The sequence below is a fragment of the Pituophis catenifer genome, unplaced genomic scaffold (assembly GCF_029215685.1).
Source record: "Pituophis catenifer annectens isolate HBS135680 unplaced genomic scaffold, rPitCat1.0.hap2 SCAF_32, whole genome shotgun sequence".
NCBI classification, from domain to species: domain Eukaryota; kingdom Metazoa; phylum Chordata; class Lepidosauria; order Squamata; family Colubridae; genus Pituophis; species Pituophis catenifer.
In genome coordinates this window covers 427,148-499,236 of record NW_027256912.1, presented here as the reverse complement: position 1 = coordinate 499,236, position 72,089 = coordinate 427,148, and the positions used below count along the sequence as shown (strand labels likewise).

At 43.6% G+C, this 72,089-nt stretch overlaps 1 pseudogene; it reads left to right on the top strand.

Annotated features, from left to right (window-relative positions):
- The first annotated feature begins 19,667 nt into the window (after positions 1 to 19,667).
- Positions 19,668 to 48,171, top strand: LOC139326294 (uncharacterized; annotated as a pseudogene).
- Positions 48,172 to 72,089: the final 23,918 nt, after the last annotated feature.

Genomic DNA, 72,089 nt, shown 5'->3' with positions numbered 1-72,089 from the left:
TGCCTCTGAACTTTTGCACAAATAAACTGCATCTGGCTGACCCAGGAATGTTTTTCAGTCTTTCATTTCTATAACAATGAAGATGTTGAAGAGAACTGGGCCTAAAATGGAAACTTGGGGTCCCCAATTGCTTATTTCCCTCCATGCAGACATAGTTCCATTGAGGACCACAGGCTGACTCCATCTGGGGGTGATGCTGTCTATCCCACATATTTTCAGCTTCCTGAGAAATAGGTTGTGGTTAACTTTGTCAAAGCCTTTCTGAAATCCAAGTTCTGTATACTACATGCACTGCATTTCACTGGTCCACTAATTTAGTCATTTTTGTCAAAGAATGAAATAACGTTTATTTATGATCTGTTTTTTGACCCTGCATTAGTGCTAGTAAGTCATTCATATCTCTACTGAAGAACAAAGGTTCAAATATGCATCTTTCCCTTCCCCCTTGGTAAGCATAGATCCTTCTTCTCATGGCTCCATTGAGCCCAAACCTCCCTCTCAAACAAGGGCTTGGATCAGGGCGAACAGGCTGAACTCCATTTTGAGGGCAAAACATTTTCTCCATCATATTTCTGTTTATTGAGTCAAATGCTGCATTAACATCTAGTTTTACTTCGCTGATATAGATGAGATATTTCAAGACAAATTTATTGCCAATATTAGATTATTAACTTGTGCATTATTCCTTATAAAATCTATATAGCTTTTCACTCTAGCTAAAACCTTCTGCTTCTTCTGAAAGTTTAACTAAGAGGATCATGGCATAAATCTTAGCCACAATATCTGTTAATCTATTTGGTCTATAATTTCTAGAGTAATTTTTATTCTACCTTTTAGATGGATAAAATGCTACTATTGCCAACTTCTAACCCAGTGGATATGGCAGACATTATTTATCTATGAAAATGAAGATGCCAATAGAGGCCCCAACAACCAGGGATATTTTTTGATCAGTTAAATAGTTGTTAGAATATCTTCTCCAGGGAATGTATTGCTTGCATTTCAGGCATTTTCTGATTAATCTCAACATGAACATAATGGGGTAAAATATTGAGAATATGGAGAAAAGCAGCTCTTGAATTCCATGGAGAAGACATGATTGCATCTATTGCTCACCCACCACCACCCACCCCTCACTTTACCAGAGGGAGAAACACACACACAAACCTGTGGGACTTTGTAGGTGCTTCCTAATGTTGACATCTGGATGGAGATCTCCCTGTCAGCACCATCAAGAAGAGTCAGAAGGTTCTCCTTCCTTCCACAGCCGTAGTTGGGGACATTGGCTTCTCCAGTGGAGAGCATGTCCAGCAAGGCATCTGAAGTGTGGAAAGTGCTCAAATAGTTGTTGTGGATGTTGTAGCCAAGTGTGAGATTGTGCAGGAGCTGGGAATTCTTGTTGAACGTTTGAATGTTGAAAATGAATCGTAAGCCATATGAAAAACCATAAACATTCCTATTGTTAAAACATGTTATTATAATCAAAAGCAACAATAAATACTGTTTTTAATATATAATCCTCCATTAGCCTACTGAGCCTTAAGGCAACATTGATCCAAAAGCAATGATCAGTTACACAAATATGGGAATTGGCTGAGGTACGGCAACTCAACTGATTCCACCACTACTTTAAATTCATTATTCAAGTGATAAATTAAGGATTGACGTGAGAAAGGAAAATAATCTGCGCCCCTTTCATCTTTTTTTAGGACCCATTTTTGGATTTGAGTCTCTTTCACAAAATCAGACCAAAGAGAGAAGCCACAAAAATCAAAATCATTCAGGAAATTAGACATATTCCCCAATATAGGAATAAATGAAAAATAAAAAAACAGAAAAGAAGGAGAGGGTTAGAATGGAGGGAGTGCAACTCCATCACCCTGAATGACTTACAAATCATGGAAAACAAACTGAAGAGAAGGAGCCACATTGAAAAGCAACTTTATATTCAATTTTTCATTTCCAGTGATGACTATACCAATGAGATGGTCTCCTGGGCTGTAAAAGCTCCGTGGTTGTTTTCCATCCTGGTTCTCCAAACTCAGCGGGCATTTCATTCTCAGCTTCCCAGAGACTGGATGGGACACCAGCAGCATCAGAAACAGAAGCAGGAGGTCCATAATTCATGGGGTGAATCAATCAATCCCTTTCCTGTTTCTAAAGAAGAATTAGAAGAATTTAAAGGACTCTCACAAGGTGGAATATCCAGATGCTTTCCTTCTTCAAACACAGAGAAACACTCAGCTTCATCTGGAAAGAAGAGAGACATATATTCAAGAGCACAGACTCTGCCTGTCCCAAACCTCCATATTTCTCTGCCCAAAGTCTCCCCTGGAGGATTCGGCCAAAGAGCAGAGCTGAAACTTTTACCATAATTCTCCCTCTCAGGAGGGATCCCTGGATAATTCAAGTAGTTCTTGGACTTGGAGATTGTTGGGAAATTCTCTGGAGGGAAATGAAAGGGAAATAATCCCCATGTGGTTCATAATAGTAGAGCAGGGATGGAATTAAATCCATCATCTAGAATTGAGAGGTTTGGGAGCTCCATGCCTGAAAGTGGCCCCAGAGGGAATACATGGCACCTGTGGCTGAAGAAAGAAAGAAATCTGATATTTTTTTCCATAGTGATGAAAGACAAAACTCTGGAGGGCAGTTAATGCTGGAGCATGTCACAGATCTGAAATTGCTGCCAGCTGAGTTGGAACCAAAATTTACTTTAATTTGAAAGCTAATGCTCAAGGGCAACACACAAAAGGGCTGATGCAATAGTGCAGCCAGTCTCTAAGAATAAAATCAACTTAAGTAAAAAAAACTAACTAGAAAAAAAACAAGTGAAAAGAGATGAAGAGATTAAACTTTAATGAAAAAGTAATCAGAACTTTGCATAGTTGAAAAAACACACAGAGAGACAGAAACACAGAGAGGTTAGGAAAAAACCGATTGAAAAGAGATGGAGAAATCAAGGCTGCATCTCTCCCCATGTGGGGAGGGGAGGGAGGGAAGGGGAGCTGAGGACTCTTGTGTTGGAGATGGAAAGCTGATCTTCAAAATCCAACTTCCATCTTCAGAGACCTGGGAATGCAGAACCCCATTTCCCATGTTCCCCTGCCACCGTTTCCCATGCACAGGCCAGGCAAGGGGGCTCTTGCAGGGATGCCAGACAGGCCTCTGCCCGGCTGAGTGGGGAGCCCCTCTTGGGAGAAGGAAGCTGGGGAGCCTGGTGGTGGGGAAGGGAAGCAAATCTGCAAAATCCCCCTCCAGGTTCCATCTGCTGAATCCTGGAAACAGGGGAGACCATATCCCATGTTGCTGAGCCACCTCTTTCCACGCATGGGACACTCGGGGGAAAGCAAAGCCCAGACCCATGGAGAAAGCCCAAGATGGCCAGGAAGGAGGAGGGGATCTAGGGCATTCCTGGAAAGAGACTAACCTGGTTAATGGGTCCCAGGGTTGAACGTTGGGGGGATGCAGCTCCAGGGGTTTCTCCAGCCTCGCTTGGGCTCCGTGTCTTTCCAGGAGAGGCTCCTGTGGGGGAGAAGCCATGCAGGGCTGGGTCTTCTAAGGGGGATCCGGGGTTGCCCGGGAGGAAAAGGCAGCCTGTCTCACCCTGGAGGGGACCCTCCGTGACTCTGAGGAAGATGGGGGTCCCCTGTGGCCCCTCTAAAGCCCCCAGCTGAGGAGACTCTCTTCATTGCAGCCTTTTCTGGGGAAGGGGCTTAAGCCCCCCTCTCTCTGCCATTCTGGGAGCTTTTGCCTCTTTCTCATCCCCCCCAAAGCTCTGAACTTTGCTCTTTATTTGACCTCCCCCCCCTTTGGCTTGGCTTCTTCAGCCTCTTCTCCATCAGGCTGAGGGCAGGGAAGCTCCCAGGCTACCGTCTCTTCCCCCTCTTTGATTGGCTACAGGGTTGTCATGACGAAGGGGGAGGGCCAGGAATAGGGGCAGCCAGTAGAGAGAAAGAGAGGCGGGACTTTTGTCGTCCCTGAGAACTGGAGGATTTGAATGTGAAATCTGCTTTCTTTTACAAAACCATTTATATTATTATGGAAAAGTAAAAAGTTGAGATTCGATTTTAATGCTTTATTTTACTGCAACAGAGGAAGTCTGAATCTACACTTTTTTCCTTTTCTCCCTTCCCCCATTTCTCTTTCCCCTCCCCCATTCTTCCTCTTAGTTTTTTTTATTTTCGTATTTTATTCTATAATCTAATAAAATGTTTTTTTTTTAAAAAAAATTGAAGAACTGAAGGATTTGAATGAGAAATCTGCTTTCTTCTTTTCAGATGCAGCCCAGAATCAGAAGGAAAGGGTCAGAGAAAATGAAGGACTATTTAAAAATATATTTAAAAAAAAACAAAGGAAAACTTAGAATTTGACGAAAAATAAAAAGCGAACACGAAAAAAAGAGAAATTATCAAACTGTAGAAAAAGTTCTTTAGCTCTGTAGAGCGTGATCCATGAGATATATAGCAATTAAAACCAAAGAATTGTAAAAGTCAGCCTTAAGCAAATCTATTGGAGACGCAGAGCAGAAAGATCGGAAGATGAAGTGAAATTGGACTTTAAAGAAAATAGTGTCGTCAAACAGCTTATAGAAAATAGCTAAAATAGTTATTGTGTTAACATTACTTTCTGCACAGGTTGAAAGGATGTAGAATTTAGAATTTTTCTTTATTTTGATAAAAAAATGTGTAAGCTTTCCTATTTCTGAAATAAAAATCTCACCACAGCCATTGAAGGGAGAGACAAAAAAACCCAAATCAAATTCAAGTTTCTAGTTTGTGAGTATGGAGTTTGGGTCAATCTGGGTGGTTTATATATATATGGAAAAGAGCCTTAGCTGTCGGAGGGAGAGAATTTGGTCCAGGGAGATCTCATCCCCTCCAGGCAATGGCCTCCCAAATACCCGGAGCTTCACCTGGGCCTTCCGAGATGGGAGAGGCTGAAGGGGAAGCTCTTCCAGGCCAGGAGACCATCTCATGGGGAGAATCCTCAGTTGAACAAGAAGATCACACAGAACAAGGACTTCCAATCAGGCTCCTCCTTGCCAATTTCATTCCTGAGTCATTCCCTGTGCTGGAGTTTCCTTTCCTCTCTTTGCATTCCTCACACTTTCCCTCTTTCCTTTTTCTTTCACTTACTCCTGTATTAACGGACCTGTCTAATTTCCTGAATGGCCTGGATTTCCAAAGCTTCTCTCTTTTTGTCTTATTTTCTGGAAGTCGCTGGAATCCAAAAATGGGACAGAATAAAAACCATAAAAACTCCAGATTATTTTCCTCTCTCCATCCAAACTTGAGTTCATCACTTGAATGCTAACTTTTGTTTAAAGTAGTGATTGAAACGGTTGTAATGGCCCCTGCACAGCCCAGCCCCATATTTTTATAACTGCTGATTGATACACAATTCCTGATCCTTATAGAAACACATTAGGTTTTTTTTAGAATTGGTAAATGTTTCTCACATTAAAAAAATCTTCTTCCTTTTATGATAGTTCTATTTTAAGGATTGAATTATTTTGAATTCCCTTTAGTGGCCATATAGAAATTAGTCCTTCTACAAATAATGGTGTGTTTGTGACTCTGAACTCTGGTGGAGAACTATCTCCATCCCACCTTCTCAACACTCATTCAATGTCAAGGTGATGAGTAACTACCATTTGCCTCTGGTTTTGGATCAGGGTTGGCTTGAGACTCAGTCAGCTGGTGGAGACAAAGAGGATTAAATTGAAAAAAAAAAAGGATTTTCTTGCTTCTATTGATGATGATATAAGAATAACGTGAGCATTTTGTGTAAAAGAGTTTCTCTATTAGTGACTTTAATATACTTTGGTGTATTTTTGCCATTCAATTGGTGGGTAAGGATCCCCAGCTCCTGCACAATCTCACACTTGGCCACAACCTCCCTGACAACTAAGAGAATCCACTTGGCCCTTCAGAGGCCTTGCTGGATGTGCTCTCTACTGGAGGAGCCCCTGTTCCCAGTGACGGTTGTGGGAGGAAGGACAACTTCCTTTGGCTCCTCTGGATGCAGCTGATGGGATGGACATCTGTTGCAATATTTTGAGGATCTGACTCAATAAATAATTCAGGAACAAAGTATTTAAACAAAGTACTATTTATTTACAATAGGCATTCTATATTCTCTGAATGATCACAGATAGAAGCTAGGAAGGAGGTGCATACATCCCCTTTTATATCAATGAGGCGGAGTAAAGGATGGGAGTGGTTACATATGAATATATTAAGGAAGGAAGAATAAATTAACCCCTGATACCCTGTGTATGTACATTTTCCCCATTTGAGAATAAGGCATTTACTTGTGACAAATCCCCCTCTAAATGCCGATTCGATATACAACAATAATTACATTCAGATTCAGAACAATATAAGACTTGTAGTTTTGAAGTTAAATATTTATGTTGTTTAGATTGCAAAGGCTTAGTCAATATATCAGCTATTTGTTCTGAAGTTTCGCAATGAATGGCCTTAATGAAACCATCTTGAGATAATTGCCTTACATGTTTGAATTTGATATCTATATGTCTGGACCTTTGACCAATGGCATCAGATCTAGATATCTCAATGGCAGCTTTGTTATCTTCATGTATGATAAATGGTAATGAAGGATTTTTCCAAACATCTGATAATAAATCATTAAACCATACTAGATTATTGGAGGCTTTAGACAAACAAACATATTCTGCCTCGGTTGTTGATGTGGCTACTAAATCTTGTTTTCCAGTATACCAGTAGACTGGACAATTATTAAGGAAGAATATATAACCTGAGGTACTTTTTCTGCATTTAGTATCACCTGCCCAATCCGCATCAGCGTAACAAGTGAGGATGGGCTCTTTAATATTATTGGGTTCCAATAGTAGGCAGAAGTCTAAGGTGTGCTTCAAATACCTTAATATTCGTTTAATGGCTTCCCAGTGATACATTAAAGGTTTACCAACATATCTGGATAACAGATTGAGGGGTAAAGCAATATCAGGTGTAGTCCAATTAGATATATACAAAAGGGAACCAATAACTGATCTGTAAAGTGTATTATCCTTAAATTCAGGGGATGATTCATCCATGTTTCTTAAGAAATCAGCCTGCATTGGAGTATCACAAGTTTTGGCATCATTCAAATTACATTTGTTCAGGAGTTCTATAATTTTATCTTTTTGAGAAAGTTTAAATCCTTTTTTGGTTTTACTGATTTGAACTCCAAGATATTTGTTTACTTTTCCCAATGTTTTTAAAGAAAAATGTTCATTTAGTTTTGTTACAAATGTATCTCTTTTCTCTTTATGTTTACCGATATATAAAATGTCATCCACATAAATTAACACAAATTCTAATGAGTCACCTTCCTTTTTAACAAAGAAACAATTGTCAGCAGTTGTGGCATTGAAATTCATAGTTTTGAGTACGTTGACTAAACATTCATACCAATGTTTGCCAGATTGTTTTAGTCCATACAAACTTTTATTCAATAACCAAGTTTCATTTTTGTTTGTGTATTGGCTATGAGGTGCTCTTACATATATCTCTTTATCGAGCTTTGCGTGTAAATACGCTGTCTGTATGTCATATTGAAAGACATCAAGATTAAGTGCAAATGCTATGACTAAAGCAGTTTTAACACCTTGCGCAACTAATCTAGCTTTATATAATGTGTTGCCTTCTTCCAGATTTTTAATTTTGAATATCCACCTGGTGCCTATAATAGTTTTGTCCTTAGGTGCAGGAGTAGGTGTAAATACATTTAACTCTCGCAAACTGTCCATCTCTTTGGCCATAGCTGATTCCCATTTTTTTCTTTCTTCAATGGGGAGCTTTAATACTTCCTCGTATGTGTTAGGTGTTGATGTTTCATTATTCAAGTGCATTATGTAATCCTTATATTTACTTGGCACCTGATTTCTGTTACATCTGATTGTTTTTTCTGGTTTGCTATCGTTATCGTGTAGATATCTTGCCTCCTTTTTTGTTAATGAATCTGTTTTTATTCTGGGGTGACTATTTGTCCATGTTTTATTTTTGTTTTCATGTGCATTGTGATTGAGTTCTTCTCTATCTATTTTGTCTTGATGTTCAGTTTCTGTTTTTGTAGTTGGGAATATCTCATTAAGATGTATTTTAGACCAATTGGCCTGTTCATGAAATACAGCTGTTCTAGAAATTATGAATCTGTTGTTATTATCAATAAATCTGTACCCTTTTGTGCCTGTTTCGTATCCCATGAATCTAAGTCTTCTGGATACGTTTTCTCCTTTACGCCTCAGTTGTTTTGGTATGTGTACATCCGCTGTGACTCCAAAAATGTGCATGTGTGTTATTTTGGGTTTTCTATTATACATTAGTTCATATGGCGTTTTGTTTACGATGCTGGACCAAGTTCTGTTTTGAGTATAACTGGAATATAGTAATGCTTCTGACCAGAATTGTTTTCCTAAGCCAGCATCTTCTAATGTACATCTAATCATGGTTTGTAGTGTCGAGTTCTTTCTTTCTACCACTCCATTTTGGAATGCAGAGAAAGGGCTAGATGTGAAGTGTAGCATTCCTTTGTTTTTTAGCCATTGGGAAAATTCTTTTGACATGAATTCAGATCCCCTGTCTGTCATGATTTGTTTTATTTTGATATTATGCTGTGTTTCTACACGTTTGTAAAACTCTTTAAATTTTTGAAATGTTTCATCTTTGTGTTTCAAAGTATAGACAAATCCATAACGACTATAGTCATCTACAATAGTTAGAAAATATCGTTTTCTATATGTAATTGATGGGGTTAATGGACCAACTAGATCCATGTGTACCAGGTCAAAAATATGATTGGTTGATCTTGTTGCCTTTTTTGGTTTAGGACTAGTTCTGAGTTTTGAGGACTTACATACTGAGCATTCCAAATAATTTTTACAATTTTTTATCTTAACACCTTCAGCATGTTCTATCATTTTTTGTACTACAGGAAAACTAGCATGTCCCAACTTTCTATGTAATATATGTGCACATTCATCATGAATTGGTTTTCCAATTGTAGGTTTTTTGTTATTGAGTGTGTCATTGGTAGATGTGTTTTCGTGATTATGATTTGTTTCATGTTCTTCATTATCACTATTGCTATTGTCCTCATTCTCTATGTTAGTGTCATCTTCCATGTTGGAATTAATATTGTGTAGCCATTTTTCTTCTATGACTAAATATGGTAGGCCCCCTTTGATAACTACATTACCCAAATTGGTTTTATTTTTCTCTAATGTTGCTTTTCCTTTTGAGAATACTATATTTATGTCAGAGTCTCTACTTAGTTTTATTGCACTAAGTATATTATGAGGTATTTCTGGTATTAATAATACCCCCTCTATTTTTCCTAGACTGGGTAAGTTTACATTTCCTTTACCAATAACTTGGACCTTTTCTTGATTGGCTACCTTAATAACAAATTTATCTTCTATAAAGGAAGATAATATATTTTTGTCATTTGTTGTGTGATTTGTTGCCCCAGAATCAATGAGCCAAGTATTATCCTTTGAATTCTGTATGTTAGTTACATTATGTTTATCTAGTCCATTTAGTGATCCAGACTTTCTATCTCTTGAATTATCTCTGCCCCCTCTACGTTCTCTAAAATTGGGTGAGTTTCTATATCTATGTCTATCAGTAGACGATTGTCTGTTATTATATCTGCTTCTATAATCATGTCTTTGTCTTTCTCTGAAAGATTTAGGACAATCTCTTCTACAGTGTTCTTTGAATCCACAATTGAAACATTCAATAGGTTCTCTATACTTTTCTTGAAACACTACTCTCTTACTTTGTCTATGTTCTATGTGTGTATTATAGCGGCTTCTTCTTAAATTATCTTCAGCTATTAACTTATTTGACAAATTTTCTATGGATAAATACCCCAAATTAATTGTGTCCAAATGTGATATGTAGTTATCCCACGATGGGTCTAATGAATTAATGATGACACTTTTCATTGTTTGATCTGAAATTATCTCTCCCCTTAAATGTAGCTCTGCTCTGATTTTGTTTAGAGATATTAAATGTTCACTTACAGTAACCCCAGGTTTTATCCTAGCTGAGAAGAAATCTTTAGACATTCTTGTAGTGGTTGCTACACTTTCACTATGAAACAATTTAAATATGCAGTGAATAATCTCTGAGACAGTCAAGTTATGCTTAATACTATGATACATAGCAGGAGATATACTAGATATTAATAAATAGAATGCTCTGTGGTGCAGACAGTCCAATTTTAGAGTCCAAGGCCTTTTGGGGGGGTTAGTTATAAAAAATAATAAGTTCTCTTTTAGAAAAACAACCTGAAGTTGTTGACACCATTCCTGTAAATTAATAACATCTATTCTCAGTTTTGGGAAATCATTGGGCAAGTTCCCAATATTATTTGTTTCATTACTTACAACTGGAGGTTGTCCATGGTCTTGTAAGTGTTGATAGTTGCAGAATGGTGTGGGTATGCTCGCAACGAGTCTGAATGTTTCTCTCTGTTCTTCATGTCCTCCGTAGTTGTCTACGTGTGTTTGCGCGTGCGCATTGCTCATTTCGCTTCTGAAGCTGTCGGGAGAGGTTCTCATTGCTTTAGCTCCCTCGTAGAGCTCTTCCTCCGACGACTCGGTCTCCGGTTCGACCTTGGATGTCCAGGAGATGGCCGGCGCTCGCTTCCTTTCGCTGAAGCTGTCCTGGTTGAAGTCTCTGACTCCCGGAAGCATCTGCGGCGTGGGGGAGTATTTGCAAGGTCCTCTGGGTTCAGGCGCTGTTGTTTTCGCCGTCCGGATGGAAGCGGGTGAATTCTGAGGAGTTTGCTTGCTTGCTTGTTTTTTCTTTATTTTTTGTTCAGCAACTTCTGTTGATTTTTTTGTAATTTTTAAATTTGGGCCAAATGTTGTGAACAGCGTTCTCATGGCTGATTTTATTTTTAGTTCGGTAGAGGTTTCTTCGATGTCTGTATCAGGTTCTTCTAAAGAATAGAGTTTTTCTTTTTTATTTTTCACACTGTGTATGGCTTTTCGTGCCAGAGATTTTGAATCCTGTTTTCTGATTGGCTCTGCTTCGCTCATCTTAGTGGTCGGTTGAAACCAAGATGGCTGCCATTCGAAATTTTGTGCGGGACCGTTAGTCTTTCTTTTCGTTATATTCTTATCTACAGGCAATTCGCTCACCATTTTTAGTTCTTTAGATTCAGCTGTTACGATGTGGTTTTCTCTCGCTGCTCCGCTGTCTTTTATGATGTTTTGGAGGTTCGCGGTGATTTTCAGCAATTTCAGTATCTCTGATTTGATAGCGTTGTTTTCTATCTTGTTCACTTCTTGGTTGTCAGGTTCATCGGTTACCTCTTTGTTGTCTGAAGTGTAGTTTTCAGATTCTTTTGTCATCTTATTTGTAGACTCATCGATCATTTCTTGATCTGTTTCCATTTCTTCATTGTGTGCCCTGGTGTTGGGTCTTTCTCTTTTGTTTATTTTTATTGAGTCATTTAACCATCCTCTGCTACCAGCTTGTTGCAATATTTTGAGGATCTGACTCAATAAATAATTCAGGAACAAAGTATTTAAACAAAGTACTATTTATTTACAATAGGCATTCTATATTCTCTGAATGATCACAGATAGAAGCTAGGAAGGAGGTGCATACATCCCCTTTTATATCAATGAGGCGGAGTAAAGGATGGGAGTGGTTACATATGAATATATTAAGGAAGGAAGAATAAATTAACCCCTGATACCCTGTGTATGTACATTTTCCCCATTTGAGAATAAGGCATTTACTTGTGACAACATCTCCATCCAGATGTCCACATTAGTGGGAACCTACAAACCTACAGGAAGTCCTCGATTTATATCCATTCATTTTGCAACAGTTCCAAGTTCCAGGGCCATTTAAAAAAGCCGTCTCTGATGGGTCCTCGCACTTATGACTAGTGCAGCATCCCCTTGGACACAGAGTCAGGATTTGGGTGCCTGGCAATCAACATGGATTCATGACAAGTAAAATCAGTGGGTGAAATGGTGTTTGTTTCATGACTGCAGGATTCACTCAACAACCCCAGTGATTCGCTTAACAATGGTGGCAATAAACATCGTAAAATTCAGCACAACTGACTTAGCAACCGCCTAGCTTAACAATGGCATTTCTGGTCCCAATTCTGGTCGTAAGTGGAGGACTACCTGTAGGATGCAGCAGCAGTCTGATTTGGAAAAGCCGAAAACAAACGCCGTTTCGCCCCCTGATTTTACTTGTCATCTTGATTGCCAGGCACCCAAATTGTGACTATGTGTCCAACGGGATGCTGCACTAGTCGTAAGTGTGAGGACAAGGCCAGACCCCACCTTTCTCTTCTGCCTTTGTGGGCGGCATCTGGGATGAGGCCTGGGGGCTCCTGAACCCCCCCCACAAACCCGATCTCGGCGTTGAGTGTATACGTTGCAGGTGAGGGGAGACGATTGAGACAACTGGGCCCTTCTTCACTCCCACAACTGTAGACAGCAACATCTGGAGAAGGAGGGGCTTCCTCTGCTTTGGGGGAGGAGAGAAAAGATGCAGCTGCCCCAATTTGGGGGGGGCAGAAATCCTCCTTTTGTTCGAGTTCAGGTGGACCCGGTTTCTCCCCTCCAGACCTTCTGGCTCTGGGGATCTGCAGAGGCCCCTCCACCCTCCCTTCCTCCCTCAAACCTCTCAGACTGGCCATCCTGCTGGATCCTTTCTTCTTCAACTGTGGCAGGGACCTCAATCTGGCCGGGGATGATTGACAGCTCCTGGGTATTTTGGGTTGGTTTTGTTTTGTTTTTATAACACAATATAACAATACACGACATACAACATTTATAAACAAACTCTCTTTACAGCTACTGCATGGTGGTTTTCTTTGTTAGTCACAATTTCCCCTTCTTTCTCTTTATGTTATTCCGATCTACTTCTTGTCCCCAACATTTTGATTGCAGTGTATATAATGTATTTCTCTCATTCATATCAGTTTCCTATTTTTTATCTTTAATATATCCTTTCTTTATTGTTTAACTTTTCTATCTTTCCCCCCTATTTTTCTTCTTTGTTTTTCCTCCCCACCAACCACTTAGACCATTTGTGCCAAGTCTTCTAGTATTGTGTCCTCTTTTTCTTTAAGTTCTTTTCTCAGTTTATCCATCTTGGCACATTCCAAGATTGAGACTTTTCTACTAGGGATATTTACAGAAAAATTTACGAAGGAGATAAAATATTTAATATTACACATCTTAGCAGCCGCTCGTATAGTCTACGCCCAGAATTGGAAGAAAGAAAATGTACCAACAGAAGAAGAGCTGACAGCTCCTGGGTATTTTGGGTTGGTTTTGAGGTCGACTGTCTGGGTGGGGTTTGCTCTGCTGCGTAAGAGTTGTGTAAGGGAACATCACAAATATGCTGAGGACACCTGGTGGCAGGTGATGGGGGAGGAAAATTGCAGGTAAGGAAAAGACTGGAGGGAGCGGGAAAGTGGGGGGGCAGAGAGAGAGACCAAGGAATGGCCGGAAGACTTGGGGTCCCTTCTGAAGAGGGAAACCTTCTCCCTGGTTTGACCTCTGAAGCTTTGAGCAGGTCAGGCTGATTCCTCTTCAGTCCTTTGCAGTTCCAGACTCCCCCAAAGGGAAAGGAAGGGGAAGGGGTTTCTCTCCTCTCCCCCTCCTCTTTCCAGGCAGCGACCCAGACGGAATGCAAATCCCTCCTTCATTGGGATCGCCTGGACAGGAGGCTACCCGGAAGTGACACCTTCTCTTCATTTGTGGATGAGACTGACTGGACTCCCCTCTCATGCACAACATCCCTGGGAGGGTCAGTGCAGGAGAATAAAATATACAACAACCCAACAAAAGGACCCCCAAGTCTTCCCTGGCTATGGGGGGTGGCTCCCCTCTTCTCATCCAGCCCCACCCTCACCCCAACCTCTTCCCAGGGCAGAAACCCTCATCTGTGAAATGAAATGTGTGTGTGTGTGTGTGTGTGTGTGTGTGTGTGTGTGTGTGTGTGTGTCCAGCTGCTTCCAGCCCCAGAGGAGGAATTGGTGGTTCTAAATTGGGGGAGGAAGCTTTGATTTCAGACTTTGGAGGTGTTTTTGGACTTCTTTCCTTTCCTTTCCTTTCCTTCCCTTCCCTTCCTTTCCTTTCCTTTCTGTCCTTCTTCTATCTGCCTTTCCCTTTCCCTTGCCCCTGCCCTTTTCCCCTTTTCTTTTAAGAGCACTTCTTGTTCCACAGCTGGAATATGCAAATTTCCCTTGCAGGAAAACTGGCAAAATGTCTTCCTGACCCACAGAAAGAGGGGGGGGGGGGTCCTAAAGCTTTGGAATTAAGCTGGGAACAGTCACATTTCTGTTTGTCTTTTAAGCAGTCTTTCCTGATGATTGCCAGTTTTATCAATTGTGTTGTCATCCCTCCCTCCCTCCCTCCCTCCCCTCCCTTCCCTTCCCTTCCCCTCCCTTCCTCTCCCTCCCCCTCCCCTTCCCTTCCCTTCCCCTCCCCTTCCATCCCCTCCCCTTCCATCACCCTCCCCTTCCATTACTCTCCCCTCCCTTCCCTTCCCTTCCCCTCCCCCTCCCACCCTTCCCTTCCCTCTTCTCTTCTCTCCTCCCCTCTCCCTCCCCTCCCTTTCCCTCCCTTCCCTTCCCTCTCCTCTCCTCCCCTCTCTCCCCTCCCCTCCCTTCCCTCTCCTCCCCTCCCCTCCCCTCCCCCCCTCCCCTTCCCTTCTGGGAACTGTTTTGAAGGGATTGGTGCCTTTTGTGGGATATATGAGAAAAGGGTCTTTCCATCTAGAGATGCCTTGGGGATATAAATACAGACAGTCCTCAATTTACGACGGTTCATTTAGAGACTGTTCGAAGTTTCAACAGTACTGAAAAAGGGACTTATGGCCATTTTTCACACTTATGACCCTTGCAGTATCCCCAGGGTCACCTGATTAACATTCAGAGTGTCAGGTTTCGATGTCATCTCAAATAAATTGCACTCCCAAACAATTAATCTTTGCTGAGATATTCCATTTATTGAGTACGACAGATCTGGCCCCGACTCATCGTAGCCGATACTAACCCTCTGACCCCCAAACCCTTCCCTTTCCATTCCCCAATTCTCATCTTCTCCTTGGCCATCTTCCAAATCAGTCTTCCCAGCTCCTGCCTTCAACCCCAGGAATGTCCCCCTCCCATCCCATCTCCTAGGGGATATTATCTACAGAGAAAATAAGTAGGTGAAAAGTCAAGCCTCGTCATCTCCTCTTTATGGCAGCATTGAAATGCTGACACAGAGGCTTTGTGGCTGACTCACATTTATGACGGTCACAGTGTCTGGGGATCACGTGATCCAGTAAAGTCAATGAGGAAACCAGGTTCACTTCACATCCCGTGTGACTAACTTAACAACCGCAGTGATTCACTTAACAACGGTGCCAAAAAGGTCATACAGTGAGAAAAAATTCACTTAACAACTGTCTCGCTTAACAAAAGAGAATTTGGGCTCCATTGTGGTCGCAAGTCAAGGCTCACCTGCACGGTGGACACAGAAAGTCTACAGACCCCATCAAAATACTGAGAGGTTTCTGAGGTTTCTGAGACGCAAATAAAATAAAATAAAATCAGACCAAAATAAACCTGAAAGAAAGAAGATCTGAAAGAAGAAATATTTAGAGAGCAATCTTGAATTTAAAATTAATTTATTGCAGCCTCAAATACACAAACAGAAGAAAAGGTATATTACATAGTTATATATATTGCATGTATAATACATATTTACAAATACAGAACTGCTGCGGCCATCCAGAGAGAAACCCCCAAAGTTCCTTGGAGACCCTGGAAAGTGACCTTGTTCCTCTTTGGGGTCCATGCTTGGTTTGGCCTCTGCGTTGAAGGTGTTGCAAGTGTCACCAGAAGCACCAGCTGAAGATGAGGAGGCGGCCTCCATCACTGTGGAACCTCCATACTGGAATCCATCACTTCCCACATCACCATCATTGATGAGAGATGATGCCAGACGTTCATCCCTGGTCAACAATGGGATGGTTGGCATCTCAGCCGTGGCCGCTCCTTGTCCTGGGGCAAAAGAAGCACAGATTGAATATTTTAATAATAATGAAATAGAAAGGAAGAAACAAAACAATTCAAAAAACTGAGCCACCAAATTAAGATTAAAGGCTCCTAGTTTTCTTTCCTGTTGGCTTCCATAGTCCAAAAACTCCCACCCAAAACCCCAAAGCAAGAAATGCAAAACAAAAGGCATTAAATAACAACAACAATAATAACAGAATATCTTTCAAATAGAAAAATAAAGAAAAACTGACAACCAAATGAGTTCAAACTAATTGAGCCGAGGTGGAGCAGTGGTTAGAGTGCAGGACTGCAGCTACTTCAGCTGACTGCTAGTTCAGCAGATCAGCGGATCAAATCAAGGTTGACTCAGCCTTCCATCCTTCCGAGGTGGGTAAAATGAGGACCCAGATTGTTGGGGGCAATATGCTATTTAGTATACTGTCTATGGTGTAAGCCGCCCAGAGTCCTTGGAGAGTGGGCGGCATAGAAATATGAATAATAATAATAAAATAAAAAAATAAACACTTACCAACCATCGCATTGTTGAGCAAGGTAGAACGTCTGACATCCTCCTTCGTTCATCAATGATGGTGAGGTTGGGGTTGATGGGTTCCGGTATGTAGGGCTCCACCGTGATGATGGCGGCCTCCACATCTTCACTTCGTTCCTCTGGTGACACCTGCAGACACCTTTTCCTGGGGATTGAAGAAGAAAAAAAGAATAAAATATCACTGACTGGTACACTCTTTTCTTAACAAGGATAATAAGCCTATTCTTAATGGGGGCCCCGTTAGTGGAGATTTTCAAGGAAAGGTTGGGGGTTGGACTAGAAGACCTCCAAGGCTCCTTCCAGCCCTGAGGGACTCTATCCTTTCTCCTGTTAGTCCCACCAACATTTTGGGAGGCTTTCAGTGTCCCAGGGCTCCCCAGGTTGTGGTGAGGCCACTCCCCTGATCAGGAGCAACTTACCTGCACTGGTGGAAGAAAACGCAGAGGCCAACCAATGCATAGACCCCAAGGACAAACAAGGTCACTTTCCAGGGGTCTCCAAGGACGTTCTGGGGTCTGTCAAGGGATGGCCGCAGCAGCTCATTTGGGTCCATTTCTGGAAGAGAAAAGGGATGGAGGAAGAAGAGTCAATCTCTGGTTTTAAGGGTTGGTGGTTCCCCTCCAAGACTAACCATCCCAAGGTCAAACTCCCAAGCAAGGGAAAAAACCACACCTCAGACCAGAAACCAAGTCCCGCTCACCTTTTGGTCTCAGTCTCAGTCTCAGTCTCAGTCTCAGTCTCAGTCTCAGTCTCTATCTTTCTCTTTCTCTTTCTTTCTTGCTCTCTCTCTCTTTCTATCACTCTCTCTGTCTCTCTTGCTCTCTCTCTGGCTCTGGCTCTCTTTCGAGTGAGTCTTTGATCCACTGAACCTTCTTCAGCCTGCATGGCCCCACCCATCAACGGAAAAGAATCCCAACAGAATCCAGGTATCCAGGTAACCTAGAGGTCAAACAACACTTCTCCCTCTACTCAACCCTTGACCCCTCCCTCCCTTGGAATCCCCCCCCTTTAAGCTTAGGAGGGAAGGTGAACAGTTTAGTGGCCCTCAGCAGTGGGGAATCCAGGGGCTCCTGCCTAAGCAGGGGGTTGGACTAGAAGACCTCAAGGTCCCTTCCAACTGTTATTTTCTGTGGGGCTTTCCGAGAAGCAACCATCCAAACCTTGGTTCCACCCCACCTGTGCCCAATGACACGGCCATCAAATAACACCCTTCACCCATGGTGGAAACTTCCTTCCTCCCAAGCAGGCCTGACAGGCTCACCTGCTCTTTGCAAAGGGATCCTCAAGCACAAGACCTGAGGTGCAGCCTAAAAGAAAGGCTCATCCCTTCTCCTTGTTCAGCGACGGAACGGACTCCAAAAGCACCATCCCTCTTTGGGGCATCTTCAGCGCACATCCCAAAGGTGCTTTTCAAAAGAGAGCTGGAATTTCTTGGGTTTTTTTCCCTTGAATATGTTTCGCTTCTCATCCAAGAGGCTTCTTCGGTTCTGACTGAATGGCGGGGAATGGAAGGATTTCTCCTCCTTGCAGCCATTTGGTGGTTAGCATTGTGAAGATCAGCCTTGAGCTCTCTGAGAGGCCTTGAGGCCACCTGGGGTTTATCTGCACCCTCAGGGTCCCCTGAATCAGAGGGCAAATGGGGGGGGGGGGAACCTCCTTTGAACTGGGGAAAGGACCCTGTTGCTGTCTTCGGAGAGGGCAAAGTCCACCCTCTGGACAGAGGAGACCCCTGGTTGGAAAGAGGGTCAAAGAGTCCATCTACGTTAAAACGGAACAGCCCCCTCTCAACAGAGGGGGAGGGGGAGGACCCCACCTCTCTCTTGTGTGCAACAGGTGGGACTGCTTTGGAAAAGGGTGTAGGAAGAAACATCCTTCTGGGTTCTGCTCCAAGTGGGGAAAGAGACACTGGAAACATAGAGACTGCTTGGAAAGATGGTTTAATGGTGGACAGGATCACATGGCTTGAGTTCCTGAACAGAAAAGGGTGAGATACAGCGAATCCTCGGGTTTTTATGCTCTCTCTGGCTCTGCATTTCTTGGGGCCCCGAAAGAGTATCCTGATTGGTTGTCAGACTCCCAGGGGGTGGGGGTCTTAGCTAGCCTTGCTGGCTGATGGTCACCTGTGTTTCCCAGGTCACATGCTTCCCAGGTCACATGTGGTGAGTTTCTGCTGCTAGAGGGGTAGAGGGCTAATCCTATCTTTGTTGAATCTTTGGCAATTCCTACTATGGCTCTGCCTGAAGATCTTTGTTATGTAGAATAGACTGGCCCAGGCCTTAATGGTCCATTGACAAAGGGTGGGGGCAGGAAGATGGGAGCTGCTTCAAAACATACTTATCCATTTCTCATCCAGGGAAATATAATATTCTGCCTTTTTCATATTTCCTAAAATATTTCACTCTTCCAGGAAAGGGATGGGTGCTAACCTCCTACAAGGGGCGGCAGCTTCATCTCACCTAGGACAATCTTGGAGGGAGAGGCCTGGCTTGGAGTGATGGGCAGGGGCCCTCAGAGAAAGGGGGTCCCGCACGTCTCCCAGCCCCGTCCTCTCCCTGGCGTTGAAAGTGACGGGGAGCTGTTTCCCCTCCATCTGGACCCTCCCAGCCTCCGGAAACAGGGGGATCGGCTGAGTGGCCTCGACTGACCAACCAGGCCTGTGGACGGAGGGGGTCTCTGCCATTGGGGTCTTCCTGCTCTTTTCTGGTCTCCTCCTCCAAAGGTTTCAACTGCCGATGGGATCCAAAAGGAGCCGCAAGGGAGCCTGGTTGGTCAGTCCGGGCTATTCAGGGGCCTCTGCAGTGCCTGGAGGCTGGGAAGGTCTGGAGGGGAGGAACCGGCTCCACCCCCAACAAAAGGGGAGTTTTGGCCCACCTGGCTCAGGTCTCCTGCCATTGTCCTCCCTCCCCCAAGTCAGGCGGAACCTCCCCTTCCCCAGATGTGGCTACCTAGAGTTGGGGGAGGGAAGGGGGGCCAGCTCTTTCATCACTCCTTCCCCCCCCACAGCTCCCCAAGGGACAGAAATGGGGGTGAGCTCAGGGGCCTCAGCGCAATGGCCATGGAGAAAGGCCGAGGCAGGAAGGGGGCTTGTACCGCCACCCTCAGAGTGCCGGGCCGGACACAGACTGGGGAAGGGATTGGGGGGGTCCTTTCAGATCCTGGGGGTAGGGGGGAGAATTGCAGCTGATGAGAAGCTCTTGGAGCCTCACCTGGACGCAGGCAAGGAAAGTGGGGAGGTTGAGACCTTTCCCCCAAGAGGAGATTCCCTTCCCTCCTGCCCTCCCCCCTTCTAAGAGACTCCAACTTTGCCCCTCCCCAAACCGCTGCTGCTCTTGGCCTCTCCTGCTCCCTCCACAGAGCCAGGCACTGTTTCTCCCATGCCCTACAGCTGTAACCTTGGCCAGAGAGAATCCGGGCCCAGAGTCTGGGAGTGGCCGATCCGCTCCTCTCAAGACCAGATTCCCCGCTGTCCCCTCCGCAGCACCTGCCCGCCTCACCTGTCTGCCTGGCAGCATCTGTGGGACTTCCCTTGCAGCTGCCTCGGTGTCCCACCTGGGCTCCGAGCCCCAGAGGCTGCCCGGAGCTCCACCTGCTGTCAGGGTTCCAAGGGACACCCCTAATGAAATAAAGCTCTGAGGCCTGAGGTTCCTCAAAGTTCCAATTTATTAGAGATGTCATGTTGGCACATCTGGGAAAACCCGAATCTGAAAGCTTTCTCTATCCAGCTGACAGTTCACAGCCCTCCCCACACCCACAAGTTCATCACGTTGTCCAATCAACTCTTCACACTCCACCGGATACAATCTTCAGGCAGTCTCCATCAGATGCAGGCAAAAGTCCTTGAATACGGAACGTTGTTATGACTAACTTTCTACCCCTCCAACAACAACCCCCTCCCAACTTCCCCAACTAAAGTATGTGGCAGTTAAGAAGCAAAAAAGAAAATTGTCTTCTAAAATTGACACCAGGTTAGTCTCTTCCCAGGAATGCCCCAGATCCCCTCCTCCTTCCTGGCCATCCTGGGCTTTCTCCGTGGGTCTGGGCTTTGCTTTCCCCCCCCCCGAGTGCCCCATGCATGGAAAGAGGTGGCAGTGCAACATGGGATATGGTCTTCCCCATTTCCAGAATTCAATAGATGGAACCAGGAGGGGGATTTTGCAAATCTGCTTTCCTTCCCCACCACAAGGCTCCCCAGCTCCCTTCTCCCTAGAGGGGCTCCCCACTCAGCTGGGCAGAGTCCTGCCTGGCATCCCTGCAAGAGCCCCCTTGCCTGGCCTCTGCATGGGAAAGGGTGGCGGGGGAACATGGGACATGGGATTCTGCATTCCCAGGTCTCTGAAGATGGAAGTTGAATTTTGAAGATCAGCTTTCCATCTGCAACACGTCTCGACTTTGTCTATTGTCCGGTCTGTGAGCATCAAAAAGAACCAAGAAGCAATGTTGATTTGCAAAGTTTAATCAAGGTCCAAACAAGGTCTAAGCAGCAGCACAGCCAGAAGAACATAACAAGCCGGATCACGGGGTTAAAGTCAGCGCTGCACGCAACCGCCGTGCAACGCTATTTATTCCCTTCCCGCCTCTCAACTACCATCCGGCACACAATCCACACACCCCCATCAGCTGTTCAGCGATTTCACTACTCCCGCCTGTCGACGCTGTCGGCGCTCCATGAGCATCATAGGTCAGTGCCTGGCTTCCGGTTTGGCTTCCATCGTCGCCAGATGGTCTTTTGGGACCGCCAGCCCCGCCGCCCGTAAAGAGCCGCCCTTACAGCTGAGAGGCGGCTCGAAAAACTCTGTTTCTTTAAGGAAATGTGAGGAGAGCCGGCGAGAACAGGTAGAGCCCTCTGTGAAGTCCCCAGAGTTTTTTTTTACTCTTGGGGAGGAAGCAGGATGAGGCTCCCTATCCACCTCGCCGCTGCTCCAGGCTTCGGGGGAACTCTGCGCTTTGCAGAGCTAGACGATGTGACCAAGCTAATCAGCGAAAACTAACAGATTGCTTGAATAAGCAGGATGAAATCCGGATTTGGGACTCTAAATTGCAAGTATTTGTAACAACCCTATAATTGATTTTAAGAATGGAGAAAGAGTGAAAGGAGAAAAAAAAAGTTTAAAATGGCGGCTGGCTGAGGCTTGAGAAGAAAGCTGAAAGCGAAAGTCTTTCCGTTTGAATGGTTTAATATGCTACAAAGTATTTGAAGCAATAGTGCTGGCTAGAAGAGAAGAGAAAAATTTCTGTTTCATGCTTCTTCCTTCTTAGAGACTTGATATTGATATTGTGTGGAGAGAAGACTTTTTCTTTAAAAAGAGTCTGTTTGTGTGGCAAGATGGCGTTAAAACTGACAAAGCCAGACAACCATCTGTGGGGGGGGGCTCCCCCATTTATAAATCACAAGAGCAATTTTTGAGCTTGCAGATGCAGAAGAATGGTTTTAAAGACTTAAAGGAATTTATTGTGGAGGAGTTGTCAAGACATGATGAGATTATGAACCAGAATCTTGAAAAATTTAGACAGGAAATTACAGAGTTGGTTCAACAAAAGTATGATAACCTGAAGCGTTATATTGTAACAGCTTTGAAAAGCTTTTCAGAAGTAATTCTAAAGATGGATAAAGATATCAATTTAGAAATAGAGTCTAAAATGAAGGAAGCTGATTATAAAATTTATAATCTGGATAATAAAATACAAAGAATTGAAAATGACTTGACAATGATTCAAGAAAACAGCTCAGAAGTAGAGTCTAAAATGAAGGAAGCTGATCACAAGACTTACAATGTAGATAATATAAAGCAAAGGATTGAAAATGAAGTTACAATGATGCAATTCAGATCCATGGAATTTGCAATCAGAATGAGGGGAATACAGGAAAATAACAGGGAGGACTTGAGAAAGATGTCTGCTGAAGTTCTGGCTGTGATTTTAAAGGTTAGTTTTGAAGAGGGGGAAAAATCTGTATTTGAAAAACTTTTTCAATAAAAAAAAAAGAACGTCATAGGTCAGCGCCAACGACTCAGACTTTGGAAACTGTGCCAATCTTGCCAAGGCGGCATGCTGCTTATTGCTGGACCCAGCCGGTTGCCGCGCAGAGCTTCCCCCACCATCCCAGGCAGCCAGGTGGGTATCGTCGACGCTTTGACTCCCCCAGCCCCCCATCAATGGCGAGTCCCAGCCAGGGCTCGACAACACGAGGGTCCTGAGCTCCCCTCCCCTCCCTCCCCTCCCCACATGGGGTGAGAGGCAGCCTTGACTTCTCCATCTCTTTTCCCTTGGTTTCTCTCTCTCTCTCTCTCTCTCTCTCTCTCTCTCTCTCTCTCTCTCTCTCTCTCTCATTTTTTTTTAACTCTGCAAAGTTCAAAAAACTAGTTGTTCACTAAGGTTGATGTTGTTTTTGTAGTCTGGCCACATTATTGCATCAGCCCTTTTGTGTGGTGCCCTTGAGTATTAGCTTTCAAAATAAAGTAAATTTTGGCTCCAACTCAGCTGGCAGCTATTTCAGATCTGTGACATTCTCTGGCGTTAACTGGCCTCTGGGATTTTCTCTTTCATCACTATGCAAACAAATATCAGATTTATTTGTTATTTCAGCCACAGGTGCCATGTATTCCCTCTGGGGCCACTTTCAAGCATGGAGCTCCCAAACCTCTCAATTCTAGATGACGGATTTAATTCCCTCTCTGCCCCTGTTATTTTGAATCACATGGGGATTATTTCTCTTTCATTTCCCTCCAGAGAATTTCTCAACAATCTCTGACTGCAAGAACTACCTGAATTATCCAGGGATCCCTCCTGAGAGGGAGAATTATGGTAAAAGTTTCAGCTCTGCTGTTTGGCCGAATCCTCCAGGGGAGACTTTGGGCAGAGAAATATGGAGTTTTGGGACAGGCAGAGTCTGTGCTCTTGAATCTACGTCTCTCTCCTTTCCAGATGAAGCTGAGTGTTTCTGTGTGTTTGAATCAGGAAAGCATCTGGATATTCCACCTTGTGAGAGTCCTTTGATTCTTCTAATTCTTCTTTAGAAACAGGAAAGAGATTGATTGATTCACCCATGAATTATGGATCTCCTGCTTCTGTTTCTGATGCTGCTTTTGTCCCATCCAGTCTCTGGGAAGCTGAGAATGAAATGCCCACTGAGTTTGGAGAACCAGGATGGAAAACAGCCACAGAGCTTTTTCAGGCCAGGAGACCATCTAATCGGTATAATCACCAGTGGAGATGAAATATTGCATACAAAGTTGCTTTTCAATGTGGCTCCTTCTCTTCAGTTTGTTTTCCATGATCCGTAAGTCATTCAGGGTGATGGAGTTGCTGTCCCTCCATTCTAACACTCTCCTTCTTTTCTGTTTTTTTCCCATTTATTCCTATATTGGGGAATATGTCTAATTTCCTGAATGATTTTGATTTCCATGGCTTCTCTCTTTCGTCTGATTTTGTGAAAGAGACTCAAAAAGGGGTCTGAAAAAAAGCTGAAAGGCCTGCAGATTATTTTCCTCCTTCAGTTCAATCCTTAATTTATCACTTGGATAATGAATTTTATTTAAAGTAGTGGTGGAATCAGTTGTAGTTGTTGTACCTCAGCCAATTTCCATATTTGTGTAACTTATCACTGGTTTTGGATCAATGTTGGCTTAAGGCTCAGTAGGCTTGTGGAGGATTATATATATATAATATATAACAAAAGTATTTGTTCTGGCTGTTGATTATAATAACTTTCTTTCAATAGGACTTCTTACAATTTTTATTTTGGCTTACTATACATTTTCAACATTCAACTGGCCAACAAGAATTCCCATCTCTTGCACAATCTCACACTTGGCTACAACATCCATAACAACTATATTAGCACTTTCCACACTTCAGCTGCCTTGCTGGACATTCTCTCCACTGGAGAAGCAAATGTCCCCAACTACGGCTGTGGAAGGAAGGAGAACATTCTGGCTCTTCTTGATGCAGCTGACAGGGAGATCTCCATTCAGATGTCAACATTAGGAGGCACCTACAAAGTCCCACAGGTTTGTGTGTGTTTTTCTCTCTTTGGTAAAGTGAGGGGTGGGTGGTGGTGGGTGAGCAATAGATGCAATCATGTCTTCTCCCTGGAATTCAAGAGCTGCTTTTCTCCATATTAGCAAAAAATTCAATATTTTACCCCATTATATGTATGTTGAGATTCATCATAAAAGGCCTGAAATGCAAGCAAAACATTTGCTGAAGAAGACATTCTAACAACTATTTAACTGATCAAAAAATATCCCTGGTTGTTGGGGCCTCTATTGGCATCTTCATTTTCACAGATAAATAATGCCTACCGTATCCAGTCAGATTGAAGTTGGCAATAGTAGCATTTTATTTGCCTAGAATGTGGAATAAAAAGGACTCTAGGAACTATAGACTAAATAGACTAGTAGATATTTTGGCTAAAATTTATGCCATGACCCTCTTAGATAAACCTGAGAAAAATGTATTCCTTGCAGAAGAACCAGAATGTTTTAGGTAGAATTAAAAGCTAGATAGATTTTATAAGAAATAAGGCATAAGTTAATAATCTAATATTGGCAACAAATTTGTCTTGAAATATCTCATCTATATCAGTGAGGTAAAACAAGGTTTGCAGGCTTTCTAGATGTTAGTGCAGTATTTGACTCAATAAACAGAAAAATATGATGGAGAAAATGTTTTGCCCTCAAAATGGAGCTCAGCCTGTTGGCCCTGATCCAAGCCCTTGTTTGAGAGGGAGGTTTGGGCTCAATGGAGCCATGAGAAGAAGGATCTATGCTTACCAAGGGGGAAGGGAAAGATGCATATTTGAACCCTTGTTCTTCAGTCGAGATATGAATGACTTACTAGGACTAATGCAGGGTCAAAAAACAGATCATAAATAAAGGTTATTTCATTCTTTGACAAAAATGACTAAATTAGTGGACCAATGAAATACAGTTCATGTAGTATACAGTGCTTGGATTTCAGAAAGGCTTTGACAGAGAAACCACAACCTATTTCTTGGGAAGCTGAAAATATGTGGGATAGACAGCATCACGTCCAGATGGAGTCAGTCTGTGGCAGCAGCCAAAAAAGTCAATTCAGTCCTAGATTGCATTAACAGAGGGATAAAATCAAGATCACATGAATTATTGGTATTGCTTTTTAATGCCTTGGCAAGACCAGACTTGGAATTGTGCATCCAGTTTTAGTCTCCATATTATAAAAAAGATGTAGAGACTCTGGAAAGAGTGCAGAAAAGAGGAACTAAGATGATTAAGGGCCTGGAGACTAAAACATATGAGGAACAGTTGCAGGAATTGGGTATATCTAGTCTAGTGAAAAGGATTGGGGTGAAATAATAGCAATGTACCAAAATTTGAGGGGCTACCACAAAGAAGAAGAGGTCAACCAATTTTTCAAAGAACTAGAAGACAAGACAAGAAACAATGGGTGGAAACTAATGAAGGAGAGAAACAATCTAGAACTAAGGAGAAATTTCCTAATGATGAGGAATGGAACGTCTCCCCTTCAGAAGTTGTGGGTGGTCCATCACTGGAGGCTTTGAAGAAGAGACTGGACAGCCACTTGTCTGGAATAGTATAGATAGATACAGATTAACAGAGTTGGAAGGGACCTTGTAGGTCATCTAGTCCAAGCAGACCCTACACCATTTCTGACAGATGACGGTCCAGTCTCTTCTTGAAAGCTTCCAGGGATGAAGGTCCCACAACTTCTGAAGGCAGCTTCAGTTCCATCGGTTGATTGCTCTCACTGTCAGAAAATTTCTCCTTATTTCCAGGTTGAATCTCTCCTGTTCAGTTTCCATCCATTATTCCTTGTCCGGCCTTTGTCCGGCCTTTGGGTGCTTTGGAAAACAGCTTGACCCCCTCCTCTCTGTGGCAGCCCCTCAAATATTGGAAGACTGCTATCCTGTCTCCCCTGGTCCTTCTCTTCACTAGACCAGCCATGCCCAGTTCCTGCAACCGTTCATTGTATGTTTTAGCCTCCAGTCCCCTAATCCTCTTGGTTGCTCTTCTCTGCACTTTTTCTAGAGTCTCAACATCTTTTCTATAGTGTGGTGACCAAAACTGGATGCAGGATTCTAGGTGTGGTCTTACTAAGGCCTTATAGGGTGGTATTAGTACCTCTCTTGATCTTGATTGTATCTCTCTGTTAATGCAATTTAGGATTGCATTGGCTTTTTTGGCTGCCGCTGCACACTCTTGACTCATATTTAATTGGTTGTCCACTAAGACTCCAGGATCCCTCTCACAGTTACTGCTATTATGCCTGGTTTAATGCTTGAACAGGAGGTGGACTACAGGACCTCCAAGGTCCCTTCCAACCCTTTTATTTTGTTATAAGTTCTGTTATAGGTACACATGTTTAGCCTGCTAAATTCCTACTGGAATACACTGATTTATACAGATAATGTGATATTATCCTACTTATACATTGGATTGTATAGACTTGAATTGTTTTGTCTTAATAATTATCTGACAATTTATAAAGCAAGTTCAAAAGTTATGGTCTTTGTGAAATGACATCGTAGCCATAGATGGTCAGCCATTAGAGCAAGTAACACCTTTCCTTACCTGGGGTTGTTTTCTCTGAGACTGAATCTTGGCTCCCTCATCATCCAAGGAGCTCAGTTAGAGAAAGGGCAGGAGTGAAAGTGGTGCTTAAATGAAAACCTCTTAGCTCTCCAGCTTCCTCAGCCCCAATTATTAAAGTATCTGAGGCCCAGTTTTCCCCCATGTTCTTACATCAATCTGATGTTTGGGGCTTCAGAGAGAAACCACCAGCAGAACCAACCCAATCTCAGCCTCTGAGGAGGATCTTGGGGTGGGTAAAAGGACTCCAGCTGCTGCCCTCAGAGCTGATTTGGGAATTTACCCAATTTCTGCTTTGCCTAAATTCAGAAAATATGGGCATTGGCATAAAATTTAATCTATAGAAAGTGACAGACTCTGACAATTGTGGCTGTTGGAACAGACAAAACTTCAATTAAAGACCAAACTTGGATTATGCAACTAATAAATCTTTTTTATATATAATCACTTTATTAAACTTTTATTACATTAAAAACATAAAAAAATATTTCACACAACAACAGCTAATTGAGGTGTTTTTCTTTTGACAATTAGTAAAGCAACTAACACATCTTATTAGGCTTTGAGGTCTGCCTGATTCTTGTACAACTGGAGAAAGAAGTTAAAAAATTTCCTCCAGAAAGATTCTGGGATATAGAAGCAGAAAAAGATGCAGCAATTCTCAAAAATTATTATAGACCCTTTATTGGAATAGAAATTTGCACGTGTTAATTTAATTGTGATAAATTGTAGGGGTGATACAGTAATATGATTTACATTATTTATAGTTTTTTAATTTGTTTATTATTTTCCATTATTATGATACAATTTTGTTAATATTCTGTCTTTAATATTTGAAACAATGTCTAATTAACAAACTATTCTAATACATTCATGAGAACCAGGTTGGATTTATTAAAATCTAATATTTTGGACTTGATCTGATCCCAAATATAACATAGCATTCTTCATTGCTTTTTTAGATCAGTCATATGATTACTTCAGAGGCTCTGAGTAATAAAAGGAAATTCCCCTTTTTCCACCAGATGGAGCCCAAAGAAGGATTCCAGTACTCAGCAATTATCCAGCTGCTCCTCCATTTCAGATGGACCCTGATTGGCCTCTTTGCTTCAGACACAGAAAATGGAGAGAATTTCATGAGGATTTTTCCTCCTGTGCTTGTCAGGAATGGAATTTGTGTTGTTATATCACAACAATTTTCACAAATAGAACATAAAGTAGCTCTCAGGGATGCCCTCTCTAAATGGAGACAAATCAACGTCTTTGTTCACTTCATAGAATTTGATTCCATTTGGGACAGAATTCTTCCTTTCCATTTAACACTTAGGCGTCTGCCAGGACCCATTGAAGGGAAAGTTTGGTTCCTCACAAATTTTATAGGGTATACAATGAAAAAGCACAGACTTCTCAAATACATCCATAGTATTTGGAACTTTGGTTATCTGCCAAAAGAAAGGCCAATGGATGAAGCCTTTGAATCCCATTTCTTTGTGGAAGAAAAGTTTCAAGATCCTTATTTCCGCTGTTCTCTTTCAAAGAACGTCTTTTCTCTCAAAGGCCGCAGAAGATGCACCCAGAAAGCCCCACTGGAGACCCAGGAGAAAAGGAACAGAGGAAAGTTCGGAAATCACTATCAATATTACAGTATCATGAAGACTCTGGCCCAGGCCTTGAATGCCGCTTATTCCTCCAGATCGAGGTGGAGAAGGACGGAGGGAGAAAAGACCTTGGGGTCTCCAAGGCTGCAGCCGTGGCAGGTATGGGGTCTCAATATGGATCCATTAATCTTAGATACTTTTGAGGAGGAATCCAGAGGAGAAAGAGGGGAACCATCTCAACAGATTTGGCCAATTCAATTGCTCAGGGAATAGTGGTTCCAAAGAGTAGATACCATGACATTTTAATATTGCACACTCCTAATTTGAAAACACTGTATTATTTCTTAAATGAATTCCTGTATTTGTGGGTTTGTGATGAGCATGGTGGAATTTCCCCTTTGTTCCATCCCCACTGCAGGTGGGTCTGTGTGCAGCTCAACAGGCAGCTAAACCCCCCTCTTCTCCTCCAGTGAAAGGGAGCCTGGGGTGGATCTGGGTGTTTCATTGGGAGAAAAGGGCACGGAGAAACTGAGGAGATGCAAAGAGTGCGAGTCAAATATAAATAGGAGATAGGCAGCATTAACTAACAGCCAACAAAGAAGCAGCTGGAACCTCTCCAGCGATGCTCCGTGTGAGGGACGGAGGCCTCCGGATGACCATGTGTCTCGGTGAAATCGGCTGCTTCCGTCTCCTCCAAAGGCTGAGAGAAAAGGGAGTCTGGCTTCAGACCATACAGTGAGGCTTATCTGCCCCCGGCCACTAGGTGGGGCTAGAGCTAAAACAGCACAATAGATACATGTTGTGGCATGACGACCTTTATAAATTTGGAGTGGACCCTGAGACCATCTAGCCCAACCCCTCCTCTCTGCAGGAATCCCAGTTAAAGCTTCTCTGACTGATGGCTGCTCAGTCTTTGCATTCAGATAATCCATGAAGAGGAGACTGAACTTCTCTGCTTTACTGGCTCAGCTCTAAAACAGCAAATTCTCGTCCATGCTTGGTGCCTGCAAGGGGACCTGGTCCTTGAGTTGGGGTCTCCCCAAACCAGAACGTTCACTTCCTGATATTCTTATGGCTGCATTTGCCTTCTTTCCATGAACATCTTCCTGCTGACTCAGATTATGTTCACAGTTAACTACGATTTTGAGATCATTTTCACAAACATGCATATCAAGTTTGGGGTCCCTCATCTTTCTTCCAGTCCATCATTTATGTTCTTATATGACACTCTATTTAGTTAGTCAATTCCTAGTTGCTAAAAATCAGATATTTTTCTACTGCTTTTTAGATATGCACCCTTCTGTGTGTGCTGATGATAAATATTGTTTCTGGAAACTTGATATTCCTCTCATTAAATTTTATTTTATTCAAAAAAGTAAAATACAAACTTCAAAAAATAAAACTATTACAAAGACAAAACAAAATTAGATGAAACATTTTTTAAAAAATTGTGCATTAAAAACAGATAAAACCACATACGCATATATTGTTCCCCAGTTGAATACTGACAGATGTACATTTCTCCCCCTTGCAAAATACGCCCACAATTATAATCTTCTACCGATATATTTGCAACCACTTGACTTGTCATCTGTCTGCTGTATATAAAAAAATATAGTTAAGAGGCAATAAAAAAAAATTAAATTTCAAAACTTCAAAACTGTCTGTTATCTGCTATTCTATTTAACTCTCAGACAATTTGCAGGGGCTTCTTATCTACCACAGACCACCACAATCATTATCTCTGATCCATCCTGAATCTGTTCATGATTCAATATCTTTGTTTGATGCTTAATAATAACACATTTCCTTTAAACTTTAATTAGGATCTTTCCCAGCAACTGCTTTCCATTCCCCACAGTCACAGGACCTCCTGTAAATTGAAACACAATAACTCTTAAGATTTGTTTTCCAATTAAATATGAAAAATTCATTCCCCAATCTCCCTCAATCTCCTTGAAAGAATCCATTTCTTCAGTCATCCATTCTGCCCACTTTGAGTCTTCAGGGTCCATGGCCTCTCCAGCCATCTCCAAGCAGCCTCCCTTCAACCCAGACTCCGTCTTCAGGGATGCCAGCAGCAAATTAAGTTCCAGTCCATCCATCCAATCCATCCAATTCAACAATTGTAGCTTGCTTCTGATTATCGTCTTTAAATTGATTTAAAACCATTGTTATTTTATCAAACTTTTTAAATGCAGTTTCAAATAAGGTTTCTAAGTAGAAAAACTTTATAGTCTTTAAATTAAATCTCATCAAATTAGGTTACTCTAGGATCTACATCTTAGATCAAATCTTGCGTGAAGGGGATTTATCAACTTGACTGTATTAATGATAACATAGAAAAATTGATGTCCAATAGCAAAAAGTTATCCCTAACCTTCAATCCCTGGCCCATTAATTAAAGTATATAAAGGTTCCCCCTATGCTCTTGTATGGAGCAGAAGTTTGGGATTTCTACTCAACCACAGTACTAGAACAAACACAGTCCCAGCACCTGAGCTGTATTGTGGGGGTAGATCTAAGGACATCTGCTGCAGCAGTTAGAGCTGAATTGGGAATGTATACAATTCATCCACTATCCAATATCAAAGCATTTAACCACTGGCACAAAGTCAATGAAATGGAGACTGCTAGACTCCCCAAGTTACGCTTACTAGAGCAGATAAACTCACAATCACAAACCTCTTGGATCATTAAACTGATTGATTGTGGAAGTAGCTCTGGCCTTCCTGTCTCTTGTGTAAAAGGAGAACAATTGAAAAAAACAGCTGCCCAAAGAATTAAGGATATAGAAGCACAAAATGACATGGCTATTCTAAGTAAGGTGGGTAAGTTGAAATGGCTGAGCAAATACAAACCTACTTTTCAACTAGACAACTATTTAAAGTTGCAACTGCCAAAACATCTTAGGGAGAGATTTACGCGAGCGAGATTCAAACAGCTGGACACAATGGTCAGATATGGGAGATTCCACTCTAGACCTGATAATGGACGTCTCTGCATTTGCAGAGTGGCAGAGGCAGAAGACCTGGCTCACATCCGATTTGATTGCTGCCCGCATAAGAGGATGAGAGGCAGGTACCTTGGTTCATATATCAAAGGAAGGACCCATTGACCCAATCTCATTTTGAATTTTATTTTATACAAATTCCATTTTAAAATGTTTTTATCGGATTTTAGTAATAATTTGTGTTTGGAAGTCTGCACTTTGATTTGGCCCATGGACTAATCAATCAAGTAAACAAACATAACCTTCAGATGTCGTAGGAAAATAATAATAATAATAAGAAGAATAATTTTATTTCTTTTTTTTTTTGAAAAAAGTTTTATTTTAGATTAAAAATAAAAAAACAAAAACAACAACAACACAACAACAACAACATAAAAATATCATCCTTACAAACAATTATAGACAGCATTTCAATCGGTTGAAATCATTTCGTGCTTACAATTCTCCAGATCTCCTCATATAACAATTAAAGAATAATTTTATTTCTATACCACCCTTCTCCCGAAGGACTCAGGGCGGTGTACAGCCTATTAAATTTAAAAATTTAAAAAGATTAAAAATTATTTGAGTATCTCTTTGAAGACAGTTTTTATCCACTTAGTTATCATACCATCCGCCCCTCAGTTTTCTAATCACATCACACAATTGTTTGTGAGTCCATTACTGAAATCCAGTGATATCACCAGAGTTCCCATCATCTATTTAGGAAGTGCAATGATGTGTGAGAATGACTTTTGGGATGAGGAGAAGAGAGGCTGCCTAGGGAAGGATCAGAGAAGAGGGGAGAATCCAGGGGTGAAATTCACTTACCTTCCCTACCGGTTCGCAAATGTGTGCGCACTACCACAGAGCCCTCATCAGAGCCTCCCCCAGACTCCAGGACTGGCCCATGTCCCTTCCCAACCTCCTCACTGTCCGAATCTGCTGCCAGCTCCACTGGCCACTGGTGGGCCACAACAGCTATACGGATTCTTCCTTCGACTTCTGTCAATCCTGTCTCCAGGCGCAGAAGTGCATTTGAGAGACAACGTGGCATCTGGAGAATTGATCTGGTGAATTTGGATTGAACTACTTCTAATGATGTAAAACATGAAGCTGACGGTCCGAGCAACGTCCCATAAAGGAGCTGTGCTAGCGACTTGGGCACAAAAAGCTTAAGAGCAGCAGGGACATAGTAGCCTCCCTTTGTGCGGAAACAATGAAGAATGGTGCTGGCTGATCTTTGGCCCAGGGCAGCTGCATGTTTCTTGAACCCTTGGCCTGAATGGCCACCCCCAGGGATTTGAAGGGGCTTCCCTGCTCTATTTTGTGGCCATTTAGATACCATGAATCAAGTTTTGGCCTTTTTGATCTTTGTTTTCTCATCATTTATGCCCAGTTTATTGTAATTGCAGTGCTGGAGAAGGGCTCGCAAGGCTCTTTTAAGGCCTACTGGTGTCCTGGAGAGGATCACAGAGGCATCTGCATAGAGCAGGAGGGCGATGCTTCGGTCACCTATTTTTTTTGGGGGGGTCTGATTTGGTTTGTTTAGCCATTTGACCATGCCAGTTGTGTAAAAGTTGAAAAGCAGGGGGGCCAAAATGCCCCCGTTTAACCCCCTTTTGAGTTTTAACTGACTTCGAGAGGGACCCCTGCATATCACACCTCACCTTGAGGGATGTTTTAGTATGTAGGGCAGGTAATAGATGAAGAAGCCTGTGGTCAATTGAGGCAGCTTCCAGCTTCCCCCATAGCTTAGTCCTGGGAACCGTATCAAAGGCTGCCTTGAGATCTATGAAGCAGGCGTAGAATGATGCAGGTCTATTTGATACGTATTTTTCCATCAGTTGATGAAGAACTAAGCACTGATCGGTAGTGCCTCTCCCCTCTCTAAACCCGGCTCCCTCTTCAGCGATCAAATTCTCCAGAGCCAGCCACTCTCCATCTGGAGGTGTTTTCCATCAGGACGACCAGGGAGAAGATTAGCCTGACAACTTTCTTCTTGATCAACCCATGCTTTCTGGGAATCAACCTCTTGTTTTCAAAGAGTTTATGAATCATCTTTTTCCCCCTCTGTTCATTTTATTTGTCATCTGCTCTAGAATGTTCCCTATAATTGATGAATTGTATCAATGATATTTTCTCATTGCTCATCATATGCTTTTTCAGTATATGATGGACAAATTTTTCTCAAACTTTCTCATTCACTTATGAAGATAATGGCCGTATTTGTATCCTATTTACCCATATTTGGAGATGAGACAATTGTAGAACAAAGATTCAATGTGGGATAAGAAACAAAGTTCTCTGTTTTTCAAATTCCTGGATGTTCCCATTCTAGTTTCATCCCTTTCTGGAGAAGAATGAATTTTGGAATATTTCTGACTTTAAACTGTATTTGGACCAAAATGGAGAGATAACAGCAGAACTGGGCATTTGGGGCTTCTTGGTTCTCCCCAAGGAGGATCCCAGGAGAGAGACTCTGGCGTATTTTGAAAGACAGAGACTTTCTATCGACCAAGATGCTCTTTCACTGCTAAAGTTGCTCAATAAGGTGGGAGAAATTTTGGTGTCATTTTTCTGTTTTCCAAAGCCTGAGGTCCCATTTCAAGTGGGTAAAGCAGGGGTGAAATGCTACCGGTTCACTCTGATTTAGGCAAACTGGTAGTAAAAAATACTTTTAAAAGGTTAAAAAAGGTTCCAACGATCGCACAGCACAGCTGTGATCATCGGAACCTTTCTTTAAGAAACTTTTTAAAGCATTTTCTTTACTACCTACTCGCCCGAACCGGTAGTAAAAAAAAATGCTTTAAAAAAGTAAAAAAAAATGTTGGCCAAGCCCACCCAGTCACATGACCCCACCAAACCACGACCACCAAGCCACGCCCACAGAACCGGTAAGAACAAATTTTACATTTCACCACTGGGGCAAAGCCTGGAGTCTCCAGGGTGGTTGGCCTCCCATGCCAGGTGGTGTCATCTCATGGAAGCTCTTCAAGAGACGGGACCTAAGTGGAGTGGCTTTGCCATGTTTTACGGAAACCTTTCAAGATCTTACTGGTCAGAGGTTTCTTCATCACAGTTTAATTTCATATTAAAAAATCTAATGGAATAAAAGTTTCCTAAATCTTTTACAGTAAACTTTGTTCTCAGTTTTAAGATGAATATATCATCATATTTAAATCTTTTTTATATTTATATTTATATTTATTGAATTTATATACCGCCCTTCTCCCCAAAGGGAGTCAGGGTGGTGAACAGCCGAAAATTAAAATAATATACAATATAAAAGTTAAGATAACTAAAAATAAATTAAATTAATCGGCCTCCCAATTTAAAACCCCAAGCTATACAATTAAAAACTAACCCATAAAACCTATTCAGGCCAGGCCGGCTTGCTGAAATAAAAATGTCTTCAGGGCCTTACGGAAAGTGCAGAGGTAGTTCGTTCCAGATTCCATCCCTCTAGAGACTTTATTAAATGGAAAAGTACTTTATTGTAATGTTTAATTCCAAAAGCAAAAGGGAGGAACTAAAGGAAGAATCTGCCAGTTGTTTTACCTCTTGCATCTGTTTAGGAGTAGTCAGAGGTTTCATATTTACCTCAATGAAGACCAGAGGCTACTTGTCTCCATCCATTTCTACCTCCATTTTCCATGGACGGAGAGTCTTAACATATTTTCTTTGGCATTCCTTTTCTTCTGCTCAGTCCCTGCCTCAGTCCAAATGTGTGGAAAGTTGTCATCCTGGATTTGTCAAGAGGGCTCGAGAAGGAGAGCCAGTTTGCTGCTATGACTGCCTTCCTTGTCCGGAGGGGACCTTCTCCACTCAGGAAGGTGGGTCACACTGAGGAAAATGGGAGGCTTTGTCCAAACTGGGTCCAAATTAAAAAACAGATTGAAGCTCACCTGTTTTTTTTATTTTTAACCTGCACAATTTCTTATATAAACAGATGTAAATCAAGAAGACTTGGAAGGAGGGGCTGGGAAAGAGATGGGAGGAGGGGGTGGCAGACTGGGAAAGCTTTACTAACAGCAGAGGAAATATCTTTTCTCCTTTTTAGTTTGGATGTGTGCTGCTAAGTTTACCTTTCTAGGAACATCTGAGATCTTTGAAACTTGATGAATTATTTTAGGTCCACCTTCTGAAAGACTTTTCAATCCACTGTATATTGAATCCTCCCCTTGAGGATCACTGAGAAGATGTCATTGGTCCATAATCTGATGCTGTGGATAGTTGTGGTGGGAACTCATTACACAAATATTCTGCCAGTCATGTAGATTAATCAATCAATCAAACAAACAAACAAACAAACAAACAAACAAACAATCAGAATCCAGCTGGAAGGAACCTTGGAGGTCTTTTAGTCCTACCCTGTGCTCAAGCAGGAGACCTTATGCCATTTCTAAGGAGAGACTGTTTAATGAAATTGTTAAGAAATACTTCTTGGTAAATGCCTGTGGTATCAGCTGTTATCCAAAGAAGGTATTTTCTGGAAGATAAAAGGACAGAATGTTAAAGAAATATTGCTTTTTTGCTTTCTCAGATACCGAAAAATGCACCAAGTGTCCAGATGATAAATACCCAAATGAGGCCAGAGTCCAATGTATCCCCAAAGTTATAACCTTCCTGTCTTATGAAGAACATCTGGGCATCATCCTGGTATCTTTTGCCCTACTTTTCTTCCTAACTACAGGCCTTGTTTTAGTCACCTTCACTAAATACAGAGAAACTCCCTTTGTCAAAGCCAACAACCGGGACCTCTCCTACATCCTCCTGGTCTCCCTCCTGCTTTGCTTCTTCTCTCCTTTTCTCTTCATTGGTCAACCAAGGAAGGCCACCTGCCTTCTCCGACAAACGGTTTTCAGCATCATCTTCTCAGTTGCTGTTTCTTCTCTCTTGGCCAAAACCATCACGGTGGTGCTGGCCTTCCTGGCCACAAAACCAGGAAACCGAGTGAAGAGATGGTTGGGGAAGAGCTTGGCCAACTCCATCATCCTTTCTTGTTCTGCAGTCCAAATTATCATCTCCTTCACCTGGTTGGGAGTTTCTGCCCCCTTCCCTGACTCTGACCTCCACTCCCAGCCTGGAGAGATCATCCTGCAATGCAACGAAGGGGCCGTTGTCATGTTCTACGTCACCCTCAGCTACATGGGCTTCCTGGCTGCCATCTGCTTCACGGTGGCTTTCCTGGCCAGGAATCTGCCTGGGGCCTTCAACGAAGCCAAGCTGATCACCTTCAGCATGCTGGTCTTCTGCAGTGTCTGGGTGACTTTTGTGCCCACCTACCTGAGCACCAAAGGGAAATTCATGGTGGCTGTGCAGGTCTTCTCCATCCTGGCCTCCAGTGCTGGTCTGCTGGGCTGCATCTTCATCCCCAAGTGCTACATTATCCTTCTGAGGCCAGACCTCAACACAAAAGAGCAGCTCACATGCAGAATAAATGTAAAAATATGAGATATAACACAAATATGATATTGAAAGAATTGTTAAAATTTCTTTTGTTTGAAAGGAGATATTCTTTCCATTTAGATAGTATGCAGGAATCAAATAAAAGGATATCTATATCAGGGGTGGGTTCTATTTACCTTTACTATCGTTTCGCATTGTGCTTGCTCTTCTGTGTATGCGCTTATCGCTTTTGATGACGTCTGGATCAGTGGGCGGAGCCTTACCCTGGTTTTACTACTGGTTCTATAGAACTGGTCCAAACGGGGGGCAACCCACCACTGATCTATATGTTTCATAATTGGAAATTATTGAATGACTGGAATTCTTGCATCTCCCTTTCCTTTCAGCTCAATAAATCTTGCTAAAGAGAACTTTGTAGAAGTCATTTAGAGGAATTTGCTTTTCAGAAACAGCTACTGAATGTGACACCTTATAGAAAATAATTCGGGCACTTCTTCCTAGAGCTAAAAGTGTGTGTGTGAGAGAGACTGAGGAGAAAAAGAGGCCAGGAGGAAGCTGTGGGAACCAGCCTGGTTGCCTGATCCTCTCCGTGAAAATGCCGGAATGATGTGAAATGCCATGTTTGACTGGCTCTCAGCTGGGGAGGGAAATCTTCATCACTCTTATATAATTCTTTCTTGATTTCCTCATAAAAACCTCCTTTGCAGAAAGAGTTCAGCAGAACAGCTGTCTGGGATTTCAGTTTGGGATTGTTTTTATTTTGGTGTGTACTTTACAAAATAAAAAAACTAAAGTGTGTAACGAAATTTCCACTGTATATATTTTTTTTCATCAACCAGAGAAATAAAATAGCAGTTTTCAGACTCTTTAATTTTCCACTTTACAATTTGTACGTAAAGCATTTTCTCTGCTCCTCTTCCAAGCTTGTATTGTCTGTGAAGGGCTGGAGAAGATGCCCAGAGAAAGGGGACCTTGAGACTCTCCCCAGGAGGAGGTTGAGGGGATCCTGTCTAAAGGCAGCCGCATCACTGACCAGGTCACAAACCTTCAATGCTGCATAATATACATCCAGGTCCAAGAAGGGGGTGAATAGAGGGGGGGAGACTTCCAGGTTTCTAGGAAGAGGCACCCATGGAAGCTGTTCTGATCTCCAACCACACAGATTGCTGATCAATTGGGAATCAATGTTTAGCTTTCAGAATGGCTCCTAATTGTGAATAATTTGCAAAGTCCATTTTAAGGAGATAAGACCAAAGTCAGTCTAAGATTCACAGTGACCACACAAATCCCTCTGGTTCTCCCACAAGCAGAAGGCAGAGAGACTTATGGCTTTGCCCAACATGGAACTGGTCTTTTCCCACAATTTCACTTTCCTCCATCAAACCACACAATATTGGACACTCGGCCATCTCACACTCTAGGAATCCCCAATTTTGGTCTCCCACATCAATCTGAGAAAATATTTTCCATGTTTCACACCCGCAATCAATAAGAACTAAGGCGGGACTAAAACTCAAGAGTCTCCTGGGGATTGGCCCAAAGTCACTCAGGAAGATTTCATGCCTGTGGGAAGATTAGAACTCAGAGCCTCCTGGACCTTGGCCCAAACTCCCCCAACTGGCTTTCCTGCCTGAGGCAGAGCTAGAACTCACCATCTCCCCATGATTGTCTCAAAGGCGCCCATTTGGCTTTTATTTTAAAGCTGCTTTGAAAACTGTAGTGAGGGGAGAAAAGTCCCTTGGCTGGCTTTGGTTCTCTGCACCCTCCCCGGGCACTCCTGGCCCCCCTTCTCCCCCCCCCAGCACCCAAGGCTCCTCCTGCAGCTGCGCCTCCTTTCTCCCCTCCTCCCTCCCCCGAATAGACAGCTGTCACTCAAGCCTCCTGTCCCGCTCCCTCGCGCCCAGGTCGGGCAGGACCACCCCCAGCAAGGGGTTTGCCTGAGGCCCTCCCCTCCCCTCCCCACCCCACCCTTCCCGCCGTCTCAGCCCCGCAGGAGCCACTTCGGGGCTGGCCGGGAGCCTCGTCAGTGAGCCAGTCGGAGCGCAGTGGGCGAGCGAGTGCCTGGACCGGCTTCTTCCCTCCCGGGCCATGTCGGGGCTCTGGCTCCAGAGGCTGCGGTGGCCCCACCGAGGAGAGCGGCCAGAGGACCCGGGGGAGGCAAGCGTGGCCCCCGGATCTGGGAGCGGGAGAAGCCCGGGGGGGAGGGCAGGCAGGCGGCCTCTGGGGCTCTGAACCGAGGAGGGACCCCCGGGGGCTGCAGGGGGGAAGCCTCTCTGCCTCTCCCCACAGACGCTGCAAGGCAGGCGGGCGAGGCGGGCGCTGCGGAGGGGGCGGCGGCGGGGAAGCCAGGCTTGGGAGGAGCGGATCGGCCCCCACCGGGCTCCCTGGAAGGTTTCGCTCCCTCTGAGGTTGCAGCCGTCGGGCGGGGAGGGAGGGAGGCCCCCCGGCTCCACGCAGAGGCAGGAGGGGCAAAGTTGGAGGCTCTTGGAAGGAGGGAAGCGGCTCTTTTTGGGGCTGTGGCTGTGTCAGAATCGCCCCTGTTAGATATCAAGTAACAGTTCAAATAAGCCAATCAAGAATTAGTCCTGAGAGCGGGAAATTTGGAGGCACGTGAGTGGCTGCAGCCGGGGACAGCTCCTTCTTATATAAAGGGCTGCCCAGGCTAGAATAGCCATTGCTGTTTCTGGAGTTAAATAAGAGTTACAGTTACATTGTGTCGAGTCGTCCTTCAATCGCCCACGATTTAACATTGGCGACGAAGGTGGGATCTGAAGGAACAGGACTGCACATCAATCTCCAAGCAATCATCAGCCACCCATCCGATCCACTGCATAATACTGGTCAGATCATCGGCTATCGTGATGTCTGCAATCACACCGCCCGCTCCATTCAACCCAACCGGGGAAGATTGGGAAGCTTACATGGAGCGATTCTATATGTTCATGGAGGCGAATGATCTGCTGAGCTTATCAGAGCAGAGAAAGAGGGCCCTTTTTCTCACCCATTGCGGCCCGGCAGTGTTTAAAATGGCAAAGGCACTTGCCGCCCCAGCCGATCTGAAGACCATGACCTGGACAACGCTGCAAATAATACTCAAGGCACACTACGCACCGCAAGCATCATCCCTGGTAAGAAGGCATGGGTTTTATCGGAGGGACCAAAGAGAGGGAGAGACGATCAGTGCGTTCATGGCGACTGTTAGGTTTAGCTTGCAGCTTACTCCTAACTTGTTGGTCAGGCAATATATCTGTTTCTTTAAGAAACAACTGAGCCACGTAATCAGGGTTTGCTGAACCCTGTAATTAGGCTACAGTGCATAAATAAGCAGCACAGAGAAGCGTTCCTTCTTCCTGGTTCTTCCTGCTTCTTCCGGATTGATACCTAATTGTATCCTGTTGCCTATTGTGTCTATTATATGGTACTGTATACCAAGAGTTACTAAAGTCTGTTTGCTTTGGTAAGGGAAGATACTTACTGGACTGATATTACTGTTTATGACCTTGGACTGTTTTACTTACACCGAGACTGCTTATTCTCTTTTTATCTATAAAGTATTATTCTCACACGAGCTGGACGTTTATCTCCTTCCCTGTGTGTTTCTGCTCTGCTCGTTGCACAAGCAACAAATACTTTTTACACACACCCTAACAGCGACTTTGCGAGAAATAGCTGCCACATGCGATTTCCTGAATCTAGAAGAGGTCATGAGGGACTGTCTAGTACTGGGACTGAGGGACCTCACGTTACAGAGTAGGTTGCTGGCCCAGCCTCAAATTACATTCAAGGAGGCCTTGGAAGAAGCATCCGCAACTGAAGCTTCCCAGAAATTGGCGGCGGCTATGAAGAAAATGAAAAGCGGGCCGCCCGTAAAGGAGGAGGCGGCCGTGCACTATGAAAGAGTGGAATCGGGTTCGGAAGAAGAGGACGAGGAGGATGAAGTCCATCACCTTCGAGCCGATCGTAAGGAGAGACAACAGGGGAAGAGAGAGGCCTGGTGCTCGGGATGCGAAGGGAACCACCCGAGAGCTGAATGCAGATTCCGGGACTCTATCTGCCAAAGATGCGAAAAGAAAGGGCACATAGCGAGGGTCTGCAGGGCATCCCAGCCAGCCTCCAGGAGGACCAGACCCCCCCGATCGCCAACGAACAACAGAAAGTTCCAGACAAGTGGAAAGAGACAACCGTTTGGGCGAAGACAAAGAAACGATGACCACCGGGCGGATCGAGGCGAGACCCATCAAGCCATCGTGATTGGCCATGCCAGCGCGGGAAGGGCAAATAAGATGGCGGCGACAGTTTTGATTGAGGGGAGACCCTGCAAAATGGAGGTGGACTCGGGATCCAGCCTATCGATGGTATCCTGGACAACAATCAAGAAGCTCCTGCCACACATCACAGCCCGCGACCTCAAATGACAGCGCCTCACCCTCATCGACTACCAAGGGAACCGAATCCCTGTGGTAGGCATTGGCAAGTTCAACGTCGCCTACAAGACATTCAAAGCCACGCTACCCCTCACGATTGTGGACAGAGACAGGCTCAGCCTGCTGGGCATGGAGTGGTTCGAGCCACTGGGGCTAGCCATCACCGGCGTCGATCACATCGGAAACGACACCTGGGAGGAGGACCTGATGAGGGAGTTCGCAGAGGTGTTTAACAACGAGCTAGGCAAGTACAAAGGGTCCCCAATCTCATTCAATTTAGACCCCCAGGTAGCCCCAATCCGAATCAAACCCTGGAGAGTCCCTTTTGCGCTACAGCCAAAAATAGACGAACAAATAGATAAACTGGTTGCGCAGGGAGTGTTAGAGCCAATAGACCACGCGTGATGGGAAACCCCCATCGTGACACCGATTAAACCTGACGGGTCAGTACGCTTGTGCGGAGACTATAAAAGTACATTAAATAAGGCGCTCCAACAAAGCGCATACCCCGTACCAGTAGTCCAACACCTCTTGCATTCCTTGGGGAGGGGAAGAATCTTCGCAAAATTGGACTTAGCACAAGCATACCAGCAGCTGCCCGTAGATGAAGCCACTGCGGAAGCACAAACCATCGTTACACACAGGGGCGCATTCAAATGTAAGAGACTGCAATTTGGGGTGAGCGTAGCGCCCGGGCTGTTCCAAAGCCTGATGGAACGACTCCTACAGGGAATCGAAGGAGTCATCCCATATTTCGACGATGTGTTAATATCAGCAAGGGACACGGCTCAATTGAAGCAGCAGCTGAGGGAGGTGCTGACAAGGTTCCAGAAAGTGGGACTCAAAGTTAAAAGGGACAAGTGCCAACTAGCAGAGACTCAGGTCGAGTTCCTGGGATACTTGATAGATGAGTCGGGAATTACACCCACCCCCGGAAAGCTGAGAGCGATCAAGGAAGCACCCACCTCAAAAAATAAAACCGAACTGCAGGCATTTTTGGGGTTGCTTAACTTTTATAATATCTTCCTACCGCAGAAAGCTACCACTGCTGAACCACTTCACCGGCTGCTGGACAGGAAGGCAGAATGGAAATGGGGGGAGCGAGAGAGGAAAGCATTCCAAGATATAAAGAACCTCTTCAACTGTGTAAATTTAACATTCTGAACCCAAATTTTTTCCCATGTTTCCAACATCACTGGTTCTTCAAAATTTTGTGCCCACTTAATCATACAATCTTTAACTAATTCGGTTTCTGAATCCCTTTCTAACAAAACATTATAGAGCCTTTTAATATGCATTGGACCTTTCTCTTTTATATGTCTAACCAATTCTTCCTCATGCAACATAATACCAATTTTTTGGTCCTCTTTCCATCTCAATTGCAGTTGATTATATTGTAGCCAAGTTAAATTAATCCCTTCAGCCAACAATGTCTGTAATGTCTTCAGCTGCCATCTGCCCGCATCTGTAAAAAGAACCTCTTTATATAAACCCCCCCCCCCCCGAGTGACATTATATTTGTATTCCACAAAGTATGACCAAGATCCAACCATAGCGGTATTTTATAATCCCATTTGAATCGGTGCTTCTTCCAAACTCTCATCAAAGAGTCTCTAAGTATATGGCTTTTAAATACTTTGTCGACTTTGTTGTCATAAAATAAGTAGGCATGCCATCCAAATTCAAGATCAAAACTTTCTACATTCAGTATTCCAGTCTTTTTCCTTCCAAACCAATCGCTTGTTAAAGTCAAAGCTGCTGCATCATAATATAGTTGTAGGTTTGGAAGTTTAAGACCTCCCCTTTCTGGAGCATCTTGCATAATTTTCAATTTCACTCTCGGCTTTTTCTCGTTCCAGACAAACTTATTCACTCCAGTTTGCCACACTTTCAATTGTTTATCACTTTTAAGCACCGGAATCATTTGAAACAAAAAAAGAAATCTTGGCAAAATGTTCATCTTGACTGCTGCTATTCTTCCAAGTAGAGACAGTTGCAGTTTTTTCCAAGTCTCCATATCTTTCTGCACCTCTCGCCACAACACCTCATAATTATTTTGAAACAATTTCATATTTGATTCTGCAACCTGAACTCCTAGATATTTTACCCTTGGTACAACCTCAAAACCTGCCCTCCTTTCAAGCTCGTGTTTACGATCTTGTGTCATATTTTTAACTATCATCTTAGTCTTTTTATGATTCAGTCTAAAACCTGAAACTTTACCATAGTCTTGTATAATGTCGTTCATCAGGATTATTGATTCCATTGGCTGTGTTGGGGTAACAACTAGATCGTCTGCAAATGCCTTTATTCTGTAATCCTCTTGCCTTATCATTATACCTTTCAAGATTTTAGAGTCCCATATTGTATTTAACAAGACTTCTAGTGTTAAAATAAATAAAAGTGGGGACAGCGGACATCCCTGTCTTGTTCCTTTTTCAATTTTAAACTCTGTTGTCAAACTTCCATTAATAATAATCTGTGCCTTTTGCTCTTGATAAATTGCTGCAATCGCCTGTATAAATTGATCCCCAAAGTTCATCTTTTTTAAAGTCTTTAGTAGAAAATTCCAATCCACTCTATCAAAGGCCTTCTCTGCATCCAAGAAAACCAGCACTGCAGGGATCTGTTTATTCTTCTCAAGATATTCCAATAGATCTATTACTTGCCTTACATTGTCCTTCATGTATCTACCCTCGATAAATCCCGCTTGATCATCATGAATCACCTTTTGGATTACTGGCATCAACCTGTTGGCTAATACTTTCGCATAAATTTTATAATCAGTATTCAGAAGAGATATTGGTCTATAATTCTCCGGTTTTTTAGGACCGGCTTGCTCTTTTGGTATCAAAGATATGTAAGCTGTTGTCCATGATGGGGGTATTTTACCCCCTTGTTGAATATTGCAAAATAGGTCTCTAAGTTGTTCCACCATTTCGGCTTGCAAAGTTTTATAATAGACTGCAGTCAAACCATCCGTACCAGGAGCTTTAGCTGTTTTTAATTGTTTAATTGCTACTATTATCTCCTCCTCTGTTATAGGATAATTCATTCTTTCATTTTGTTGGTCAGTAATTTTTGTAAGTCTTTTATCATCTAGGTATTTTTCTATAAGTCCATTCTGCACATCCTCTTTAGCATATAATTTAGTGTAATAATCCACAAAAGCTTCTTTAATTAATTTTTGATGAAAAATTTCTTTCCCTCCAATATGAATACTATCAATAGTCCGTATACTCTGTTTTTTCCTCAATGTATAGGCCAACCATCCGCCCGGTTTATTAGCGTTACAAAATGTGTTATGCTTCGCATATTGTAAGTTTGTTGCAACTTGTTCCGCCATAAGCATTTGAAATTGGTCTTTCAGAAGTTTTATAGCACCAGATATTCTTTCATCTGTTGGATTTTTAATAAGTAACTGTTCTTTATTCTTTATTTCTGCTTCCAGTTCAGATCTTTTCTTTTGTCGAATCAATCTATGTTTAGAGTTCATATAGATAAGCACCCCTCTCATATAAGCTTTGCTTGCATCCCACACAATATCTATTGGGGTGCCTTTATTCAAATTTATTTCAAAAAATTCTTTCAAGTGCTTTTTGAGTTCTGTTATATTTTTTTCATATCTGAACAAGTTCTCATTTAATCTCCAAGAACGTCTCTCAGTCTTACCTATCTCAATTTCTATCCATACTGGGCTATGGTCAGTCAAAGTTCTTGGAAAAATCTTTGTTCTTTTTGTCTTAACAAGTAAATCATCTGACAACAAAATGAAGTCAATCCTAGAGAAGGATCTATGTCTATCTGAAAAGAAATTTACACAGTCGCAGAATTTGAGGGAAAATTTCTATAAAATGTTTTATAGATGGCATTTAGACCCTAAAAAGTTGTCATGTATGTACCCTAATGTTCAGCCAAAATGTTGGAGATGTGAATGTTTGGATGCTACATATTATCATGTTTGGTGGACCTGTAGGAAAGTTAAGGCTTTTTGGATAAAAATTTGGTGGGTCATGCAGAATGTCTTGAAGAAAAAAATTCAATTCTCTCCACAATTATTCTTATTGGGTATAGTTAAGGGTTTTACATCGGGTGAAACAAAATTGATATTGTATATGATAACAGCAGCAAGATTGTTGATAGGTAAATACTGGAAAAATGAAGCTTTGCCCACTATTGAGGAATGGACTTTGAAGATGGCCAGTTTTGCAGAGATGGCGAAGATTTCAGCATACTTAAAAGACTGTTCACAAGAGACTTATGAATGGGAATGGAAAAAGTGGATAGAATATGTTCAGAACAAATTTCAAACTAGGAAGTATCAAATAGCTTTTATTTGAAAATAATGTATTAGAAATATTTTAATGTAATGAAGATAAAAAGAAAAATTATAAGGGGGAGGGAGGGGTTCAAGTTTTATACAAGTTTTATACTAAGGGTTTTTTTTTACCTGATATGAGTATATTGTGTGGAAGTCTGGGGGGGAGGGGAGGGTTAGGGAGGGTTAGGGAGGTTGGGAAGTCTGGGGTGGGTGGTGGGGGAAAAAAAAGGGGTGAAAATGTAATTGTAAAACTTTTGCAATAAAAAAAAGAACCTCTTAACTTCGGACAGAATTTTGGTGCAATACAGCAGGACATTACCAATAAGACTAACTTGCGATGAATCCCCTTTCGGCATCGGAGCTGTATTGAGCCACAAGATGCCAAATGGAACAGAGGCCCCCATTGCATTTTTCTCCCGGACTTTGTCAAAACCTGAACGGAACTATAGCCAATTGGACAAAGAGGCGTTAGCCGCAGTAGCCGGAATAAAAAGGTTCCATGAGTATCTCTACGGTCGGAGTTTCGAACTAATAACCGACCACAAGCCATTGTTAGGCATCATAGCAGGGGACAAACCAACACCCCCCGTTTTGTCGCCCAGAATGCTAAGATGGGTGGAATTCCTGGCGGCCTACGATTACACACTGCTCCACCACCTGGGGAAATCAATCGACCATGCAGACGCCCTCAGCAGGTGCCCACTCCCAGAAACGGGAGAGGATCCAGCGCCAGCGATGAACACACTGCTAATCGAGATGATGGAGGAAGCCCGAATATCTGCAGCTGACATCGCAAGGGCCACCTCGAAGGACAAAATACTGGTGCGAATTTTAAATTGGATCTGGAAGGGGTGGCCGGAAGAAAAAGACATAAGCACAGAGTTCCTGCCATACAAACGGAGGCAAAATGAACTGTCAGGACTAAGGGGGTGCGTGTTGTGGGGGGATAGAGTCGTTGTTCCAAACACACTAAGACAACAGACACTCAGATTACTCCACGACGGGCACCCGGGGATCGTGAGGATGAAAGCTCTGGCCAGAAGCTACGTGTGGTGGCCCGGGATGGACAAGGAAATCGAGACGTGGGTGTCCTGCTGCACTAACTGCCAAGAGTCAAGGGCGGCACCAAACTCAGCCCCTGTCCACGACTGGGAAAACCCGGGAACACCATGGGCCAGATTGCACATCGACTTAGCAGGGCCTTGCAAAGGGAATACGTTCCTAGTCATCGTGGACGCATATTCGAAGTGGCTCGAAGTAGTACTCATGACAACAACCACAGCAGACGCAGTGATTAAAGTATTGAGATGCCTATTTACCACACATGGAATTCCCGACCTCATAGTTTCTGACAACGGACCACCATTCACATCAAACACCTTCGAGATGTTCCTCGCTGACCAAGGAATAAGGCACGCGTTATCCGCCCCGAAAAAACCATCGACGAACGGTCTAGCGGAACGGATGGTGAGATCTACAAAGGAGACGCTTATGAGACTAGGCCCAGGGGACATTGAGGCCAAATTAGATAAACTATTAGCCATCCAGCACATTACACCAAGCGCCACGACCCACCGAAGCCCAGCAGAATTATTAATGGGCCGTAAGCTGAGATCCCCTCTGGACAGACTGCACCCGCAGTACAGCACAGAGAAGCCAACTGACTCCACGAGCAGAATCCGGGAGTTCCAGCCAGGGGACAGAGTATACGCAAAAAACCTGAGCGGAAACCCACTCTGGGTACCAGCAACAATAACCCAGGTGACGGGGCCCCTGTCCTACCGGGTCCAGACAACAGACGGCCAGCTCTGGAAAAGGCACATCGACCAGCTCAGAGGAAGATTAACGAGAGTCGAGAGTGAACCCCAGCACAACAACCAGGGGGAAGGAAAAGACAAGCAAGCAGTACCAGAGCGGGCCAATACACAAATGCCGGGTCTGGACACGCCAAACACCAGCCCGGAAGAAGATAACAGCAAGCATGTACCTGAGACCACGGAGGAGGTGACAGGTGCCGAAAGGAGCCGGAGGGGACAGCCAAGTAAAGTGGGAGAAGGAGGCGAATCCACGCCGGAGACCGAGTTCGAGAGAGTTCTGAAGCCCACACAGAGAGAGCAGCGGACCTCAACCTCCCAACCCGAGGGCACCGGGACGACTGAACTGTGCAGGTCCAGTCGAATCTCCAAACGGCCCGCCTACTTACGCGACTACGTAGCATAAGAGACCCCGGACTGGCGGACACTGAACTAGGGGGGAGGAGTGTTAGATATCAAGTAACAGTTCAAATAAGCCAATCAGGAATTAGTCCTGAGAGCGGGAAATTTGGAGGCACATGAGTGGCTGCAGCCGGGGACAGCTCCTTCCTATATAAAGGGCTGCCCAGGCTAGAATAGCCATTGCTGTTTCTGGAGTTAAATAAAAGAGTTACAGTTACATTGTGTCGAGTCTTCCTTCAATCGCCCACGATTTAACAGCCCCTTTGAACTGCATCCAGATAAGGGGCTTCCCTTGTCCCTCCCGCCCCCCTTAGTTGCTTCTCCGCTCTTCGGGCGAGCCGGCAGTCCAATGGCGGCGCTCCTCCTGCCTGGCAGCTGCTGCCCAGAAGCCCTGGAGGGCCCTTCCCCCCCCAGGACTGAAAAGCCCCCTTCCTGCCTCTGCCAAGGGCTGCACTGAGGCCCCTCCCAGACCCCCCCCCAAGACCCGCATCCTCTGTTCGTGGGGAAGTTGCGGGGGCGATGGGGAAGCTCAGCCCGTCTTCACCCCCCAAACTCCAGGCGGCAACATCTGGGCCAGGTGAGGCTTCCTCCGCCTTGCAGGAGAGACGAGAGACGGGGCCCTCCAGGTGCAGAACCTCCCCCATTACTCAGAGACCGAGGCGCTGAGCGGAGGTGGTGGGTGGATGAGGCATTCAAAGGAAGCCTGGGGGGGGGAGGGAGAGAAAATTGGGGGGGGGGAGTCGGTTGATTGGTGGCTCAGCGTGATGCGTCCTCCACGGGTGGGAGTCTGAAGGGGCGACCGCAGGTGAAGGCTTCTCTCCAAAGAGCGGGGAGGGGTTCGGGGAGCGCAGCGCAAAGGCTTCAAACGCAGCGGAGGGGCTGGGGGGCTGCTGTGCCTCAACCTACTCAACCTAGTAGACACACGGATGGATGGATGGATGGATGGATGGATGGATGGATGGATGGACAGTAAAGCGCCTCCTCACCCCCCTCTTGCCTTGCCCAAAGACACAGCCATGGCGCCCGCCCCTTGCGTGTCCCCCTCCCTTTGCACCCGGGGAAAGTTGGAACAAGGACACCAGCCACACAACACACCAGCCACCCACATGAAAGTCCTCTCCTTGTAGGGTATGTATGGTTCCTTCTCTGTCAATGTCTTTAAACCTTTCTACCCCAAGCAGGCTGGGCAGGTCCTTATCCACGATTGTTAGTGGCCCCTGAATGTCTTGAATTTCACAGGGGAAAATCCTCTTCCCAGGACTGGGATGCTGTTTCCTTGATCATGGGACTGCCTTCTTTATAGTTGCCCAGGAGACTATGGAGATCTAGGATCCACCATCTATCTCCACACTACACGGCTCTTCCCCAATCTGTACGGTGATGTGCATTTTTTCTCTCTCTAGGCATCAGAATGCCCTATTATTCTGTGCTCAAAGGCTCTCTTCGGGAGGAAATTTGTACAGGCCATTGAAACTATTTATTCTAAACAAACGGCAAAAGTAATGATAAATGGAGGATTGACGGATGCGACTGAAATAGAAAAAGGCACGAGACAAGGATGTCCTTTATCCCCACTGTTGTTTATATTGACATTAGAAGCTTTAAATAGGCGTGTCAGAGGAGAAAAAGAGATAAAGGGCATGAAGATTCGAAAGGAAGAAGACAAGCTCCAAGCTTTTGCAGATGATTTGGTTTTTATTATTGAAGAACCATTAACAACAATAAGTAAATTAATAGAAATTATTGGAGATTTTGGAAAAGTAGCTGGTTTGAAAATTAACAAGGATAAAATGAAAGTAATGACTAAAAATATGTTGAAAAAACAGAAAGAAGAGTTGATGGAGATTTCGAAAATGCAGATTACAAACAAAGTGAAATACTTGGGGATACATTTAACACCAAGATGTAGTGCTCTGAAAGAAAATAATTACAACAAGCTTAAACAACAGATAGGGCAAGATTTGTTGAAATAGGGCAACTTCCAATTGTCTTTGATTGGTAGGATTTCAATCATTAAGATGAATGTCTTGCCTAGAATCTTGTACTTATTTCGGATAATTCCAATTAAGTTGGATAAAGAATTTTTTATAGACTTAGATAAAATGATAAGGAGATATATATGGCAAAGGAAAAAGGCGAGAATAAAGTTAAAGCTGTTACAAGATGCTAAATCAAGGGGGGGCTTCGGTCTGCCCAATTTTGAATGGTACTATCAAGCTGCAAGTTTAACGTGGATAAAAGGATGGATAACTCTGAGGAATACTAGACTATTAAATTTGGAGAGACATGATTTGTTGATGGGTTGGCATGCTTTCTTATGGTATAAAGGAACAAAAATACAAGGGTATTTTAGAAGACATCAAATACGTGAAGCTTTACGGTTGAATTGGGAGAAGGTTAAAAAACTTTATTATTTGAAAATATCTGTTTGGATATCCAGAGCAGAGGCTTTTTCTTATCCCGTAATATTTAGAAAGGAAGAAACTATCAGGTATAGTGAACTATTGGATGAAAAGGGTGAACTCAAATTAAAACAGAAACTAGAGGAACAGGGATTTAAGATGGATTGGTTTTCATATATACAAATATTTTTAGGTATCGAGAAGATTGTAAACAAGAAGGGTTTTACAATGCTTTGACTAATTTAGATAAGATTTTAATGGGAGCTGATGATCATATTATTAAAAATTTGTATGGGTTTTTGCTAGAGTTAAAATTGGAAGAAGAACAAGTTAAAAGAATCGATGGTAGCATGGGGGAAAAAATTTTGGTTATGGGATTAATTTAGAAAAATGGCAAAAATTGTGGTCTCGTAATTATAAAATGACAATGTCTACAGCATATAAGGAAAATTTGTATAAGATGTTTTACAGGTGGCACTTATCCCCATCGAGAATTGCCAGAATGTTCCAGAACAAATCGGAGAAGTGTTGGAAATGTCATCAGACCCCAGGCTCCTATTACCACATGTGGTGGTCCTGCATAGAAGCAAGGAGATATTGGACTGAGATACACACGTGGTTGGAAAAAATGACCAAGAGACACATAGACTTTAAACCAGAGATATTTTTATTAGGGATCTTACCAGAAATATATAACAAAGAACTGCAGTACTTAATCGTGAATCTCCTAACAGCAGCTAGAATTGTATTTGCTAAAAATTGGAAAGAAGAAATGATACCTTCGGATGAAGAAATTATTAGGAAAATGTTGGACTATGCCGCAATGAGTAAACTGACATTTGAAATAAGAGAGCAGGAAGAAAAACAATATTATTTGATATGGGATTTATTTTACCACTGGGTAGATAATAAAAAATGGTGATATGTAAGCAAATGTCGAAATACTTAAATGATGATACAACTGATATATTTTATGTAAGATTAAATTTTGGATATGTAGCAATATCGTGAAGAGAGGAGGGGGCACTAGGGATGCAAACCGACCGATGTACTGTCTGTACTTGATTGAATGAACGATGTTTGTATGTTTTATTTTTATTTTATTTTTTTTTAATAAAAAATGATTTGGAAAAAAAAAAAGGCTCTCTCTCTTGCGGTTCTGTTTCCTTCCCGCCTGTAGTTTGAGTTTGGTGCCCTCTGGAATCCCCTTTGTTGGGAGGCTGCCTCTGGTTGGGATATGCAGGCAGGCTCGCTCTGCACACTTCTGCAATGTGCCCCCTCTTTTCACACCATTGGCATATGGTATCCTTAAACCTACACGCCGACCTGGGGTGATTCTTCTTCTTCTTCTTCTTCTTCTTTTCTTCTTCTTCTTCTTCATCTTCATCTTCTTCTATTTCCCGCTTCTCTCCACTTCACCCCGTCTATGTATCTATAGTCAGCCCGCCTGGAGGAATGGAGACTTCCTGACTTGGGGTTATCGGTCAACGGCTTATCAGAAAGTTCAGCCGCCCTCACCTCTTCCAGTACCTCTTTTAAAGCGAGCGCTTTCTTAGTCACTAATTTCCTCTGCAATCTCAGGTCTCTCATACCCACAAGGACTCTGTCCAGTAGCATTTGATCTACCTTTTCGAATTTGCAACCGGCTGCTATATCCCTCAACTTGGTAACTTAGTCATTAATGGTCTCACCTGGTTGTTGCTCTCTACGGTAAAACTCGAGCCGGTGGGCGAATGGCGATGCCGCGGGGGCATAATGTTCCTCCAGCGTTTCTTGTAGTTCCTTCCATTCCATGGTGTCAATGTTCTTTGGGGCAGCCAGGCTTTCAGCCGTCTTGTCCAGGCGGTTGCCACAATAGCTGGGGAACAGGGCTCTCTTTCCTTCGTCCCCAGTTCCTCGCAGGCCATTAGCTTCCAGGAACATCCTGCATTGTCCCATATATGCGAGGCAGTCGTGTTGGTTCGGGTTGAAAGGTTCGGGGGGAGCGTAGGGAGTCATTCTGCCGGCCGGTGTTGGGAGAGAAGGCAATCCGGTTGAAGGGGGGGAAAGGGCCGTCCTTGCCTTGTCCTTTGTTCTCCTCTAGAAAACCCACCTTCGTCACCAGTGTTGGATGTGGGGTCAGAGGGAGGAGGCATTGGGGCAGTAAAATGGTTTATTCTTGCAGTATAAAAAAAGCTACAGCACACGCGCCGGCAGCTCCTTTTAAATCCCAAGAGCTGCCCAGCCACTCATGTCGGCCCTTTCTCCCGCCTTGGAGCCTGACGTCACGACTTCTCCCTCATTAATATTCAACAGCCTGAGCCAAAGGGGTCCATGGGATCTCAAGACAGGTCATTTTCTGGGGGGGGGGGGTAACCCTCAGGAGGGGCGGGGCAGGCCAGGCAAGGGAGGCCAGGAGGAGGGGCCAGGCCGAGGCAATTCAGCCGGTTCTCAGAACCAGCTGAATCCCAACCCTGGAAGTTACTCCTGAGTAGTTCCTTTATTCTTATTCACTTACCAACAAACCTCTCCCCAGACTAAAGGAATTCTCTGCCATAACTGTAAAGAGACTCCGTGAGTTGCTAAGCAGAGTCTCTTCCTGCCCTCCAGACTCTCCCAGCTCCCCCGTCTCTGGGCTCTCTGGGAAAGAGCTCCTGCCTCCTGCCCTCCAGGCTCCAGTTCGCCAGAGAAGGAGAGCCCCCATCCCAGGCAGAGGAGGAAGAGTTGACCGTTACTCAAATCCTGTGAAGCCCTTTAAACTTCCTCTGAGCATCCGAGGAGGGATAAGACTGGGTCCTTGAAAGCCACCCAGAGATTCCGAGTCCAGCCTTCCGTCTAGGATCTACATCGTTTATGGATTTCTGGCTGTCTTCCTTTCATCTCCGACTGCAATGCCTCTCCTGGCGGTCGAGGGATCAACAGCTTCTACCAATCAGGATGTTTCCTCTACAATCCTACGGGCTCCTCTTTCCTCTTCAGGAATTGGCTTTGTAGTCCTAGGGGTGGCTCTGAAGAATTTCTCCACTCAAGCAATGCAGGGAAAGGGGTAGGATTTGCGCAGTGCAGGTAAAGCAGATCGTGCCCCCTTGTATTTTGTACTACAAATCCCATCAACTCCAGCCGATGTGAGAAACGTCATGGATTGTGAGAATTGTAATCCAAAGCAAGGCTCCAGCTCCTATTCGCCTACTCCTTTCCCTTCGAGGCTGCGCTGCATCCGGCTGGGGCCAAACGGAGGCCGGTGGTTGGGGAAGGTCCGGAGCAGCTGTGGTGCCAGGAAGGGGGGGAGGAGGGCAGGAGGGAAGCGGATCTTCTCTTGGCCCCGGAGAAGGTCCCAGCTCCCCCGTTTTACCTGCGTCCAGGTGAGGTTCCAAGAGCGCCGGCATCACTGCAGAGCTTTTAATGCAACTGCAGAGTTGAGCTCTCTCCATTCTCCCCCCCCCAATGACCTGAAAAGAGGCCCCGGATTTCATTGCCCTCCGTTAGTCTCACCTCCCCCGTCTTTGTCCCAAGCAGCACCCGAGGATGGCGGTCCTTCTACCTGGCAGGGGCTTCCTAAGAAGCCAGTGGAGGGGCAAGAGAGGGGCCCCCAAGACAAGAAATTAAACCCTCTTTCTGCCTCCCCTTTTGTCAAGGTCAGCTGGGTGGGGGCCGAGGGGCTACCGGAGACCCCCAAGCTGGATCTTCTGTTTAGTTGAAAGTCCCAGGGGGAGGAGGGAGAAAGCTCCGCGCTTCTTCGCTCCCCCAACTGTAGAAAAGAGCCTCTGGAGAAGGTGAGAGTTGGTCTCCCTTGGGGGGGGGGGGAGACATAAAAGTGGATCCCTCTGAGATCAAGGTGAGTCGAAACAGGCTTTTGGGGGGGGGGATGGAGGTGGAACCTTGTTTGGGCGAGGCGAGGGGGGAGCCGGGAGCTGCAACTACAGAAAAGGAGCGTTTGGGGAGGGGGCGAGGTGTGCATGGGGAGGGGGCTGGCGTTGCTTTGCGAAGAGCAGAGTCTTTGGGGGGTGATCTTGGCGGGAGAGTGGCTGGTTGGTTGGTTGGCTGTGGATGGGAGGTCGGGGGTGGGGAGTGTTTTTGTGGGTGCGTGTCGTGGGTGGGGGAAGGGGAGCGGTTGAGGAGGAGGGAGGGGCTTAAAGCCAGGGAGGGAAGGAGAGGGAAAGGGGGAGGAGCGGGTGAGGAGCGAGCAAAGCGGCCGAGAAAGGCGGCGGAGGAGCTGCGAGAGGAGCGAGCGAAAGAGGCCAAAGAACCACGGAGATTCTCCCCGAGCGGCTTCAACGGCTCGGCCGGCAGCGCGCCTGGAGTGTCTCCGCTGCTAAGCAGGAACGCTGAGGGTCTCACCTGGATGGGCGACCAGGACGAACGCTGCGGAAAAGCCAGATTCTCCTCCCTCTTTCCCCCGCCCTTCTCAGAAGCCCCGCCCCCCTTTCCCTTCCCTCTGCCCGACGGTCCCCAAAGTCTGCCAGCTCCTCTCTGCCTCCTTCCCACAGGGGGCGCTTTCCTCCCCATTAGCCCAGTGATTCAGCCCCCCGACGCCCACTCGGCAGCCCCGGAGACGCTCCGGGTCCAGCGCCCTCCGGACTTCAGCCGAGCAGCCGGGCGGAGCTGGAGGTGCAGGGGGCCCTTCGGGAGGGCCATTCAGACAGCTCCGCCGCCCTAGGAAGCGCCTCCTTCCTCCGGTCCAACGTCTCCAAGCGGCCCCTCTGGGTCCCTTTCTCTGCCACTGGGACCTCCAGCCTCCCGGGGCTCCCGGGGATTTGGGGCTGGCTGTTCAGGCAAGGCTGGCTGGGTGGGCTTTGCTCCGCTGTGGAAGGGCTGCATAATAAGAGGGCGTCACAAATACGCTCCAGAGACTTTGGGGCAGCTGATCAGGGAGGGAAACTCCGTGGAAGGAAAAGACGGGAGAGAGAAAGAGGGAGAGAAAGAAAGAGGGAGAGAGAGAAAGAGAGAGAAAGTGGGAAAGAAAGAGAGAGAGAAAGAGAAAGAGAGAAAGAGAAAGAGGGAGAGAGCGAGAGAGAGAGAAAGAGGGAGGGAGAGAAAGAGAGAAAGAGAAAGAGGGAGAGAAAGAGGGAGAGAGAGAGAGAGAGAAAGAGGGAGGGAGAGAAAGAGAAAGAGGGGGAGAAAGAGGGAGAGAGAGAGAGGGAGAGAGCGAGGGAGAGGGAGAGAGAGAGAGAGAAAGGGAGAGGGAGGGAGAGAAAGAGAGAGAGAGAAAGAGGGAGAGAGAGGGAGAGGGAGGGAGAGAAAGAGAGAAAGAGAGAAAGAGGGAGGGAGAGAAAGAGGGAGGGAGAGAAAGAGGGAGGGGAGATGAAGGAATGGCCGGAATGGAAGACTCGGGATCTCTTCTGAAGAGGGAAACCTTCTCACTGACGGGATCTCTGAGCAGGTCAGGCTGACATTCAGTTATTGGTGGTTACAAAAGAATTGCAACCGAAGGGCAGGTGAAGGGATGATTGGCATTCCCTTTTTCCCCCTTTTTCCCTTCTTTTTCCCAGCCCCTCCGGCTCCCTCCTTCCCTTCCTGCCTCCGTTTCCTTCCCCTCCAGACGCCGCAGAGGTCGTGCCAAGGCCCCGGTCCTTGGGCTCAGCCTGGAGGCGGGGAGGATCGCGCAAAAACGGCGCCTCCTTCTCCTGCCCCTCCCACCTCCCCCCCATAGACGCAGCCCTCGCCCCCTCCCCGCTCCCTTGCACGGGGGGGGGGGGAGGGGGAAGCAGGAAGAAGCCGCACCAGCCCTGCATCAGCCCCCCCCGGAGGTCCTTGCCCCGCACTCCCCACCCCCCTTGCCTCCTCTCCCCCTCCAGCCCCCCCCCCGCGTTTCCTCCCCTCCCCTGCCCCTCGCCCAGAGAAAGAGGCCCCATCAAAGCACAAACGCCTCCGAGCAGGGCGGGGGGCGCTCAATAACGGGGGGGAGGGCAGGGGGGCGGCTGAATCCCGCGGTGGGAAGCTGGGTCTCCACTCAGTGTCACCGGAGACAATATTGGAAGGGAGGGGAGGGGAAGTGCTGAGCCCCCCTGGCTTGGGGAGAAGGACGGAGCTTAACGGGCCTCAGCGCAACAGCCGCCCTGAAAGGCAGAGACAGGAAGGAAGGAAGGAAGGAAAAGGAACTTAGGAAAGAAAGGAAGGAGGGAAGGAAGGAAGAAGGAAGAAAGAAAGAAAATGAAGGAAGGAAGGAAGGAAGGAAAAGGAAATTAGGAAAGAAAGGAAGGAGGGAAGGAAGGAAGATGGAAGGAAGGAAGAAAGAAAAAGGAAGGAAGGAAGAAGGAAGGAAGGAAGAAAACGAAGGAAGGAAGGAAGGAGTAAAGAAAGAAGAAGGAAGGAAAGGAAGGAAGAGAAAGAAAGAAAGAAAGAAAAAGGAAGGAAGGGAAGGAAAGAAAGAAGAAAGGAAGGAAGGAAAGAAGAAAGGAAGGAAGAAGGAAGGAAAGAAGGAAGGAAGAAAAGAAAGAAAGAAAGAAAGAAAGAGAAAGAAAGAAAGAAAGAAAGAAAGAAAGAAAGAAAGAAAGAAAGAAAGAAAGAAAGAAAAAGAAAGAGAAAGAAAAGAAAGAAAAGGCATTTGTGTCCTAGGGGTGGAAGCGGGGAGGTCGGCTGACCTTCTCAGCAGGAGCTGCCAGGGGGAAGGACCGCCGTCCTAGGAGCGCTGGGTCGGACCAAGACCGGGGAAGGGATTAATATGGGGGGGAGGGGAGGCGGTGCGCCCTTTCAGGTGGGAGGGGGAGAATTGAGAGGCCTCAAATCTGCAGCGGATGAGAAACTCCAGGTGATGCTGGTCCTCTTGGAAGCTCACCTGGACGCAGGTAAAAAAAAGGGGGGACATTGACATCTTTAACCACCCCCCTCAGAAAACCTTGGCTTCCCTCCCAAGCCCCCCCCCCCTTCCAAGGGCTGCAGAAAGCAGCTTCGTCTGTGGGAAGCCGTCAGTTGTGCCTGGAGACCGTAAGGGGAGTCAAAGGCCGCTGAGGGACTTCATGCCAATCACCGGAGCTTTAATCCCACCTTCCAACAAAAGCCAAATGGGGGAGTTGGAGCCAATCATGGGGGGACTTTGAGTTCCGCTCCTATTTTAGGCATGAAAGCCAGCTGGCTCTGAGTTCTAATCCTCCCTTAGGCATGGAAACTCCCTGGAGGACTTTGGGCCAATCACCAAGAGGCTCCTGCGTTCCAGTCCCGCCTTAGTACTTTTTGATTGGGGGAGTCAAACTTGGAAATATTTTCTCATATGAATCTTCTCATATTAATGTTCTCATATTAATGACTTATTGCTTTGCCCAACACTCAATGGGTGCTTCCCCACAACTGAACCTTCCTCCATCACCCCAGACAGTGTTGGGCACTGAGACATCCCTCCATCTGGGACTCCCCAGTTCTGATACCCCAGATATTCTGATACCAGAACTGGGGAGTCCTAGATGGGGAGATGGCCGAGTGTCCAGCACTCTCCAGCGGAGAGCAGGTGAAACCTTCACATCATTTCATGGGTTCTCTCAGAGATTGTCACACATGACTGGAGCTTCTTTCCCACAGCTTCCATCTTGCCATTTTTCCTCCTCAGGCTTTTCTCTCACACAGAAACACTTTTCGGCTCCCTCAGTAGGAAAACCTGCTCAAATTATTTTTATAAGGCATCAAGTTCATTGGCTGTTCCTGAACATGAAATTCCTCTGAATGACCTTCCCAGAGTTCTCTTTATTGAGCTGAAAGGGAAGGAGATTAAAGAAACATAGACATATATTCTTCTTGGATTCCTGCATACTATCTAAGTAGAAAGAATTAATAATTTCTTTCAAATAAAAGAAAATCTAATAATTCTTCCAATATCACAATGGTGTTACATCTCATGTTTTTACATTTATTCTGCCCGTAAGATGTTCCTTTGTGTTGAGGTCTGGCCTCAGAAGGATAATGTAGCACTTGGGGATGAAGATGCAGCCCAGCAGACCAGCACTGGAGGCCAGGATGGAGAAGACCTGCACAGCCACCATGGATTTCCCTTTGGTGCTCAGGTAGGCGGGCACAAAAGTCACCCAGACACTGCAGAAGACCAGCATGCTGAAGGTGATCAGCTTGGCTTCGTTGAAGGCCCCCGGCAGGTTCCTGGCCAGGAAAGCCACCGTGAAGCAGATGGCAGCCAGGAAGCCCATGTAGCTGAGGGTGACGTAGAACATGACAACGGCCCCTTCGTTGCATTGCAGGATGATCTCTCCAGGCTGGGAGTGGAGGTCAGAGTCAGGGAAGGGGGGAGAAACTCCCAGCCAGATGGAGCAGATGAGAATTTGGACAGCAGAACAACAAAGGATGATGGAGTTGGCCAAGCTCTTCCCCAACCATCTCTTCACTCGGTTTCCTGGTTTTGTGGCCAGGAAAGCCAGAACCACCGTGATGGTTTTGGCCAAGAGAGAAGAAACGGCAACTGAGAAGATGAGGCTGAAGACTGTTTGTCGGAGAAGGCAGGTGGCTTTCCTTGGTTGACCAATGAAGAGAGAAGGAGACAAGAAGCAAAGCAGGAGGGAGACCAGGAGGATGTAGGAGAGGTCCCGGTTGTTGGCTTTGACAAGGGGAGTTTCTAAGTATTGAATGAAGATGACTAAAACAAGGCCTGTGGTTAGGAACAAGAGGACGGCAAAAGAGACCAGGATGATTCCCAGAAGTTCTTCATAAGACAGGAAATGTCTTATGTTGATTTTTCAAACTGAGACAATCTGAGTGAGTGAAAGTGCTTTGAAAAAAACATGGCGCTTAGCCTTAAAGTTAACGAGCCAATGAGTGTGGATTGGTGAAGTTATTTTGTGTTACAAGTTTTCAAGTTGTTGCAAAGTTGCCTTGTTTGTTATAAGAGAAGCAAGTGGAAAATTTCTCCCTTTCTAATATTGGACTTTGTTTTACCTTAGCTTTTAATTGATCAAATCTGGGGGACTTTTTTAGAAGTCTTTGTGCAGGAGGGAAAGGAAAAGGAACCTCCCTTTTTAGAAAATCCAGACTACGTGCTAGGATGGCTTCAAAGAAGCAGGAAGGGAAGGCAGCAGGGGGGGGATCCCCCACACATAAACAAGAAACGCAGCTTCCCTCTGCACAGCAGTTACAGACCCAGAAAAAAGAATTTGATGTGGGAGATTTAAAACAATTTATTTCTAAAACTCTGGATGATAAATTTCTAAAATCTCAACAGGAGATAGATGATAAACTTCAAAAATCACATCAGGAATTTATGCAGGAAATTAATGAAGTTAAAGATATGGTGAAACAGAATCAAAATAAGGTGACCAAAAAAATATCAGAAGTGGCGTCTGGCCTGGCAGAATTTATTGGGAAAGTTGATTTTAAAGTTGAAGAATTTAAATCAGAAGTTAATGTCAAGATGAAAGACAATGATTATAAAATTGATGAAGTTGACAATAAAATGCAGAGAATTGAAGATGAGATTGTTATGATACAATTCCGGGCGATGGAATTCGCCATACGGCTTCGGGGAATTCGAGAAGGGGAGAGACAGGATTTGAGACAAGTTTGCTCTGAAGCCTTGGCCAAGATTCTACAAGTTAATCCTGATGTGGTATTTCACAAAATAGATAAAATCTACAGAGTGAATTCTTGGGTGGCCAGACAAAGACAACTGCCTAGAGATGTGGTCATATACTTTACAGATAGAGAAATTAGAAATAATATCCTGCAAAAATCTTTTCATACTTCTGTACAAGTGGGGGGTTCACGACTTGAAATCTTTAAAGAATTACCTCCTAAAATGTTGAAAGCCAGAAAAGAATTTGGTTTTCTTGTTAAGGAATTGAAAAATTTACAGATACCCTTCCGGTGGGATGCACCAGCTGGGATAATTTTTAGATATAAGGGAGAAGGATATCGGTTGAATACCGTGGAGAAGGCACAACACTTTTACACTACTATTCTTAAGGAAAGAACACCATCTCCACGTACATCCACAGTTTTGGAGACTAAAGAGAGTGAAGAGAGGCAATTGCAAGAACAGTCTAAGCAGGAATTAGAAGTAGTGCAAGGTGCAGAAGGAGGTTTTCTGAGTGAGCCCTTGTTTGATTCTTCTCCAATTTTGGATTTGATTCAGTTGACTGAAGTTAAAGATCAACGTATAACTAGAGCTCAATCTAAGCTACTTAAACAAAAGCAACAACAACAACAGGAAAGACAAGACAAGAAGGCAGTTAAGAGTACTGTACAAGAGAGTGGAGCTATGGGAGGAGCGAGATCGAAGCTCTCGGATGAACTTCAAGCATTTTGCTCTGTGCTCCAGAAAGAGGCTGATGACCTTTAAGTGTTTATCTTGGAATGTCAACGGGTTGAATTCAGCACAGAAAAGGAAGAAACTATTTACATATTTGAAACAATTTAATAATGATATAATATGTTTACAAGAAACGCATATCACAACTCAAGATCAAAAATATTTGATAAACTCAAAACTAGGAGCACATTTTATATCTTCAACTTCGCAGAAAAAGAATGGTGTGGTTATTTATGTAAATAAAAAGTTAATAGCTAAAGTTATAGAAGTAGATCAAGATGGTAGGTTTGTAGCAATTGAATTGTTTACAGTAAATGGCCAAATTCTTTTGATTGGAATTTATGCTCCCAATCAACAACAGGACTATTTTTATAAGATGTTACATACTAAAATATTGCAATGGGACTATAGATCTATTTTAATTATGGGAGACTGGAACGGAGTAATTGATTCTAAACTAGATAAAAAGAGTTTGGCAAAGTCTAGAATTAGACTACCACAGACTTTTTTTGATATGAAAGAAGATATGGAACTAAAAGATGTTTGGAGAATACATAACCCAAATGAATTGGATTACACTTTCTTTTCTGATAGACATAGATCCTTTTCTAGGATTGATTTTATCCTGTTGTCAAATGATCTACTTGTTAAGACAAAAAGAACAAAGATTTTTCCAAGAACTTTGACTGACCATAGCCCTGTATGGATAGAAATTGAGATGGATAAGGTTGAGAGACGTTCTTGGAGATTAAATGAGAACTTGTTTAGATATGAAAAAAATACAATAGAACTTAAAAAGCATTTGAAAGAATTTTTTGAAACAAATTTGAATAAAGGTACCCCAATTGAAATTGTTTGGGACGCAAGTAAAGCTTATATGAGAGGGGTACTTATCTACATGAACTCTAAACATAGACTGTTCCGACAAAAGAAAAGATCTGAATTGGAAACGGAAATAAAGAATAAAGAACAGTTACTTATTAAAAACCCAACAGATGAAAGAATACGAAGTGCTATAAAACTTTTGAAAGACCAATTTCAAATGCTTATGGCGGAACAAGTTGCAACAAACTTACAATATGCGAAGCATAATACATTTTGCAACGCTAATAAACCGGGCAGATGGTTGGCTTACACATTGAGGAAAAAACAAAGTATACGGATTATTGATAGTATTGATATTGGAGGGAAAGAAATTTTTCAACAAAAATTAATTAAAGAAGCTTTTGTGGACTATTATACCAAACTATATGCCAAAGAGGAGGTGCAGAATGGACTTATAGAAAAATATTTAAATGATAAGAGAGTTTCAAAAATTACTGATCAACAAAAGGAAAGAATGAATTATCCTATAACAGAGGAGGAGATAACAGCAGCAATTAAACAGTTAAAAACAGCCAAAGCTCCTGGCACGGATGGTTTGACCGCAGTGTATTACAAAACTTTACAAGCTGAAATGGTGGGACAACTTAGAGATTTATTTTGCAATATTCAACAAGGGGGTAAAATACCCCCATCATGGACAACTGCTTATATATCTTTGATACCAAAAGAACAAGTTGGTCCTAAAAAACCAGAGAATTATAGACCAATATCTCTTTTGAATACAGACTATAAAATCTATGCGAAAGTATTAGCCAACAGGTTGATGCCAGTAATCCAAAAGGTGATTCATGAGGATCAAGCGGGATTTATTGAGGGCAGATATATGAAGGACAATGTAAGGCAAGTAATAGATTTATTGGAATATCTTGATATGAATAAACAGATTCCTGCAGTGCTGGTTTTTTTGGATGCAGAGAAGGCCTTTGATAGAGTGGATTGGAATTTTCTACTAAAGACTTTAAAAAAGATGGACTTTGGGGACCAATTTATACAGGCGATTTCAGCAATTTATCAAGAGCAAAAGGCACAGATTATTATTAATGGAAGTCTGACGACAGAGTTTAAAATTGAAAAAGGAACAAGACAGGGATGTCCGTTGTCCCCACTTTTATTTATTTTAACATTGGAAGTCTTGCTAAATACAATACGGGACTCTAAAATTTTGAAAGGCATAATGATAAGGCAAGAGGATTATAGAATAAAGGCATTTGCAGATGATCTGGTTGTTACCCTATCACAACCAATGGAATCAACAATCCTGATGAAGGACATTATACAAGACTATGGTAGAGTTTCAGGTTTTAGACTGAATTCAAAAAAGACTAAAATGATAGTTAAAAATATGACACAAGATCGTAAACATGAGCTTGAAAGGAGGGCAGGTTTTGAAATTGTACCTAAGGTAAAATATCTTGGAGTTCAGGTTGCAGAATCAAACATGAAATTGTTTCAAAATAATTATGAGGTGTTGTGGCGAGAGGTTTAGAAAGACATGGAGATTTGGAAAAAGCTGCAACTGTCTTTACTTGGAAGAATAGCAGCAGTTAAGATGAATATTTTGCCAAGATTTCTGTTTTTGTTTCAAATGATTCCGGTGCTTAAAAGTGATAAACAACTGAAAGTCTGGCAGTCTGGTGTGAATAAGTTTGTCTGGAACGAGAAGAAGCCGAGAGTGAAATTGAAAATTATGCAAGATGTTCCAGAAAGAGGAGGCCTTAAACTTCCAAACCTACAGTTATATTATGATGCAGCAGCTTTAACTTTAACAAGTGATTGGTTTGGAAGTAAAAAGGCTGGAATATTGAATGCAGAAAGTTTTGATCTTGAATTTGGATGGCATGCTTACTTATTTTATGATGACAAAGTTGATAAAGTATTTAAAAGTCATATACTTAGAGACTCTTTGATGAGAGTTTGGAAGAAGCACCGACTCAAATGGGATTATAAAATACCGCTATGGCTGGATCTTGGTCATACTTTATGGAATACAAATATAATGTCACTCGGGGGGTTTTTATACAAAGAGGTTCTTTTTACAGATGCGGGCAGATGGCAGCTGAAGACATTGCAGACACTGTTGGACGAAGGGATTAATTTAACTTGGTTACAATATAATCAATTACAACTGAGATGGAAAGAGGACCAAAAAACTGGCATTATGTTGCATGAGGAAGAATTGGTTAGACATATAAGAGAGAAAGGTTCAATGCATATTAAAAGGCTTTATAATGTTTTGTTAGAAAGAGATTCAGAAACGGAATTAGTTAAAGATTGTATGATTAAGTGGGCACAGAATTTTGAAGAACCAGTGATGCTGGAAACTTGGGAAAAAATTTGGGTTCAGAATGTTAAATTTACACAGTCGCAAAACCTGAGAGAAAATTTTTATAAAATGTTTTATAGATGGCATTTAGATCCTAAAAAGTTGTCATGTATGTACCCTAATGTTCAGCCAAAATGTTGGAGATGTGAATGTTTAGATGCTACGTATTATCATGTTTGGTGGACCTGCAGGAAAGTTAAGGCTTTTTGGATAAAAATTTGGTGGGTCATGCAGAATGTTTTGAGGAAAAAAATTCAATTTTCTCCACAGTTGTTTTTATTGGGTATAGTTAAGGGTTTTACACGGGGTGAAATAAAACTGATATTGTATATGATAACAGCTGCAAGATTGTTGATTGGTAAATATTGGAAGAATGAAGCTTTGCCCACTATCGAGGAATGGATTTTGAAGATGGCTAGTTTTGCAGAGATGGCGAAGATTTCAGCATATTTAAAAGACTGTTCACAAGAGACTTATGAATGGGAATGGAAAAGGTGGATAGAATATGTTCAGAACAAATACCAAATTAGAAAGTATCAAATAGCTTTTATTTGAAAATAATGTATTAGAAATATTTTAATGTAAAGAGACAAAGAGGAAAAATTATACAGGGGGAGGGATGGGTTCAAGCTTATATATATCAGTGTTATTAGTTATGAGTACATAATAGGGAAGTCTGGGGGGGGGAGGGCTAGGGAGGGTTAGGGAGGATGGGAAGTTTGGGGAGGGAGGTGGGGGGGTGAAAAAAGGGGTGAAAATGTAATTGTAAAACTTTTGCAATAATAAAAAAAAAAGACAGGAAAGTTATAACTTTGGGGATACATTGGACTCTGTTTTCATTTGGGTATTTATCATCTGGACACTTGGTGCATTTTTCCGTATCTGAAAAAGTCAGAAATCAATATCTTTAATATTCTGGGGTTTTTTTTGCATTTCAAGAAATACCATTTTTGAAGAATGCCTCATTTCTGGAACATTTTCCAAGACATGTTGCTTAATCATTCCATGGGAAAAAATGATAATTTAATTTTCTAATACTTATCTACCCAAGGTATATGAAATTGGAGGATTTCTGGTGCATAAACTAGAATGAACAAACATTGAATAAAGAAAAAAAGAGTTGAGTTTCAATGGATACTTTAATTTGCACTTTCATCAAAATGCTCTGCATAAATCCATTTCCACTAAGCCTTCCTTTCCTCTGGTGTCACCCACCTTCCTGAGTGGAGAAGGTCCCCTCCGGACAAGGAACACAGTCGTAGCAGCAAACTGGCTCTCCTTCTCGAACTCTCTTGACAAATCCAGGATGACAACTTTCCACACATTTGGACTCAGGCAAGGACTAAGCAGAGAAACAAGGAATGCCAAGGAAAAGGTGTTAGGACTCTCCATCCATGGAAAATGGAGGCAGAAATGGACATTAGACAAGCAGATTCTGGGCTTCAGTTAAGTGAATATGAAATCTCTGACTCCTTCTAAACAGGTTTAGGAGATGTGACCCTGGCAGGTTCTTTCTTTAGTTCCTCCCTTTTGCTTCTGGCATAACACATTGCAATAAAGGACTTTTCTCCTTAATAAAGTCCGGAGGGATGGAATTGAGAAAAGATTGAAGGATTAAGGGGGGAAAATCGGTTTTTCCTCATCGCTATATTAAAATGCATCCCTGCACTCTTCATCTATCCATGGTTATGATGATCTACTCATATTAAATTTGTGAATACATTTGTTGTCAAAGATTTAATAAATTGTTATTTTATTAGATTTATTTAGGTAGAATAAGATGTTATTAAAAAGGAAACTTCTAACCCATAGGATCTGCACTATAGAAAATTCCTCATAAATTATAGCTGATGATGTAACCTAGTTGGGTAATCAAACGTTTGCAGGAAAACAAGCAAGCTCAAAGAGCACCAAGGAGCCCTCATGTCAACCCCGAGCTACAAATATTCTCCTTTATTAAGACTGAAGGTTTCTGCACAATTTCTAGAACTGTAGTGAGATTGAGGGGAGATCATGAGAAGGTGTCCCTGAAAAAGATTAAGTTGCAGACCTTTGGCTGCAACAGAGGGGACATGAGTGTGAGTCCTGGGTCAGAAGAAGATATTTCTAAGGCCCATCCAGTTATCCAAGAAAAAGTCCTTTGTGTTAAGAACTGCAATTAGGAGACTGGAACTGGCACGGAAAGACAGACCCACGTTTAATATTAGTTAAATTGGGAGACTCCTTTTCACCCAGAGGGACTGAAGGTAGCTAACACTAAAGATAAACAAGGCCATTCAAGGGATTTTCAGATGAAAGACCCTTTTAAGAGCCAAAGGCCAAATCTAAGTACTATTTCCTGTCAAATTCTCTCTTGTTCCTTCTGATAACAGGAAAACCTTGGAATCAAAGTTGTGTTTCAGCTTTTCAGGTTTCTGAGTGAAAGGATTGTCTCACTGGCCATGGTCATGTAACCTGAAAGCCTTGGACTAACTTTGACCAGGTCTGGACTACTTAAACACATTTTTCATTTTATTATTAAATTTGTATACCGCCCTACTCCCGAAGGACTCAGGGCGGTGAACAGCCATAAAATAAAACATGTAGATACAAAATTTAAAATAGAGATAAAACTAATTAAATAAATTTGGCTAAGACATTTTAAAACCCCAATAAATTAAAACCAAATTTAAAATTCCATTTAAAAGAGGAAAAGTTTAGGTCAGGCCAGCTTGATGGAATAAAAACGTCTTAAGCGCGCGACGGAAGGTACGCAGATCCGGAATCCTCCGTATCTCCGGGGGGAGCTCGTTCCAGATCGTAGGTGCCCCCACAGAGAAGGCTCTCCCCCTGGGGGCCGCCAGTCGACACTGTTTGGCCGACGGCACCCGGAGGAGCCCCTCTCTATGGGAGCGTACTGGTCGGTGGGAGGCTATTGGTGGCAGCAGGCGGTCCCGTAAATAGCCAGGTCCTAAGCCATGGAGCGCTTTAAAGGTGATAACCAAGACCTTGAAGCGCACTCGGAAGACCACCGGGAGCCAGTGCAGCTCGCGCAGGAGAGGCGTTACATGGGAGCGCCACGTTGCTCCCATCACCACCCGCGCGGCCGCACTCTGCGCCAGCTGGAGCCTCCGAGTGCTCCTCAAGGGGAGCCCCATGTAGAGAGCGTTACAATAGTCCAGACGGGAGGTGACAAGGGCATGAGTGACCGTGCGTAACGAGTCCCGATCCAGAAAGGGACGCAACTGGCGAATCAGGCGGACCTGATGAAAAATCCTCCCGGTCACAGCCGTCAAGTGCTCTTCTAAACACATCACAGACGATGGACCTGCCCTTTCAGGGAACCATTTCCCAATGGCCTTTCTCTAAGCAGGACAAGAGGAAGCTTCTCTCCCAATGGGACCCCCAGAAGCTCCATCCAGCCATGATCCAATTTCATCCCATTCAGTCTAAATCTCAATTCAGGGTCTCTTCAACAGAATCCCCTTCTGCTTTACTCTTTCAGGACAAGGAACAAGCGAACCTGAGGCTCTTAACAACATAACCTCCAGCACTTGAGGGTTTCTCATCCCAGGTTGGACATGGCTGAAAAGTCTTCAATATTACAGCATCTGAAGAACACCTTGGTCAATAGTACTGAAGGCTCCCAAGTGGCCTATAGAAAGGAAACTATAAGGTTTCTACTCCCCATGTTCAATTCCCAGTGAAGGTCATGGACCCTGGAAACTAGGCTTAGTCCACATGAAATGGGTCATAAATCTTTGGAAAAAAGAAGAAAGACCCCAAAATTTCTCCCACCTTGTTGAGCAACTTTAGCTCTGAAAGAGCATCTTGGAAGATAGTAAGTCTCTGTCTTTCCAAAATCCCCATGTCTTGTTCAATGGGATCCTCCTTGGGAAAAAACAACCAACTCAGGATTACCAGATCTGCTGCTACGTCTTTATTTTGATCCAAGTAGAGTTCCCTACTAGATATATTGCAAAACTCATTCTTCTGCAGGAAAGGATGGAACTAGAAAGGGAACATCCAGTAATTTTAAAACCTGAAACCTTTTTTAAAAATAACATTTGCCTTTACACCTTTGAATCTTTGTTCTACAGTTATCTAACATCAAAATATGCTTCTTTAGAAAAATAGGTGTTACTGCTATCTTCATAAATAAAAAACAAAGGTTCAGCAAAATTGCTCAACCATATATTGGCAAAATATATACTGTATTTTCCGGTGTATAAGACGACTGGGCGTATAAGACGACCTGCAACTCTTCCTGTTAAAATATAGGGTTTGGGCTATACTCGCCGTATAAGACTACCCCTCTTCCAACGCACACCAAATAAAAATTAAAAAACATCAACTGGCTCACCCACAATGTAAAAGCAGCTATGCTAGACCCAAAATAACCCCTACAACAAGCAGGAACCTCACACAGCCACAAAAAGCCCAAAAAAACAACTTTCACACTTCACACACACACAACACAACACAACTGGCTCACCCACAATGTAAAAGCAGCTGTGCTAGACCCAAAATGGCCCCTGCAACAAGCAGGAACCTCACACAGCCACAAAAAGCCCAAAAAACAATTTTCACACTTTACACACACAAAATTCCTCATACAGCTTTGTGAGATTTTTTGTGTTTGTGTAGTTAGAGTGAAACACTACAGAAACACACTAAATCTCAGAAAGCTGCACAAATATTATTTTATTTTATTTTATTTTTATATGAAAACTAAATTTAAAACTTCCTAAACTTTAAATGGTTAGGTCTAAAAAAGAACAACTAAAAAAACCCCAATTAACTATTTTTTTTTAAAGCTCCCAAAGGGGGAAAAACTTACCCAATAGAACAGGGGTCTCCAACCTTGTCAACTTTAAGACTTGTAGACTTCAACTCCCAGAATTCCTCAGCCAACTTTGTTTTGCTGGCTGAGGAATACTGGGAGTTGAAGTCCACAACTCCCTGCCTGCTTGATTGCAGGCAGGCTTGCTGATGGAATGGATTCAGGCAAGCGAAGCAAGGCAAGCGTTGCGACTAGCAGCTAAGGTAAGCAAGCTGGAGGGGGAAAACTTTTTTCCTTTTACATGGCTCTGGCGATCCCAGCTGCGTTGCCTGATTAGCAGGCAACGCAGCTGGGATCGTCAGAGCTTGGATCGCCAGAGCCATTTAAGGCTCGTCAGAGCCTTTCGGGCTGGTCTGCCTGGTTACAGGAGAACGACATCCAGCGTATAAGATGACCCCCGACTTTTCAGAAGATTTTCATGTGTTAAAAAGTCGTCTCATACGCCGGAAAATATGGTATTAACAAAATATAAGTGATACAATTGGTAACTTATAGGGGACATTCTAGAGCAGGTGACAAATAAAATGAATCATAGGAAAAAAAGAGATTATTCATAAACACCTAGAAAATATCAGGTAAGGTTGATTATGAGAAACTGTTCATTTAATGACCATTCAAAGTTATAACAGCACTGAAAAAAGTGACTTAGGATAGTTTTTCGCACGATCATGGCAGCATCCCCAGGGTCTCCAGGTGATCAAAATCTAAATTCTTGGCATCCACTTATGATGGTTACGGTGTTTTAAGGTCATGTGATGTCCTTTTGCTACTTCTGACAAGCAAAATTCTACTATGCTAATCAGAAACCCATAAAGACAATAATATATTTAAAAATGCATACATCCTTTTAAAATTAACTGTGTTTAGAATCAAAATGTATTTGTCATGGTGCCTGTTGTTTAGAAGGTTATGTCTCAAGCCATTAATTTGGCCCAACTGTTGACTTTCTGAAGCCCAATGTGGTTGAGAAGGTTCCCTCCTTCTCCTTTGGGTTCCTTCTGCAAAGGATCTATGATTAATGGATCCATATTGTTAGAAACAGGAAAGCAGCAATAAAGCAAGGAAGGCAATCTGGTACCCAAAAGGAGCAAAAGTTTATCAAAGCATCTGCAAATCCACTAAGTGGACCTGGACCAAAGCAAGCAAGAGGTTTTATACCCTTCCTCCTGTCACTCAACACTGTCCTGCTTCCCCATTGGCTGGGGACTATCAAGCTCTCAACCTGTTGTTTCCCCCAGCAACCCCCTGTCTCCATGGCCTAGTGTGATTGTCCATCATTAACTTTCTCTTGTTCTTTTGGGTAAATCGGTTATATTTTGAAATATGCCAGTTAAGGTCTTGCTCAGAAAGCTCCCCTCCCTTTTCTTTCTAGACTTTTCTGAACCACTTTGTTCAGTATAAGAACAAGACTGTTTTAACACGTTTTTCACAACGTTCCTTAACTTTGTAGTTCCTTATTTTCCCTATTTATTACGCAGAAGCAAAAGCTGTAATGAAACATTATTTTATAAGCAATTCTTCATATTCCACAATATTGGGACCCCATACCTGCCATGGCTGCAGCCTTGGAGCCCCCAACCTCCCTTCGCCCTCCTTCCTTCCCCTCCTCCTCATTCTGGAGGAATAGGCAGCGTTCAAGACCTGGGCCAGAGTCTGCATGAAACTATACAAAATGGGATAATTTGTGATCCATTCCCCGTTTCTTTTCTCCTGGGTCTCCAGTGGGGCTTTCTGGGTGCATCTTCTGCGGCCTTTGACAGAAAAGACGTTCTTTGAAAGGGAACAGAGAAAATAACGATCTTGAAACTTTTCTTCCAGAAAGAAATGGGGTTCAAAGGCATCATCCATTGGCCTTTCTTTTGAAAGATAACCAAAGCTCCAAATACTATGGACGTATTTGTAAAGTCTGTGCTTTTTCAATATATAGTTTCCCAAAGCTGTAATGATCCAGACTTTCCCTTCAATGGGTCCTGGGAGACGCATAAGTGTTAAATGGAAAGAAAGGATCCTGTCCAAAATGGGAAGAGCTTCCAGGAAGTGAACAAAGGCATTGACTTGTCTCCACTTAGAAAGGGCCTCCCTGAGGGCTGCTGTATATCCAGTTGTTGACAATCGTTGTGATATAACCACACAAATTCCACTCCTGACAAGCACATGAGTCAAAATCCTCATGGAATTCTCTCCCTTCTGTGTATCTGAAGCAAAGAGGCCAATCAGGGTCCATTTGAAATAGAGAAGGACTTGGACAATTGCTGGGTAGTGGAATCCTTCTTTTGGGAGCATCTGGTGGAAAAAAGGGAATTTCCTTTTATCACCCAGAGCCTCTGAAACGATGGTATCAGTGATCTGAAAAAGCAATGAAGAAAGCTGTGTTATACTGGGGGGTCAGATAATAAAAGTCCAAAACTTTATTTTTTAATAAATTCAGCTTGGTATTGATGAACAAATTAAATAAATTATTGTTGATTAGCAATTATGCCATATCAATAAACAAAATATTAAGCACAGAATGTTAACAAAACTGTATGTAAAAATGGAATGCTAGAAACAAATTAAATAAAAAAGAATAAGAATTAAAAACATAAATTATATTTCGGTAACACTCCTACAACTTTTTGCAATCAGACCCACATGTCTATGGAGATTCTCAGTCCTCCAGGTCACAGTTGTCCCAAAGGTGCTTTTCCAAAAGGCAACTGGACTTTCCGGTTTTTGTTTGAAGATGTTTCTCTTCTCATCCAAGAAGCTTCTTAACCTCTGAATGAGAAGCAAAATGTATTTAAAGAAAAACCAGAAAGTCCAGTTGCCTCTTGAAAAAGCACCTTTGGGACAATCAGACCCACATATGCAGATGTCAAGTGAATGTTTTGTTCCAATAAAGGGGTGTATTATATGTAAATGTTTAATTCTGATTGAACAGCAAATGTGTTGCTTTAACACAAGTATCGCAATAGATTGTTTGTCTAATGTGCTGTCCAAGACTTTCATCTGTCCCTTTCTTATGCAGTTGACATTCAATATTTCAGATGCTTGGTGAAGCTTTCTTTCTTTCTTTCTTTCTTTCTTTCTTTCTTTCTTTCTTTCTTTCTTTCTTTCTTTCTTTCTTTCTTTCTTTCTTTCTCTCTCTCTCTCCCTCCCTCCCTCCCTCCCTCCCTCCCTCCCTCCCTCTCTTTCTTTCTTTCTTTCTTTCTTTCTTTCTTTCTTTCTTTCTTTCTTTCTTTCTTTCTTTCTTTCTTTCCCACCTTGATTATTTTTGGGTCCGTTCTCTAGT